Source organism: Manacus candei, unplaced genomic scaffold, assembly GCF_025592945.1.
Source record: "Manacus candei isolate 608988 ecotype Guabito, Panama unplaced genomic scaffold, ASM2559294v1 h1tg000181l, whole genome shotgun sequence".
NCBI lineage: Eukaryota > Metazoa > Chordata > Aves > Passeriformes > Pipridae > Manacus > Manacus candei.
This window is the reverse complement of record NW_026138229.1, coordinates 288479-360567: the sequence shown is the minus strand read 5'-3', so window position 1 is coordinate 360567 and position 72089 is coordinate 288479. Positions and strand designations below refer to the sequence as shown.

General features: G+C 38.7%; 1 protein-coding gene, 1 long non-coding RNA gene and 2 other non-coding genes across 5 annotated transcripts; 1 reads left to right on the top strand and 3 right to left on the bottom strand.

The window, feature by feature from the left end:
• Positions 1-43812: 43812 nt before the first annotated feature.
• On the bottom strand, positions 43813-46149 carry LOC127463921 (cytochrome c oxidase subunit 7C, mitochondrial). Its single transcript, XM_051773952.1, has 3 exons — positions 45982-46149; positions 44918-45063; positions 43813-43904 (listed from the first exon to the last, which is right to left on the bottom strand). The coding sequence occupies exons 1-2, from the start codon at positions 46054-46056 to the stop codon at positions 44947-44949; spliced, it is 192 nt and encodes a 63-aa protein (XP_051629912.1). The 5' UTR covers positions 46057-46149; the 3' UTR covers positions 43813-43904; positions 44918-44946.
• LOC127463933 (small nucleolar RNA Z39) lies at positions 44560-44620 on the bottom strand. Its single transcript, XR_007901094.1, has one exon. It is a non-coding gene; the product is annotated as a small nucleolar RNA Z39 (small nucleolar RNA).
• LOC127463932 (small nucleolar RNA Z39) lies at positions 45751-45813 on the bottom strand. Its single transcript, XR_007901093.1, has one exon. It is a non-coding gene; the product is annotated as a small nucleolar RNA Z39 (small nucleolar RNA).
• A 127-nt stretch (positions 46150-46276) lies between the features above and the next one.
• On the top strand, positions 46277-62764 carry LOC127463922 (uncharacterized). 2 transcript variants are annotated; one of them, XR_007901085.1, is made up of 4 exons: positions 46277-46498; positions 46935-48160; positions 49651-49687; positions 62522-62764. It is a non-coding gene; the product is annotated as an uncharacterized LOC127463922 (long non-coding RNA). The 2 variants fall into 2 exon arrangements; XR_007901084.1 differs by lacking the exon at positions 62522-62764 and adding an exon at positions 57627-60411.
• Positions 62765-72089: the final 9325 nt, after the last annotated feature.

The following is a 72089-nucleotide window of genomic DNA, read 5'->3' as shown; positions in this document are numbered from 1 at the left end:
TGTGTCCTCCTTCTCCCCCTTTTTTTCTCTTCCATGTATTTAGTAGAGATTTTTCACCACCAAATCTAAGTAACACCTGTTTAAAGCAGGTTAATAGTGGTGAAGTCCTTAGAGGACCGGAAGGAAGATATTAGCTTATCTTTTTCTCAAGTTAAAAGAAGTTGCACCAGCAGGATTCCTTCACATTATGAAAAGTGTTCTGTTTATAGTGCATAAGTTTGTTAAGAAAAGTTTTCCAGCATTGTCCAATGGTCATCCACACTGTGTTAATTCAATAATCGCCTTTGGGAAGTTAGTTTTCTAATCAGACTCTTTAACTGAAAAAAACTTTACCCTTGTCTTTCCTAGGGTGCATTCTGAGTCATATGTACTGACAGGTCATGTATTATACATGGGGAAAAAAAAACAGAACAAGAGACTCTTCAATTCCAATTTAAAACAACCTCTTTAGAGCAAATCTATATTCCATCTACAGCAGTTCTGAACAAACCTGCCTGAAGCCAAGCAATAGAACCCAGTATAGATGTGCAAATTTGGTCTGGATAATTAACTGCAGCAGATGATGACTCTGTATTACAATGATTGTAGTCACTAAGTGTAAAAGTTCATAATTTAGAAGTAGCTTAGGAAAATTTGGTTCCCTGCCAGAGCTGCACATCAGGAGGAAGGGGAGGCTCTATGAAGTTTCTGAATCAGCCACAGATCTGTAGAAATTGGGTTAATAAAGTGCTCAGAACAGCGCTCTGAGGTGTGACTTGCTGTTCTTGAAATCTTGGCTCTGATGGAGTGTTACCACTAAACATCTTCAATTTCACTAGAAAAGAACAATTCTGAAGCGGTCAGTGGGGGTGGGTGGTGTATTAGCAAACTCTGTCCCTTTTCTGCTCTGACTTTTGTTGTTGTCAGACAAGTAGGATAAGAAACCACACACTGATCAATTCTGTGGAAAAAACCCTCACCATAATTACTAAAAGTAATTTTATATTAGTCAAATCCAACTCTGCTACTTGAAACTCTATATCCATAGTGATAAATCCCTGGTGTTGGGTGAGCATCAACAGATGGGAGTTATGATCAAAACTATGATGAAACAAAGTTGTACCCAAATAATACTCTTACATAGTGCTACCAGTTTATTTGCAAATGAATTTTATTAATATTGGTAATAATTCCCTTTTGCAATACATCTACTGTAGGACACATGGACTTTATTACTTTGTATGCCCCAGTGTAATGGGTTTGTTACTCTCCCTGAGAAGGAAACAGAAATAGGACAGATCATTTGATGTGCATATATATAAGATATTCCATACTGTGTTATGTCAGCTCAGATATAAAAGACAGGAAGGAAGTAAGGGCTCTCTTTTCTCTTCTGGGCAGCTGCATGGTGGTGGATGGGCTGCTTCTTTGGAGGAGGAAAACACCTTTCATGGGGGAAATAGTCTTTATTGTTAATTTTCCTTGTGTGTTTAGTGCTTATAGTTCTTTTTTTTCCTCTCTGTGTTAATATAAAACTACCTTTCTTGGTAAATCCCGGGTTTTTATGTTTTTTTCATCTCCCCTTTTTCCTCTGGGTGGGGGGAGATCTGGGCAGCCTCAGTGGACACCTGGCATTCAACCAAAGTAAACTATCCCAGGACACCCAAATCTGAAAAATTCTGGGGTAAGAACATGAAGACTGAAATGGAAGAGAGCAGTTCCACACGCATATTTCCAGCAAGAAAAGACACAGCTCTTGTCTGTTATTGCCACCATTTAATGACTACGGTGATAAAAATGCCCAAGTTGTGTGTCTGTCAGTTCTTTAGATATATATTTAGATATATATCTTATCACGTGGGGTCTTTATATAATAAAGAAATGGAGTCAGCTCCCTGATGTGATGGTAATCAAAGAGACTTTACTCAAACCCGGCGCTCTTTTTATCCCTGAAAACCATGTGACCTTGTGTCCAATGGGGTTATCTTATTCCGGCGCATATCCCCTGGCCTTCCCTGCCCTGGGTGCTTCCCCTGCACCCCTGGACATGCCTCCTACAATATCTAAATATATATCTCTTCATTATATTGTTATAACTATGTACATAAAATCAATGCCAGCAATGTACTTTATTGCTTTTCAAGTCTTTTTAAATATTGCTTCACCCATAAACAATGGTAAAAATTGAGCTAACTATAATTTATTTTCTTTCTTCAATTTCTACATAGCAAATCTATTATATACTGTTCCTAAAGATGTCACCTATGTGCAGATTATAACCTTGTGCAAGAAATTATTGGAACTTAGATAAAGTAAGCTCTTGGTATTTGACATTTGAAGACAAAAAGACAATTGTTTTCCAAAGTTCACTTGAACAGACAAAAGTAATATTTGATATAAAAAGGGTTTACTCTTCTTACTAAAATTTTCATGGCTAAAATAGCTTTAAAATGATGTTGTATTCAGATATGCAATGAAAAGTTTGTGTGAATGTATCCTGATCTGTGAGTTTGGATAATAATTGACTTTCATTGCATCTTTGATGATTTTCTGTTCAGCTGTTTAGTTTGTGGGATTAGTCACCAAAATCAGCTGTTGCCTTTGATTTGTAACTATTCATCTTTCAGGCATAAAATTTGAAGAAGTGAGCATTAATCCATACTTCAAGAGTAGCTGACTTCTTGGTAGTTCAATACAGTTTTTACAATTATGGATAGAATTTCACTGGTTTGTGATGATGTTGTCAACATATAATAGTGTGGAAATTGACTCCAGTGCTGAACTTTCTACCCCAGAGTGAGGAAACACCATGAGGAAGTTGCTACCTGTACTGAATTTCTTTCCCAAGTGATATTTAAAGTATATCACACTAAACTGGAACACCCCCATCCTCTGCCCTGTCACAATATTTTATTTATGAGCTGAGAAAGGTTTTCATTCATTAACCCCAACCTGAACAATTTTTACACTGGCTGCTATAATTTGACCTCATATGCGAGATCACTTTATTGACTTAGAGTTTCTGCTGTGACAGAAAGTGGCAAAGGTAGCCCTTGGGAAATGAGAATAAATGGAAAAAAAATGCCCTGTGAGCTGTTACAGAAAACTGAAGTAGGTAAAAGAAGAGGATGTGAAGGAGAGTTGAAGGAAAAGGAGGAAATAATCTTAGAGACATAAACAGAGCATAACCAGAACTGTTAAAATAAACAGCAGTACTCATTCATGTTGGCAGTGAATCCTAGCCAAGGTAAACTGCTCCAGGACCTTTAATCTTGATCTGTGTGGCACTACCTTGTTCTTCTCTCCAGCCTACAACTGATGAAAAGCATCAAGCCTCCGTGGAAATTCACAGCTGCACTATGTCTGTCCAGCCTTCATCCTGCTCTGGACAAACACTCCTTTCAGAAGTCCAAAACACATCAAAAGTTATCATTCAAGACCCTGAGAGCTTTCTTTGTTTTCCTGGGCTTATTTGCACATGTTTGGTGGTATGAAGGATGCTAGTTTTCATTCACAGGAAATACTCTGTGAAAGACAGAGCACACAATCTGTCTCATTGTAGTGTATTGTGAGATGTGGGAAGGACCAAATGAACACAGTTTGTTCTTTTATTTGTGTTTTTCCTTTGCAACTTCCATATTAGATATGCTGACATGCTAAATATGCTAAGGTTTTCATTACTTTCCCTTTCACAGGTGTTGTTGGGATGAGAGAAAAAATCAGTGTGTTTATGTCTCTACTAGGAGTGGTGGCTCTGGGGTGACTAACGAGGCAAAACCAAAGTTAATTGTCTTCAGTCACTCACTGGAAATCAATATCTACAACAACTGAGTACCCTGATGTCACAATTTGAATTCCACTGCAGTTAGTGCTACAGTGAACTCTTGTGAGATTGAGAATCCAACTGTGAACTGAATTGATTCTTTATTTTTTACTGAGGGTTCTTTTAGACTCACTCAGCTTGCTCGAAATTCAGCAAATTTATTGCTCTGGTTTAAATAATTTCAATGACATTGCCTCCATCTCTTGTGTCATAAATTTCCCACATCATCCAAGTCAGTCACACTGTTATGTTCTAATTTCTCCAAATTCTTCATCGTGCCCTACTGTCAACAAATTGATGATCACTGGTGAAAAAAATCAGTACACAATGGTTTGTTCCATGTTTAGCTTTTTTGATATGACAAGAGAAATGGATACAGTGAGCTAAGAATTAGGTGAAGCAGCACAGACTGTGATATTCCTCTTAATTACGAAATAAATTTCATTATTGATAATAACTCCTAAGCTCATGTCGGCTCTAACCAGAAAATGTCCTACCAAACTGTATGAAAACCCTACCAAACTATACCTAAAGAATCAACAGCCTAAATATTACCTATATTTAAATTACATATCTGTATTATATTTAACTGGCCAGATCAGTTCTGCTCCTTATACTGCATATATTGCGTTTTCTGAAAACATGACTTCTCAAATGCCTCTGCCTACTTCCCTCTCATTAGAATTTAATGTCTGGTAGTTGTGCTAATTCAGTGTTATGGTTGACTGCTAGGTTTGAAAAAAACTCCTTGGGTATCAGGTTTAGGTTTTATTCCCCATGTTCTTTAAATCAAGAAGCACAGGCAATGTATGATCCACTTCTAAAGTAAATGATATTCCCTTTTACATATACACATATGTAGGAGGCGTGTCCAAGGTACAGGGGACATACCAGGGCGGAGAAGCCCAAGGGGACATGCACAGGGATGGACAACCCCATGGGTTCTAAGGTCACATGGTTTTAGGGGATAAAAGGAAACACTGAATTTGGAATAAATCTCTTTGATTTCCACCTCACGAAGAGCGTACAGCATTCTTTATCATATAGCCCGCCAACATAACACACATATACTTTTACTAGCAAGGCCTAGGGTGGAAAGGATTCCAGGATGACTAAGGAAGTGGTGCAGATTTCTTGTTCTGCATCAAGATAGGTTGGAAATCTGGTTTGGGTCCAACACCAAAACAGCAAAGCAAATTGCTCTGGTTTTTCAAGTCTTTGCATTTCAAGTGATTACTGTTTCTGGAGACTCCTTAGCACCAAAGAAAGCACTGTGAAACATCCTCCTTCTTCTAGGGGGAATTTGAAAGAGTTTAGCACAAGCTATTCAAAGGGGGACAGTCGGAATTTTAGGTCCACTTCAAACTCGGGTCCTGAAATTCAAGAGCCCAAGTTTGAGGTTCTTATGTGATTGCGGCCATATACCATCAGGTGTTGCTTTCCTGTAAAGGAGTATATTTTATTCTTTCTTTTGATTATATCTAGGAACTGAATCTGTTCTATGTGTTCTCTTTCCCTGTGATAAGATGGCCTTTTAGCAAGAAAGCACAGTGCTCTACTAAACAAATTTGGTGAGCAAGGAAAGTTCACAAAACCACATATCCCTGAGCCAACTGTGTGGTCTTCATGCTCTTTACTGAACTCACAGTTTCTTGTTGCCTCCCAATATAAGTCCCACCTGTACAGCTTTGAATCTTGGCTGTCAGCACAGAACTCAAAGCAGTGCACAGACTGCATTCAGCAAATCCAACCCTGAAACTGTGGTATTTCCAGGTCCCCTTTCTGAATCATTTCTCTAGCACAAGAGAACATCACTAGCTAGGAGTCTCTAACAAAGACAAATGACAACTATCATGGGAGTTAAATTATTCCAAGATGCTTTCGTGGGGCATATTAAAAGGAGAACATGTGGAAAGCACTGTAGCTCCATAATAATTTAGGAACTTGCAAGGAAACTGCCTCAATCTCTTTACATCTCCCTCTAGAGAGAGATATAAAGATTAATGATATTTAATGAATAAGAATTAAATTAATGTGTCTCTTTAGCCGAGCTAAGATGTTTGACTTCCACGGGAGCAACTGCAGATGCAATGGATTATCCCAGAAGAAGCCTTTGAAATCTGCTATGGACCTGTTAGATCATGAGGAGCTTTTCAAATCCATGTGTTAAGCAAAGTTAACCAAAAACCCATGGGAAGATAACCACACTTCACATCTAGACTCATGAAAACTCTTGTCCTGGTGAGATAAGATCTGCACTGTTCCCAGCACTTTGCTTCTCTCCAGATTTGTTGTTTTGGCAGAGACTGGTCCAGGTGAAGGCAAATCACTTTTCTGCATTCCCACTGCACCAAAACCAACACATTAAATCATGAGGGAGATTAAAAATGTTCCTGAGAGTGTATTTAAAGCTCTTCAGCTGCCTTTTTGTTTATAAGAATACTTTACACATTTCAAAGGGGAAACAGCTCTGAAAGACCCAGTTCTTATTTTTCTTATTTACTACTGAGATAAGTGCTTTATTTTAGGATTTAAATCCCTGTGTGAACAACCTCAATAAAGACACATGGTATTAGATCTGTACAGTGTGATCTCTCTTGTGTCTTTGTTGGAATTTTCCTGACTTTCTCACAATCTACTCTACAGAAATGACCTATTTTTCTCTTCCTTTCCTTTTCCTCATCCAGCTGTGCACCAGAAGTAAAGAAGCTAATGACCAGTGGTTATGGGTTATGTATATCACCTGTAGAGTGTAGATATGCATCCTATAAAGGTACCCTTTGTGGTAACACACAGAGGTTTGGGGATGACCAGCTAATCTTTGACCATTCCAGTTTTGTGTTCACTAGATTATCTCTCCTGTCTTAATATTTCAGATAGCTTCTATAAGCCTGGGATGCATTCAGAAGGTGACATCCATGTGAAAACTCAAGAAAGGTGTGTCAGGTGTGACGATGTCTTTGTCTCTAAACATTTTACTGAAATATAGGACAGCAGGTGTAAGAGTACTATCTCACATAAATAAGGGGAAAGTTCCTGATCCAGGTCTCCATGTTCCTTTTTTCTTCTCCAGAAAATGTCATGTCTTTCTGATGAAGCCAGAGGAGTGAGAAATTAATCTGTATAGTTCACAATCAATTACATTTAAAGGCATTTCTTTTTTGGAAAAAATTCACAGCAGTCTGAAAACCTGCTTTCATAAAAGTGCCTAAAAATTCAAAAAGAACCTCTCCCAGCCTTTGTCTGATGAGTTACCACAAGGTTTAATTCAAAGCTCATGCTGCTAATGAAAGCTCTTCTGTGAACTTTAATGCATGCTGGGTTGGTTTCATGGGTCTCACTGGCATCATATGAAGAAATTTAAATTGTTCATGTCAATGATCCTTGTTAATGATTTAAATCATGATAGGCAGCAAATGCAGAGCGTAAATCCCTTAACAATTTTTTTTCTAGTATAGAATCACAAAATCATAGAATGGTTTGCGTTGGAAGGGACCTTAAAGCTCATCCATTTCCAAACCCCCTGCCATGGGCAGGGACACCTTTCACTAACCCAGGTTGCTCCAAGCCCCATCCAGCCTGGCCTTGGACACTTCCAGGGATGGGGTAACCACAGCTTCTCTGGGAAACCTGTGCCAGGGCCTCACCACCCTCACAGGGAAGAATTCCTTCCTAATATCCCATCTAACCCTGCTCTCTGGCAGTGGGAAGCCATTCTTCCCTGTTCTGTCACTCCAAGCCCTTGTAAATAGTCTCTCTGTCTTTCTTGTAGCCCCTTCAGGTCCTGGAAGGCCACAGTTAGGTCATCCCAGAGCTTTCTCTTCTCCAGGCTGAACAATCCCAGCTCTCTCAGCCTTTCCTTGTGTAAGAGGTGCTCCATCCCTCTGATCATCTTGTTGGCCTCCTCTGGACTCACTTCTGTAGTCAATACTAAGATATTTCATAGGCAGATGGGCAGCACTCACAGTCTGGGAGATACATGGAACCAGATTATATCTCCCTCTTCCGACTGGTGATAAAAATGAGAGTGTAACAACCACATATGTATTGATACTATTAATTGTGCATCAGAGCATTGCCATTAAGGAACTTACAAGGTCTTGATTTGTGTATTTTGTGTATTTTGATTTGTGTATTCAACAGCCTCTCTTAACACCTATTACAAGCTGGTGTCTGGGAATATTTATCCAAGCATATTTTATTATTTAGGAGGGTTTGATGTACTTAAATATCTAAAGATTTTGTTCTTGGCACATATTTATGCCATTTATTTATTCCATTGCTTCAGACCTAGAATAGCCTGCAAATTCATTTATTTTTAGGTGTTTAGCTTAATTTGGGAGGTTTGGTCCACCCTGTTTGTTATTTACATGATACTAAAGGGTCCAGTCCAGATAGGTACTCTTAAAGGTGGTACAGCAATTGCTATGGACTTCACCAAATACAGTGCTTGAGAGTCCTTTTCCATGGTTTATTTTAGTTCTGGAGCTGTCAGGGGAGCTGTGGACATGAAGTGACTTGTTGAGTTGCAGTAACTCAATCACTGATGATTGGTCTCTTTCATGTCTGAGTTCCTAGAAGATGCTTGGCATAATTTGAGAAACAATCAACTTTATGACATAATTATTTTGGAAAAAACTCATAATAGATGTTGGGGAAATGGAATATGTACTGTGTCTTAATGTGACTCAACAGTTTATTTAAACATACACACAGACTGTTGAAGTCTTCAGAGAGGAGCTCCAAGTCCTTACTTTTGGAGCTTCTGGAACAGAGGGATTTGGAGCCTAATCATCAGATTGGTACTGAATATAATTTGCAGAGCCTTCAGTTAGCTTAAGAGCTAATCTATGGTTAAATTAATTTTGATATCACCCACCACCCTGCAGATTTATGAAAAGTGGAAGTTGTGTGTTTCTTGCTGATTGTCTACCATCTGTCTCTTCTGAAAACTTCAGTTTATAGACACATATTATATATTAGAGTGTAACAGCTGTAGTCAGGTGTTGTGGGTTTTGGTGTGCTTTAGGCTGCCTAAATAAATTTTTTTTAATAATTATTTTCTTTAAGGTAAGAAGACAGATAACAATTTCAGATGACATTCACTTAACTTTAATCTGAAAGTAAGTTATTAAATCTGAAATTCATCACCAGAGACCTCTTTACAATGGATAAAAGTAAATTTATAAAGCCTGAATTACTTTTCTGACTAGGAATTTAACTTGACTTTAAAATGTTTTGCAAGGAATTATCTTATTTAGTATCATGTCTAGATTTTCCCATTTTTAATATTTTAGGAACTGTTCTGTATGAATTTACTTTTAGATGTGTAGTGGACTAACTGGAGTTTAGACACATACCCTCAACCTAAAATAGCTGGGTATGAATAGTATCCTTTGCATTCTTTCACAGCTAAACAAGACTAGCAAAACAAGGTAGTTTCCCAGTTCCTATCATCAAGAGGTATGCCAATGTGTGATAATGAAATAAATTTGGTGGGTTTATTGTTGCTGTTGTTTTATGTTGCATTTTTTTGTTTGTTTTTGTGGTTTTTTTTGGGAGAAGGCATTGGTGGGTTTTTTTGTGGTTTGTTTTTTTGGGGGAGTCTCGTTTCACTAAAGGTAAATGAGAAACTCAGTACCTGTGTTACCACTGCCCCTTTCTTCTACCTCCCATCTTTTGAATATTTTCAATTTACCTTGATCTTTATTTTCAGTACAGTATGAAAATATGTCTATGTTTAGGAATAACTTACATGTACAGTGGGGGAACACCTGGATTATAATCTTCCTCATATCGATTAAAAATTTTATTACGAAAATATTTATCACGTAGACTTGCTTTGGGAACAATTCTTCCTACCAAGTCATACATCCATGATCTCCTCAACATGTTTGTCAGAACATTTGTCATCATATTTGGGAGTCTCTGCAAATTTTGTATGAACTTACATTATGTCTTTTGAACAGTGTGAAGACATTTTTCAGCCTAAGACAACATTTTTCTTGGTACCTAGTTACAAAAAATGTTGTGTTTAAGTAAGCATAAGCAGGACTAAAGGTGCACAGATAAAAACATTAATTCTTAAAGTATGCCCTAACTGTTTTTGAAGGCTACAACTGCAGTATTGTGTGTGCTGCTTAATGGCTAGCACTACAAAGGAAAAAGTCTAATTTAGACCTATCTTGGAAGGTCCTGAACAATTTATTTCTTTGACTGTGCTAATAATCTTGCATTGCTTGTCTTCACTGGTCTCTAACTGGTTTCTGTAAAATTGGAGATCTTTTGGGATGAAGCAGGAATCTGCCTATTAGTGACTTCTCTTTCTAGCTGTTCTTCCAACGTATCTTTCCCTGAGATTTGACATATTTCTGTCTCTATCGAGACCAACCAGCTCTCTGGTGTATAATTCCTTAGCAATTGTCTGAACACACTCTGAATTTCATTAGTGTCAGTGTAAGGGGCTCCAGACATCCCCAGGCATGGGGGGAGTTCAGTCCTCTAATTTTTAAGCATTCTGTATCAGTGAGTTAGATTTTCCTATTGCAAGTGAACAAAAGAAACATGAGAATTATGGACATCTGTTTGTGATCCTGTAACTAAAATAAACTTCTTCTCACTGAGACCCACTGAAGTCTTAGAGGTAAATTTTTATTCCCCCAAAAAGAATCCAGACAGAAGCGGTGTAGAAAACTGCAAACTTGCTGCTCATAATGTTTGAGACTTTCTACTGCTTTTGTGTGTGAAGCTTGAAGGTGGAAACCTGACAAATTTTGAAATGTCACATTAGTACTAGTGTGGTGCAATGCAATAACAGAAGTTCACTAGTAGTAGAATACATTGGTTCTAAAAATCTCATTTTTTTCCCCCTGAAATTAACAAAGTCATGATCAAGAGGCACTTTTCTAGTTTCATTTTGAAGTGTTAACAACTATTCAAGTATAACCTTCCCTCCTCCCACCCACCAGTACTAACACCTCTATTTATTTTAATGTTATACCTTTATCTTTAGCAAATGAAATGCTACCTTTACATGAAATGCTGCCTAAATGTGGCTTTTACTTACAGAAGTAGTAAGGATGAGAGAAGAAATTAAATTATACTGTAGATTTTTATGTGCTTTGTCTTAATAACCAATCAAACAGTTTTGTGATGCTTTGTGTGAACAAACCCCCAAAGCCTGGTTTTCAAAAGTTTGGAGAAGCTTAAGTGCTTTGAAAATCAGGCAACTTTATTTAGGGGCTTGATTGAAGTTTCACTGCCTTTGGCAGCCTGACACAGAGGTGCTGGTGATGTGTTAGAATATCAAGCCAGTTATAAACACTTTCATACTCTCACCTTACCATGTGACAGCGTTCACTGGTTGTAATGACTGCTGCAAAACCTTCTTTCTTGGAAATCAGTTGCTGCAGGAAAGCAATTACCACTAGTAGATGGAGTCAATTAGCACAAGGGATGGAAGTGTTTGAGCTGTAAGATGCTGGATGATGCAATTCCATGACACATGCTGCTTATTACTCTACACCACCAAATATCCTCATGCCATGAAATAAACCTGTGTGGTATGGGAGTTGTTGTTATCCAGATCAAGATGATGCAACAGGGGTCCCTGCCCTGGTGTTTGTATCTCCTGCTCCTGGTATTTCTCATTGTTGCTTTAAAAGGGACCACATGTTACATCTTCATTATTTTAAATTTGCTGACAATTGAACAGAGTGCACAGGGATGTAGTTATAATGTGTTTTGCTGGAATTTTTTATTAGGCAGACTCTAGAACCCGTAGCATAAGACAAATCCCTAATATCAAATTAAATAGCACACCTAATGTAGATGTGCTAACTTATATTCTGTGATACTATAGGATTTAATCAGAAATATGACTTCAAGTTTGTGGAGAAGGTTTGTTATTACTCAGTCTCACAGAACCAAGTCTTTGCACTTGTGGTGAGCATCCCACAGTTTCAACAACAACTGGCCTGTGGATGATTTCTCAACCAAGCATTACAGAAATTAGAGAGAGGCCTTAAGTGTACATTTAAAAGCACAAGCTAAAGTAAAATCCGCAGTAGTTTAATTGCCTTGCCATTTTTATGTCAGATTTTCTACCCAGTGGTGCAATTTGTTTCTTTAATGAGTTTTAGTGCAAAATGTAGGTTAATCCTGAGAGGTAAGTAGTGCTCATTTGTCAGGCAAGTGAAGTTCATGGTCTGAATAGCTATTTTGGATTGAGTTATGATGTTGTATATTACTTTCATTAAACACAGAATGCTTTTTTTTTCCTTCTTCCAAGTTAAATTTTTTGACCTCATTAATTTTATCCTTGATGGCCTGTAGTTTCCAGCAAGAACTGTACTGATATTCTGACAAATACCACTGTTACACTGTTTTTTATTAGGATAATTGCCACCTCTCCACCAGTTGTTCAGATAGAATGAACCTTACTGCAATCACTTTTCCATCAAACTCCAGTTGGAAAATATAAACTTGCTACAGTGGTGCTACTTTACCACAGTTTAGACCTACACCTCTATAAAGCTCTTCAGAAAAAAATGCAGCTATTGTGTTAAGTATATAAAAGACAGTGAAGTGTGGTTGATAAATTCTAATTAGCAAGCCAAATGTTGAAGTTAAAGATAAATTTATATAGATAATAAATATTTTATATATATTTGTCATAGAATTATAGTATTATTTAGGGTGGAAAAAACCTGTTTTGTTATATATATAATTTTTATATATATTTATATTATTATGTATATTTATATTATCTTAGGAACTGCTGGAGTTGGATGATTTGAAACTTCTGAAACAAATGAAGTCTTCATCAAATATTATTCAAATATGAACTCTCACTGTAACTGCATTTTCATAGCTCTTGATTTTTTATGCAACTTTGCTAATCTCTAGAAATTATGTTTGTTAGTCAGACCTCAATTCTTGATGAATTGCAGTTCACACCTGATGTAAGAAATCATGCTGGTTGGGAACATTCAATCAGGCTGTGTCACAGCATTTCTCCAGATACATCGAGATACCAAGATGCATTACACGAGGTGATTTTTTTTGAAGGTGAGTGGTGAAATGAACACTGAGCTTTATTTTCTCTCTGATCTCCAGTAGGTGCAGTTTCAGGCTGAGGTATGGTGGAAATGGCTGGATAAAATTATGCCAAATAAACTCAGCAATCCTGTAGCTCAGAGGGGTTTTTCCCAGATTTTCAGGCCAATACAAGAAGGGTACATTGCCAAATGGATAGACTTCACCTCTCCCTGCATGAATGCTTTAGTTTTGGAGGTTTATTCACACTTTAATGTAGCCTTAAAATGCAGGCAACACAAAAACTTTAGGTAGAGTTCCTGGAAGTGTTTAAGCATTGAATTTTAGTGGTAAGACTTTTTCAGATAGCTGAGCCAAGTGATTATCGCATTGTGACATTACTGAGTGGTGGAGGGTGACATCAGCTTGTGCATTCTGACATCACTGGGAGGTGGATTGTGACTTCACATCCCTTGTTCTCTGTAAGTTCATGTGGACACTGGGGCCGCTATGAATTCCTGAGCTGGGATGCTGCAGTAAAGAGCAGCCATGGCCTCAGGGAGGGAGTGGAGCTGCCCTATCTGCTGCAATGCCCTGGATAATATTGCCTACTCAATGCCCTGTCGCCACCAATTCTGTCTGGGCTGCATCATGCGCTGGCTGCGGGGGAACCGCGCCTGTCCACTCTGCAGAAGACCCATCTCCACCATCAGCTTCTCGGAGCAGGAGGGAAACTACCTGTACTGTGTCACCAGACTCTCCAGAGAGCCACCCGAGGCCAGCAGCAGCCAGATAGGGAATGTAAATACCGATGGTCCTGGAGCATCCTCAAAGGGGACACTGTCCCCAGCTGGGCAGGGGCCTGCAGGGCCAGAGGCCGTGGGTGGCATCCTGCCCGAGCTCTGGGCAGAGCTTTTCCGGAGGCGATGGACCCTCTTGGATCCCGTGCGGTCCTGGCTGCAGCAGAGGCTGAAGAGGATATACAGGGACAAGTGGTGGCAGATAAAGACAGCTGAAAGCAGTGTCCTGCTTGCCCTCTGCATCTTCGGGCCAAACAGGGATGTGCTGGTGCAGAGGCTGCAGCCTCGCCTCCAGGAACACACCGCCCCACTGATCCATGGCATCCTTGGCATCATTGAGACTCAGTGCAGCCAGGAGGTCTGGAGGCTGCGCTGCTCCCACACTGCCAGGGAGGAGGATGAGAGCCCTGGGGACAGCTCTGCCTTCCAGGGGTGCGCTCCTATCTCCAGCAGCCCCCCACATTCCAGCATGGAGGAGGAAGCCAGCATGTCAGAAGATGCTCCCCAGGGGAGTCCTGTCTGGCCCCCATCTGCGCCTGTTCATGCTGAGCAGGAGTAGCCCTAGAAGGGATTGGAAGATGTGACAGTGGCCGCAGGTCTGGTCTGGGCAGGGACCACTCACCCATGACATCCCAGTGACCCTGAAATTGGAGGATCCCTGGGTACCGCCAACGGTACCAAGTGGTGTCTTGGTAGTTTGTTGTAGCACATCTTTAGTTAAGAAGATGAAAATAAATGTCTTAATGTTCCTTTACACAGTCACCAGGTGTTGCTTCTGTTACCAAGTCCTCCAAAATCGCTGGGATAAAGAAAACCCTCTAACACTGTATTTTTAGTGTTGGCGAGTGAGGAATTACTTTTCTATTGGTCAGGAGGTGTGTGACTGACAAAGTCCCGATCTCCACACAGAAGATGAATCAAAACTTTTTCACCTATTTAAACATTGTTAACAAACAAATAATTTAATGTTCTTTTGGTTCTAAATTATATAATTCTTTCATTAATTAGTATTCTATCCTCTATTGGTTATTGATTTCTCACTGTCTATGTAAATGACTACATATTTGTAAGTACGTAAAATACTCCATATTTTTAGTATCTTTTTCCTCCAGTAGGGACTTTCCAACACATATACTGAGCCTTAGTGTCTTCTGTCTTGTGCTGGTTTAAAAGTTAACCAGCAGGGGAAATGAACTCAACTCAAAAGAGAGATTATAAGTCAGAATAACAATTTAATAAAATAATACAATAAGTACAATTATACAAACAAACAATTGGTCTTAACCCACAAAACCCAAATGTATAACCCAGCACCCTGGGGCATGAACAAAGTGGTGTTCCTTGGGCCACCCCCTGAGTCCAAAGTGAAGGGAGAGGGGAAAAAACCTGCTGGTGGGAGAGCTGTTGCAGTCTGGTTAAAAGTGGTGACTGCAGTCCAGCTGAGGGTGGTGAGCTGCAGTCTGGTTGAGAGTGGTGAGTGCAGTCTTCCTCTGGATCCCATGAGTGGTAAAAAGGTTCCGAAACTCCAGGTTTATATATTCTCCAGTTCAGGCAGGAATGCTCAGTCCTTCCCTCAGAGCGGGAAATTCCATAAAAGGGTATGAGGGTGCTCAGGAACATCCCCCCCACCTTGCAGGCCTCTACTGACAACAATTTCTGGGAAAATGGCATGGAAGGCTATAGAATACACAGTTTTGGGCTACACCCATCCAGTGATGAATCGGTCCCAGCTGTTCTAACTAGGACATGTCTCTTCTGGTTTCTGCGAACTGTCCGTGCGATCCATAAATTCTGCATTCCAGATGTCCAACTTCAACAATACATCTTTCTCTCTCAGGCTTTGTTCATTGAAGAAGATCACAGTTAGTTTATCAAAACTTAAAATTTCAGTAATTTTACCAAGCCGTGTTCCCACAAAAGAGGCTTATGACAACCTTGCTAAATACTGGCTAAGAGTAATTTAAGAATAATTATTTAGAATTAATAAATCATCATCATGGCTAGGCTTTGCGAATGAAGATTTGGGAAGGACTCTACCCACATTTGCTACAAGTGTGCTGGTGGCTAAAGAGACCAACGCGAGATAGACAAGTCCGGTTGCAAAAGGCACAGCAGAAAGACTCCTTGGATGGTATCGGCAAGACACGGTTCTTTCTGAATTGTCTTTTCTCCTCGAGAGTGATCCTGCGTGTGTTCTCAAAGGAAGCAGCAGCGTTATAGATGGTGTGTCTCCAGACCTCCCGACTGGAGGCCAGAGTAGACCAGTGATGAAGATCAATATGGCCAAGGCTGAGATGTTGTTTCAGGGAGTCCTTGTATCTTCTCTTCGAGGCTCCTCTCATGCGGCAACCAGTGGCAAGTTCACCATAGAGCATGATCTTGGGGAGGTAGGAGTCCTCCATCCTTGAGACGTGGCCTGCCCAATGCAGCTGTGTTCTCAACAACATGGCCTCAATACTTGTGATTGCTGCTTGTTCTAGAACAGATGTATTGGTCACATAATCTGACCAGTGGATGTTTAGGATTGTACGGAGGCAGCGTTGATGGAAGCGTTCTGGGAGTCACAGGTGTTGGTGGTAAATGACCCATGATTCGGATCCATATAAGAGAGTAGACAGCACAATGGCTCTGTAAACACTGATCTTTGTACTTTTCTTCAGGTGTTTATTTCACCAAACTCTCTTATGGAGCTTTCTGAAGGCACTGTATGCCTTTGCTAACCTGTTGTCGATCTCTCTGTCAATCTTACTGTCCGAGGAGATGAGGCTACCTAGGTAATTAAACTGCTGGACTGATTTGAGCTCTGATTGGCCAGTGGTGATATGGGGATGATGGAAGATTTCCTGAGGTGCAGGTTGATAGAGAACTTCTGCCTTCTTTAAGCTGACTTCTAGCCCAAAGTGCTCAGCAGCCTCTGCAAAGCAGAGTAGCTGCGGAGCTACTTCTGTGTGGGTGATGAGGGCGTCGTCATCAGTGTAAAGGAGCTCCCAGACAAGATGATTTAAGGTCTTGGTGTGGGCCTTCAGTCACCTTAGGTTGAATAGGCTTCCATCAGTACAATATCGAATGTAGATACCATCTTCTTCATTGAGATCTGCCGTGGTCCTTTGGAGCATCATGCTGAAAAAGATTGTGAATAGGGTTGGTGCAAGAATGTAACCTTGTTTCACACCATTGGTCATTAGAAAGGGCTCAGAAAGTGCATCACCATATCTGAGTTGGCCGTGCTGATCCTCATGAAGTAAGATGATAACTTTAAGGAACTTGGGGGGACATCCTAAATGTTCCAAAAACTGCCACAGACCTTTTCTGCTCACAGTATTGAAAGCCTTGGTGAGATCTGTGGGAGCCTAAACCCAGCTTTCAGCAAAGGAAAACAAGGCTGACAAACATCTTGTGAGTCAAGAAGTTTGGACCCTTGTCCTAAGACATGTTAAGGTGTAACCCAGAGATATAAACCTGGCTCCAAGAAGAATTAAGAAAGGACTTTTTGAGATGATAGTTAAAACCATGTCTAAACCCCTGTAATCCCTCTATCCCCCATGTAATCCTACTAGAAGAAAAATCAACTATTTGGAAACTGCAGCATAAACTTGTGTAACTCCTCAATTAACATAGGTTGTCCCCTTCATTAACATGTCCAAACCCAGATGCCTTTAAAATAGTGTTCTCGTGTTCAATAAACTATTCCAATTCCCCCATACTGGAATCATGTCTAGTTTTTATTTTTCAGACCACCACCGAGATCAACACAGGTTACATAGAGACCTTTGTTCTGTTCCCTACACTTCTCTTGCAGTTGTCTGAGAACAAACACCATGTCTGTGGTGCTCCTGTTGGCTCTGAAACCACACTGGCTTTCAGGTAGAATTCCTTCTGCTACAGCGGGTGTTAGTCTGTTCAAGAGTATTCTTGCCGGGATTTTGCCAGCAATGGAGAGCAGAGTAATACCACGGTAATTTGAACAGTCTGATTTATCTCCTTTCTTCTTATACAAAGTGATGATGACTGCATCACAAAGGTCTGATGGTAGTTCGCTGAGTTCCCAACAGCGCACCACAAACTCGTGAAATTTGTGAAATTTTCCAGACTTCAGGTGGAATTCCATCAATCCCAGCTGCCTTGCCAGTTTTCACCTGCTGTATGGCCTTAAGAGTTTCTCCCATAGTAGGGGCAATGTCCAATTCATTCTTCACTGGTTGTTGTGTAATGTACTGAATTGCTGAGTCTTGAACTACATGGCTAGTACTGAAAGGAGTCTGAAAGTGTTCAGACCATTGATTCAGAATGGAGATTTTATCTGTGAGAAGCATTTGACCAACAGCGCTGAGTAGAGGGCTTTGGACTTGGTACGTAGGCCCGTATGCTGTTTTCAAGGCCTCATAGAATCCTCTGTAATCACCCATATCTGTGCATAATTTAATTTTTCCTGCTAGATTGATCCACCACTTGTTCTGGATGTCACAGAGTTTCTGTTAGAGCTTGCTGCATGCGAGACGAAAGGCTGGTTTTCTTACATGACAAGATGGCTGAGCAAGATGTGCTTGGTGAGCAGTTCTCTTCTTCAACAATTCCTGGATCTCTTGATTGTTTTCATCAAACCAGTCCTTGTTCTTCTTGAAGGAGAACCCTAAGGATTCTTCAGAGGACTGCAGGATGCTATTTTTAATATGTTACCAAAGTGTTTCAGGAGAGGGATCTATGGAATGATCTTTGAGTCTAGTTTGAAGGTTTGCCTGAAAGCTCTCTCACTGTAGCTGTTTGAAGATTGTTAACTTGGAGTCTCCTCCTTGGATTACCTCCCCTTTTAGGTTTGAACTTAAGGTTGAAGTCAAGTTTACAGCGCACAGGTCGATGGTCTGTTTGGCATTCTGCACTAGGCATCACGCAGGTATGATGAACATTGCGAACATCACTCTGTCGCACCAAGACATAATAAATGAGGTACCAATGCTTGGATCTAGGATGCATCCTGGTTGTCTTCAGACTATTTTTCTGCTGAAAGATAGTCTTGGTGATGGTGAGCTGCTGCTCTGCACAAAACTCTAGCAGAAGGTGACCATTATCGTTGCAGTTTCCAACACTATGCTTGCCTCCTTTCCAGGCTTCAAAGTTCTTTCCAACTCTGGCGTTGAAATCACCAAGGATAATGATCTTATCATCTGCAGGAATCTTTTGGGTAAGGCAGTGCAGGTCGGTGTAGAATTTATCTTTTTTGGCAGGGTCAGCTTGGAGAGTTGGGGCATATATACTAAAGAGAAGAACATGTTGCTTTTTGTGTAGTGGAAGGCATAAGGAGATAATATGATCAGAATAACCTGTCGGCAGATTTTCAAGTTTAGGGACAATAGAGTTTTTAATCATGAAGCCAACTCCTGAAAGATGACTTTTAGTTCTGGGTTTACCTGACCAAAAAAGTGTATAACTGGCATCACGTTCTCTAAGGCTCCTTCCTCGTGGAGACGAACTTCACTGAGAGCAGCAATGTCGATGTTGAGATGTGACAGTTCGTGGGCAATTAGGGCAGAACGACGCTCAGGATGTCCACTATCTGCAGTATCAAGCATGTTTCTGATGTTCCAGCATGCTAGAGTTAATTTGGGTACACCTTTGAAGGCAGGTGTATGCCTCTGTCTCTTAATCTTTGTTTGACCGTATTAGAAAATGCCCATTGGCCGTGGTTAACCAACCAGATGAAGGGTGGAGATGAGCTTTGTTTAGGCCACCTTTTCTAGGCCCCTCTCCGAGTGAAGCAAGCAGTGCTCTCCTTGAGTCATGGTCAGTGCTTGGTCATTCAGGATGCTGTCGAAACAGACTGTCGTCTCCAGGGTCAGTCTCAAGCGACCAATATCCTGAACCGCCTGCATGCAGGGTTGGGTCTGTTGCTTCCAGTGCACCTTTCACCTGCTGTTTCGTCCCTCGCCTTACACTACAGGGCCTTACAAGTGTGGATATATTCTTTGAGCCTGCGCAATGGATTTTTAAGGTGAGACGCAGTATACATGGAACTGCACCACCCTTTAATCCTAAAGTTCATCTGCCGGGGCCGAGCGAGCTTGGACGATGACAGCGAGCTCCACAGGATGTAGGTTTGATTAGAGTGACCTTCTCTTAGATGGATGGCCTTACAGGGCTAAGTGAACTCCATATGCCCAGGAGAATTAATAAATACTTATATTTATACACACTATTTATAATTAATATATATTGGGTATGGTTAATTTAAAGGCTGGATGGCATTCAGAGACAGGAGAGGTGTTTGCATCCTCTGTAAAGATTTCTCTTATATTTTCAGCTCTCTCTGTTGGTGTACAAATGTGTTTTATTGTCTAGTTACTAAATATTAAAAAATATTAAAAAAAAAACAAGCAAAAAAGGTAAGTGATGAGGAAGCAAAAATAACATCTTTGAAAATGCATTATTTTTCTATCTGCTGGGGACCCTGGTTCTGTGTGGGTGTTTTTTCTCTCCTGGTTTCCCTTACAAATATCAGTTCTGTAGCTTCATGCCTACAGTTTTTCTCCTCTAAACTATATTTCTTTCTTATATTCTAAATTGGGAGAAGTGAGTTAATGTAAGGAAATGTTCAAATGAAGACTAGCTTCTTTGAAGTTCAGCAACTAGCTTCATACAACATTAAACTACTGTCAATGAAAATCTTCTTCTGTCATATGTTCTCACTGTGGTGATGCATTTTAAAGCAGATTTAGTGTCCTACCACAGCAAGACAGCTATTACAATATTTCGTCAGCTGATTAAATGGATTACTTTTGAATATATGAATGCTACAAGGAGTTACCCATTGCTGTTGTCTAAAAATTTCTTCTATATTCTGCACTATTTTTGTATATTCTAAAGCAAAAGACCTCAATTTAAATGTTGGTAAATTCGGTAATTTGTGATCTGTAATCGGAGAAGGATCTGATAATCAAAATTGGCTTTCTAAATCAACATGTCTATTTACCAAAAACAAAAAAACAAGGAAGCCCCCAAACCTTAAAAATGGCCATTAAGAAATGACAGTGTGTTTGCTCTTGTTTCCTCCTCCAAAGAACTTTTGTTTTTTGATTTCTTTATCATCTACCTAAGAACTGCAGTTTCTATCCAGCTTAGCCAACCTAGAATGGCAACTGCTGAATGAAAAAAATGAGGTCTTTCAAGAAGTGAAGATAAAAACTTGTCTGCAGTCACACAAAAACAATAGGAAGAAACAAATTCATTAACATGGGAAGTTCAAGGCATATTTGGGATAATCAGCCAATGTGTGATAAAAATACTCTTCTCCAAGTGGAAGAGCAGAGATAGTGATACTATTTCTCTCTGACATTTTGGGAGCAGAAGTTGTTCCTCAGCCACCAGAGCAATATAGGTCTTAGAACTGATGGGTGAAAAGTATTTTTATTTCAGTTTTTCCAGAAAGTGTCCTCTACACTTGAGTCCCTGCCTTTAATAACTTGAGAGGATCAAGTGGTCCTCCTACCATATCTGTTTAAGGAATCATGTGCCGCTAGAAGATTGGGCAAACTTTTTAGGCATGTTTGGTAAAAAGCAGAACTTACAACACCTGCCTGTTGCCAGAATTGTAATCAATACTACAAACATGTTTACAAGACATTGCAAGAGACTTAGAGCATTTCGCACTCGCTTACTCATTATTGTTCTCATGATGTTTTAGAAATAAAAGGCATCTTTCAATCTCTTTATCAGGACTCCAAAAATTTTAATGCAGGCCATTGGAAGACTGTATTGACGTGGCAATTGAAGACACAGATTTCACATGATAGTAAAAGCAAAGATGTTTATTATTTATTTCTTTATAACTTTTACACAATAAGTTGCAATTGTTCATTAAATCTGTGAGTCCTTGCTACTAGCTACAATATTATAATAGTTTTACCTATTAGCAACATTAGTTCCTTCTGTCCTTTGTTCAGGTTCCTCTTTCTGCCCTGGGGAACTGCTCCTCCTTACTTTTCCCATGGCTTCTGTCCCACCAGTGTCACAATGTCCATTTCTTGCTGTTTTCCCATATCAGAAATCTCTACACATTGAGAAGAAGCCGTTAAGTTCTGTGAACCTTGATTTTTATGTGTATTCCAAGCAGAACACGTGAAATTAAATTTTAAGTAGAATTTATGGAAAAGTGGTAAATTCAAATCTCAGCACTGGCATTATTAAGGCAGATGAATAGGCTTTTTATAGGTCCCTTTGAAATTTGAAAATGAACTTATCTGCTCGTAGAGTCTTGCCTTGGTCAAATATACGGCTCTTATTAAAGACATATTCTAATACATATACTTTTATTACCCATGTGTTCACAGGAAGTCATTGAAAGATGAATCTATGTACTGTCTCCATAAAATCCTGCTTGAATAAGGTTGAACAGTTAAAATGAACATTTTTATTAATCCTCAAATATGAGGCATTTGTGAAGATCACCTAAGTAAGAACTTATTAAAGGCATTAATACAATGATCATATCATTACAATAAACTGAGAGAACTCCAGAATTTATCCAATTTCCTCTGTGTCCGGACAAATGGGCAGAGTTGCTAACACAAGATGTGTGGAAGGAGAAAGAGCTGTTATCATATGATGCCACTAAAACACATTTAGTAAGACCTTCCAACTGAGACCTAAATCTCTGTACTCACTGTCCTTCTAGACAAGTCAATTTTCCGTAACATTATGTCTGTGTGGGCAGGTCCCCAACTTTTCGTGGCGAACTGAACCCAATACAATATGATTTTTTTTAAAAAATCCTCTTCAACAGGTCTAAGTAAGACTGTACAGGCATACATCAACATATTTGTGCAACCAGAATAACATAATTCCTCTAAAAGTCAGAAACTTGAAAAGGTTCCTTGCATTAATTGTATGAAATCAATCAGTTTTCCTTGTTTATTTTTGTAGCTTCCATTAATTACAGGCAGCAAGGGACTTGTCTGGGAGTGATGGTCATGCAGGCTTCCAAAGGTATTTCCAGAAATTAGATTTGTATGAACTGGGAGGGCTCAGTGAATCTACTAATTTTCAGATATTAGCTGCATAAAATATATTCATCCTTCAGGAAGATTTAAAAAAAAGAATATAGCCTGATGGCAAATATGCTAGAAGCTTAACATTTCTTTTATTATTTTTCTTTCTCCTTCCTTTACTTAAGAACAGCCAAGATTGATTAAAACTAAAGGTTAAGAGCAAATTTTCTCCTATGTCTCTAAAAATACCGAAAGCAAATATCAGGGATAAATTAGATTTCTGACAAATTTGCATCCTGTGAGTTTTTACATTTTGCCTTGCTTTGTACACCTGGTCCATTCAAAAGAGCATTTTGTGACCAAGGAAAACCTCAGCGCTGTGCAGAGTCCCTGAATTTCAAAGCACCATCTTCAAAATCTACCTTCTTGATGCTACAGACCAGTTGTGATGCTGTTTGACAGCTACAGTGGTAGCCTGGTGGTGTTGGGAAAAACACAGCTCAGTTACCTGAACAGATAAAGATGTTCCTAAAAAATCTCAGAAAAAACGAACACATTTCATCCATTAAAAATTCTCAAAAGGACAAGTGTATTTGAAATACGAAGAAAGTATTTATTCTACTCCATGTGATTCCTTTGTCTGGTTGTAGGCTCCAGCCTAATTTGAAAGATGAAGGATAAAGAAGGAACAATCTGAAAAGCAATGATTCATTCAGTGATCATCTTGTCCCTCTTACTCATGCCCTTTATCTGGCATTACATGCTACAGCACACATACTGCACCACCTATGTAATTCAATTTTTATGACATGACAGAAGTACTGGATTCTTCTTCTTTCTTTTTGTTTTTCTTTTTTTTCCCCTCTACAAATGTGTATTCGTGGCTGAAAGTTCAACATGATAGCTTGTCTTGAATTACAAGACCAAAGACCCTGAAATGTCAATGAGTTTGGAATATTTTACTGCAGTAATTTTTTTCCTCAATGTCAATTGCTGATAGACACTTCTGGTCTTCTAGAGGTAAGTGAATACCTCACAGTCATTTCCTCATCTAACAGCTTTTCTCTCTCACTTTGTGAACTGTTTGCAGGTGAATGAATTACCAAATCAAACAGAAAAATTTGGTGCAGTCCTGCAAGTTAAAATAATTGCAGCTTTGCTGGACAGGAAGCAAGAAGGAAGGATTTGTGTAGCTCAAGCAATTTATAGTGATTTGGACTTCTAATATAACATAACATAATATAATATAATAATATATATATAGTAGTTCTTGGTGGTGATATGCCAAATTTCCTGGAGCACCTACCAATGAAGCATAAATGTCTTATGCACTGGATTTGACAGAAAAGGGAAAATTAGACATATTTATTTATTAAATATATAATATTTACTATGTAGCTGTTATTTCAAGGTGTATTTTCCAAAGTTGGGTGGGAGTTGGATGAAATGTCCCCACACCACAAGGTTAAATGCTTAGCTCTCCCCTCCTCTGACATATACAATGGAAAAGAAAAGAGGTCCTATCAAGGAAACTTGTTCATGGGGTAACAAAAAATGGGACCGGAAAAAAAGATGATCTCACGAGGTCACCTAGTCAAGGTTCTGGCCCCAATTAAAGCTAAACCATTTCTGACAGATATTTGTCTAGCTCTTATTTTTCTCATCCCAGCTTTTCTTCTCTGGCTGATCTTACTCTTTTATGAATCAGGGACTATCAAGTCTCCATAAAAGATTAAAAGTTCTCTTTGAATAAGAGACTGTACAATGTAGAGACAAATTGTACAGCAAGCGAGAATTTCAGAAGACAAAAATGTCTGACCTAGAAACTGGTGTCATTAAAGGTCTTCTTTGAAATGAATTTGGGATTAAATAGATATACACTACAGCATACATTGAGATTTTAATAATCCCTAATAAAATCGAAATAAATTATAAAAAATCAGTTATACCCTAAATGGTACTAATAATGTGTATCACGTCCTCTACAAACCCCACAGGAATAAATAGTTAATGCTTACTAAATGAAACCCTCAGCTGAAAGGTATCATAAAAATGCATATTATGACTACTAGAAAGAATATATATATAGCCGTTTTGCAAATAATATTGTTATAACTGCCTTAATGAGTAGGGGTTTTGTGTTTTACATGTGTCTGGCTTTTGATTACTTACAGATGCTCTCTCTCAAATCTAGAAAACCTTTTCCTGATGCTGATTGCAGCCTGGGAAACATTAGACCTCCAGCATATGCTGCAAAGCAACATGAGAACTATGCAGACTTCCTGGGATTATGTATGTCCCTTGCCAGTGGTGCATTAAGGGTCAGTCAAAGGGTGCATTGTACCCTGAACCTTGCAAAAGTTGAAGGGATGCTGCAGAGGGCACTATTTACCAAGAAAATTAAAATAGGCACAAGATTGGGGTTAAAGAGTGAACCATTCTTATAAAAACACTTAGAATGCTTTGATACATCTATTTTTTACCCATTTTAATCAGGTATGAAGTGTGGACCTAACTCAGTTTGTTTCCTTCCCTCAAGTTCATAGATCTGAGAATGCCTGTACTATCAGTTTTCTCAGGATAATGTATATTCCAATATTATTTTTTTCAGGAAAAAACACAGTATTTACAAAGATTATGTTATCTGACACAGTGTTATGTCTGAGACAGCCACTTTTTATACTTCAAGTTGTTTGTTTGTTTGTTTGTTTGTTTGTTTGTTTGTTTCTGGTCTGCAATAAATTGCTGGGAAATGAAAGAAAGTCAAAATATAATCTCACAGAGACTAACATTATACTGTAGCTTTCCACCAAAAAAAAAAAACAACAAACCAAAAAAACACCCCAAACAAAAAGAAAAACTCACCCCAACACCAATGAAATGACTGAACTAGATAAGTTGGTCAAGCTCACTGTTTTAATGCTCTCAGAGAAAATGAGCATATCACTCTCTGTCAGCACACAGGGTATTTCATATACTAATTTAAACACAGTCAGCCTGCTACTAATAATATGCATATTGTAAACCCACTGATGGATGTTACACAACAGACAAATTCAAAATTTTTCATGGGAATTAGATGGGAGGTGGGAAGATACCAGGTGAGAGAATGAAAATGTGTTGTAAGACACAGAACTCTCAATATCAGTTTCTCCCGGTATTCCAGCCACAGCCTGGCTGCATATTTCATGACAGTAGGTAGCTTTAAAAATTATTTATGAGACTTGCAGAACACTTAGTGTACCAAAGAAAGGACAAATCCCTTCTGCTCAGTATACACTTATGCTAAATTCTCACTGGTTTGTAGTGAGTTTAAGATGAAGCTTCTCCTTTCTGAGGAAAGTAATGCAAATGTAATCTCAATAGGTGTGAGGTGTTTGGTGCTTCAGCACCTCGCACAGGGCTGGGAAATAGTTTTCTCTTTCAGCTGTGCCACAGCAATGCAAGTTACCCCATTTCATTAGCAGGAACTGTTTCCAGCAGCGTTTTGGTGGGTTGTTGCTTGATTGAATTAAAAATGCTGGAAAGATGAAATCAGATCAATTTTGCAAGTGTTAGTTTGAAAGGAACTTTTATCTCTCAATCAGGTTACATTGGTCAGATCTTTCGCTATTGTTGATAAATTCTGAGAATTAGATTTGATCTTAATCTGGAGACAAGCAGACCCTCTGTCTTGGAATGTTTCCATTACATTAATCAGGAAAATCCGAATGTTGATCCAGTCACAAAACATCACCTCCACAGTGGATTTCCAACTCATATAGTTTATTGTGTTCTGTTAAAGGGAGTAATTCAGCCCTTGAGCAAAAGAAGTCAACACAAAATCATATTGATGTGTTACTAGAGCACAATATAAGTTCCCCATGCCTTACAAAAATTTACTACATCTTGTTCATCCCCACTCCATCAAACACAGGGATCTACCACACAGGTTATTCAGTCTCTTTTTTGTTTTGCGTTATATGAAGATAATAAAATGTTATATGCTACTCTTTATATGCAGGTCTACAGTGATTTAAATGGTATTAAAAAAAAAAGGTCAAACTGTCTGGGAAATTTGTTTGTCTTTATAAGGGAGATCATCTAATCATAAAATCATAGAAAAATTTGGGTTGGAAGGAACCTTAAAGACCATCCAGTGCCACCTCCTGCCTTGGGCAGGGGCACCTTCCACTAGACCAGGCAGCTTCAAGCCCCATTCAACCTGGCCTTGGACACTTTCAGGGATGCAGGGGCAGCCACAGTTACTCTGGGCAACCTGTTCCTGCTGGAATAATCAGCCTGTTCCAAACAAGGTGATCTGCCTCTGATGAGGAAAGGGTTTCCTTTTTGAATGCTATAAATAGCAATAAAAAATTTTGATGTACTGTATTGTTAGAGTCAATCATGTCTACATTTAAGAATGTTTTCAGTAAATCCTTTTGACACTAACAATGGTATAAACATGGAAATGATAAAACAGTAAGCTGATTCCTAAACATTGAAATAAAAGACCCTAAACACGTAAAATTGATAAATAAGTCTGTGCAATTATTAATTTTTCCGTATGTACTGTAGAGGAATGGCTGCTTTGCAACTTCTTGCAGGATAAAAGGTTTCATATAGTTTATCTTGTTGAATGAGACACACTCTACTGGCCACTGCTGTTTTGAGGCAGATCTCCTTGTTCTCTAAGTCAACACAATAATGAACAGCAGTGAATCTCCTGGGTGAGCAGAGCACATTCTTTTTGTTGTGTTGTGCTCTCTGTGCAGCGTGTGCTGCCACAAGCTTCAGGCAGGATCCCTGCTACAGGCAAACAATTTCTTTATGTGAAGTGGAAGTCCAAGAGTAACAACAAGGATATAAACCAAGTTTAAAATAAAAAGTAGCAACTCTCAGTGTTTCAGTGGCCTGCACATGGCATGATAATGTCTTTAAAAAGGAAATGTTAGTTAATGCAGCTCAGTAGGGAGGCCAGGATAAGATTAGATTCTCTGAAAGAACAGTAATAACCTTTAAACCAGATACCAAGATTGTTTCTTATGTTTTTATTAAATTAAACTTGTGGTAGAAGGCACAAGAGAGATGACACAAAACCTAGCCAGAAATAATTTCTTACAACCATTTGTCTTCTACTGCAGTCAGGTTTGCTGTGACAAAACCACAAAATATCATCTTTTATTGCCTGTAAAAGAGAAGCTTCAACACATTCACTAGTTCCTGAACTGATTCGACCCCTGGAGTTCAGAGAATTCATTTTTCTACTTTCAGTGAGTAATGAAGCACGATCTTACAGAGGAATCTGTGTGATTCTTAGTGAATTGTATCAAGAGAAGCTTTTTATGAATATTTTTTGAGCAACTTGAATCTACAAATAGATTTTTCTTTATAGAATCTCTCAAGCTGTACAGTCACCTTCAGCATATCTGCTTCCACAGATCAAAAACCACGCAAATTTATTTCATTTTGGCTTACTGTTACCCACAACTGCTCTTTGAGTGCTGAACTTTCTGCCTTAGCTATTAAGCATGGCAAATGGGTTGGACTGGCAAAGGAAGGCCTTGGCACTCTGTGACACTCTGGCCCAAACCTGCACCGGATATATGCAGGCTGCAGTTTGTGAAATAGAATTGCACCTTCTTCTTGCAGGTCTTTGAAGCGGTTTCAATCACTCGATTTCAAATCTTGCCTCAGATTTCTCCCCATCTTACATCCCTGTTCCTCACCATATGTTAACCACACTTAAGGTTAAAAACATCAAAGGGAAGGATGTCATATAACACTATTTCCTTTTGTAAATAATCAGTGGTAATGTGGTAAGAGCTTATGAAAGATAAATGTTTATGGATTATGTGACTGTATTGATGTACTACCCTCATATCCAATTGGGTAAGTGCTTTACTTCACATGCATAAATACAGACAGAAGATACAACATCAGATGTTGTCACTTCAGCAACAGAAACAAAAATTGTCTTAAGAGTTTTGCCTTCTGAGAGAATAATTTTAACTGGAAATTAGTTTATCTGTATCCTAAAAAGCATAGAATTATGGAATAGTTTGGGTTGGAAAGGACTTTAAAGCTCATCTTGTTCTACCTCCTGTCCTGGGCAGGGACACCTTCCACTAGCCCAGGTTGCTCCAAGACCTGTCCAACCTGGCCTTCGACACTTGCAGGGATGGGGCAGCCACAGCTTCTCTGGGAAACCTGTGCCAGGGCCTTACCACCCTCACAGGAAAGGATTCCTTCCCAATATTCCTCTGTCAGTTTGAAGCCATTCCCCCTTGTCCTGTCACTCCAAGCCCTTGTAAATAGTCTCTCTCCATTTTTCTTGTAGCCCTTTCAGGCACTGTAAGGCCACAATTAGGTCACTCCAAAGCCTTCTCTTCTCCAGGCTGAACAATCCCAACTCTCCCAGTCCTTCCTCACAGCAGAGCTGCTCCATCCCTCTGATCATCTTGGTGCCTCCTCTGGACTCACTCCAGCAGCTTCACATCCTTGCTGTGCTGGGCCCTCAGAGTTGGAGGCATGTTGGAATCTTAGACATGAATATTTTTGAACTAAAAAAAAAAATTATTCAGGAACACCATTGTAAACATGGAATTTGAATTTCTACTCGGGACAATGGTGTAACTTGTCTTTTCTGTTGTAGAACAAAATCTGTGCAATGGTACAGGCACACATGAAGAGGTTCTCTCCTACAGGGAGATTACAGATGAATTTAAGCCATCAGTAGTTTCTGACATGGTACCTCTTCTCATTACATATCAGATCATCCAAGGGTGTCTCATAAAGCACAGCTGAAATGATGTGTACTCCTGCCATCCTCATCTAAATTACATGGGGGAATGACAATTCTTGCAGCTTTGTGTTGTTGGTTAAATTCCTTCCAAAAACCTTACAAGGACCCCTTCATCACCTCTTCAGACCGTTTCATGTCGTTGAGCAGCCACATTTCTAAAACTCAGGTGACTACAGATGCTGGATTTTAGGACTTTATCTTAAAGTAAGCACTTGGTAGAGCTTTTTGTTTTATTGGCTGGGATTTTTTCAAGCAATAGTGAGAGATTTTGTACTTGTGCTTTTAGCTTTGAAAGAGAGAGTGGACTAGCAAATAAGAACTACAATCCAATGGTGGATACACAAGTCTCAACCGCTGGAGTTGAGACAAAGAAACGTCCCCCCCCCCCAAATGGAGTCAGAGGAAGATTTCTTTGTGAAGCTGTCTGGTAAAGTGCTAGTTATTTTTAGATACAGAAAAAAAAAGTGCAATCAGTGGTTTGTTGTGGGTTTTTTCCCTCTTTTTAGTCATGAATATCTTTCCAGCTAAATCTTGAAGTAAACAATGTTGTTTCAAATGAGAATGTCTGAAAATTTTGAGTGACAAAAATGCAGGGGTTTGTTGTGGAAACATATGTGCTCTTAAATCTTTGCTGCAGCGCTTTGTCATCAGCATCAGCTCTTCCACGGACAATATGTGGAATATCCCTGCATAGGATTTTTAAATACCAGATCCTTTAACTTTGTGCCATCTGCAGAGTTGAGCTAAAAGATATTCCCACTGAATGTGTACAAGTGAATCATAAAAAAACCTAAAAGTCATAGAAATGGGTTTTTTTGTAAGTTTGAGTGTGGTAAACTTGCCTGTGTTATTCAGTGTATCTGTAGAAAACCAATTTCCTTGCTCATTTTTTTTGCCTCCAGGTCTCTCTCAGGTACCTGTTACATAAACATAATTTTGTTTGCAGACGGCATGTGCTGTTAAGTAAAAACATTAACCTTTTTCAGACAATGACAAGGAAGAAATTTAATTTACTCAGAAATACCCAAAGGAACTTAGGAACTAGTCAATCTTGTAGTTACAACCTTCCTTATTTTGATGGCCAGGCACCATTTCCTTATGTGGGTTTTGAAGTCTTGTTTTAGTACATTGCCACTGTGACAACATGCTTTAAATTACCTGGTAGGCTGGAGTCTACTGAATGAAAATAGAAAATAAGTGAAAGAAATACTGTTGGGTGTTTCGGGTTTCGTTTTTGTTTTGTTTTGGTTTTTTTGGTTTGTTTTTTTGTGTTTTTTTTTTTCTTCTGTTTGTTTGTTTGTTTGTTGGGGTTTTTATGGTTTTTGTTTGTTTATTTGGATTTTTGGTTTTGTTTGCTTTGGTTTTTTCCCAGGTGCTTGCAAACTAACGTGTTTCCCTGCAGGCTAGAAATAAAAAACATCTTATTAAATCACATCATAAATGACCCATGTAGCACAGTTTATTTTACACTACCTAGGTAAGGAGGCACTGAGCCAAATAAATCAAAGTGAACAAGGTGATAATTGTTCCTCCTTTTATATCACCTAATATATGGGAGTAATGAACAAACATGATTAAAGTCAGAATACTTCATTAGTAATAGGCTTTCCATTTATTGTTTTTTAGAGATATCAGGTTCACTGTGGAAGCCCTTTCCCCTGTATTTTCAAGCTGACATTTTGTATATTTGAGGAGGATAATGCTGTACTTCTAAAATAAGATCAAGCATAAAATGCAGCCAGCTTTCTTTAGAGCAGAGATTTTATGAGTTGAATTTGTTTTGGATTTTTTTTTTTCATTAAAAATAATATATTCAGGAAGAGATCAAAACATCTCTTCAGTGTTTGCATTAAAAATTCTACAATTTTCTGGAGACTAAAGGCCACTGTAATGTCTTTCTTTCATGTGCCAGCTAGTTTTATTGAAATAAATGGAATTACTAAAGGGAGGTTATGTGGTGAATATGTTTCTTAACTGAACTGTGTACTAGGCCCATTACTCTTCAGTAGGATTAAGATTTCACAGAGTAGTAAATTAGATTTAATCATTACAGCCTAAGTAAATGAAATAGCAATATGGCCAAGAGTAGAAAAATGGACTTAATTATGATTAAAAATGCAAACCAAAGAGAAATATATCTTCATGGTCAAGATCAGCCATACCCTTGGCAGCTCTGAAACATGATCTAGTTTTTAAAGGTGCATCTGAAAGGATGAATTGTTTAAGGCAATATTCCAGCCTGCTTGCATAGAAACAACCTTGCCAGGTCAGACCAAGGGTTCTCTTAGTGCAGTGTCCTGTCTCTGAAGTCAGCCAGCAGCAGACACACAAGAACATAAGAAATAGGAAATAATAGAATTATACAGAGATACTAAATATGGAATTATATGTAGGTCCTTGCCTAGGATGCCTCCCCATGCCTTTTTTTCTTATAGTCCTAAGTTCACATTGTATTTAGACCACGTACCTGACCTCTTTGAATTTGTCTGATATTTTTCTAACTCTTCCACACCCTTTACTTCTTCAAACCAATGTGTTCTTGCAAGGGAGTTATGCCATCTGCAAAAAGATTGTTTAGAGTACTCCTAATCCGATCATCATCATGGCTGGGCTTCGCGAATGAAGATTTGGGAAGGACTCTACCCACATTTACTAAAGTGCACTGATGGCTAAAGAGGCCAATGCGAGATAGACATGTCCGATTGCAAAAGGCACAGCAGAAAGACTCCTTGGATAGTATCAACAAGACACGGTTCTTTCTGCATTGTCTTTTCTCCTCGAGAGTGATCCTGTGTGCATTCTCAAAGGAAGCAGCAGCATTATGAATAGTGTGTTGCCCTGTCTCCCAACTGGAGGCCAGAGTAGACCAGTGATGAAGATCAATATGGCCAAGGTTTAAGTGTTGTTTCAGGGAGTTCTTGTATCTTCTCTTCAGGGTTCCTCTCTTGCGGCAGCCAGTGGCAAGTTCACCATAAAGCAAGATCTTAGGGAGGTGGTGGTCCTTCATCCTGGAGACGTGTCCTGTCCAACACAGCTGTGTTCTCAGCAACATGGCCTCAATACTTGTGACTGCTGCTTGTTCTAGAACAGATGTATTGGTCACATAATCTGACCAGTGGATGTTTAGGATTGTACAGAGACAGCGTTGATGGAAGCGTTCTGGGAGTCACAGGTGTTGGTGGTAAATGACCCATGATTCGGATCCATATAGAAGAGTAGAGAGCACAATGGCTCTGTAAACACTGATCTTTGTACTTTTCTTCAAGTGTTTGTTTCACCAAACTCTTTTATGAAGCTTTCCAAAGGCACTATATGCCTTTGCTAACCTGTTGTCTATCTCTCCATCAATCTTACTGTCCGAGGAGATGAGGCTGCCTAGGTAATTAAACTGCTGGACTGATTTGAGCTCTGATTCACCGATGGTGATATGTGGATGATGGAAGATTTCCTGAGGTGCAGGTTGATAGAAAACTTCTGTCTTCTTCAAACTGACTTCTGGCCCAAAGAGCTCAGCAGCCTCTGCAAAGCAGGATGTTAAACGCTGCAGAGCTACTTCTGTGTGGGTGATGAGGGCATCGTCATCAGTGTAAAGGAGCTCCCAGACAAGATGGTTTAAGGTCTTAGTGTGGGCCTTCAGTCACCTTAGGTTGAATAGGCTTCCATCAGTACAATATCGAATGTAGATACCATCTTCTTCATTGAGATCTGCCGTGGTCCTTTGGAGCATCATGCTGAAAAAGATTGTGAATAGGGTTGGTGCAAGAATGTAACCTTGTTTCACACCATTGGTTATTAGAAAGGGCTCAGAAAGTGCATCACCATATCTGAGTTGGCCGTGCTGATCCTCATGAAGTAAGATGATCATTTTAAGGAACTTGGGGGGACATACAGGAATGAGAAATGCCATTGAATTCCTGCTTAGCAGGCAGTTGCACATCTTCAAATAACACTGTTTCCCCCAAATGAGTATATTTACCATGAGACATAAGTTGTTGCCTACATTCTCCTCGTGGGTCACCTGTAGCTGATCCCAAAGGACTGTAAGGAATATGCTTTTAAATTCACATAACCATGATTTGAGTGGCAGGTCACAGGAATTCCTACAGCAGGAATCACCCCAACAACAGAGGACAAGCCTGACAAGGAGCAGTGCAAGTGCAGCAGTGACCAGCGCTGAGCTGGATTTGGCACCCACTAACTCCACACAACACAACTCTCCCGTCCTGAGTGACCATCAACACAGATGAAGCCCAATGACTTGGGCTAAATGAACTCAATGAACTCATGGACTAAATGAACTCAATGGTCATTTTGTGGACATTTCTGGATATTTAAAGGACATTTTACCAAAATGGTCATCAGATTAAGGGAATGATGTCTCTGTACTATATTAAAGGATGGAAAGGGAGTGGTGGTTGACTGTCTTAATGTCAACCCAGGAGTTTTCTCACTCTTACCCTTCAGATTCTCTCCCCGATCCCACTAGGGCTTGGTGGGCAAGTGGTTGCATGGGGGGGAGTTTCTGACTGGGATTAAACCATGACACAGATATATAAACTAATCATGAGAACAAGTGGTCCCAGACACTGTTCCACTACCTCAGTGATGCCATTTTATGCCTCAAAAGTGAGTTCAGCTTCCATGTCCATGCCTACATGTGTGTGCTGTTGAAAACGTCAGCCCAACTCAAGCTCTAAAAGAGGGAAAATAAGCAATGGGAGAGCCTAGTAACAATCCAGTGTAAAGCCTGGTTATCCAATCAGCCAAAGTTCAAGCTCATTTTCCCACAGGAGTCCTTTAGGAATGAACTGGATGCATAGGACCATTTGTCCTTTCTCAGGGGAGCAGTGATCAACCTTTGCACAGAGGGCTGTAATACCCATTTCCCATTACTGGCAGGCATGAAAAAAACTGACACTTCATAAAGCATTTTGTAATCCTTTTGGGATGAAAAAAACCCAGTAGCATAATCTTCACTTGGCCTCGTGTCTCTCTTGTGTACTAGAAATCAATAGAAAGGAAGAACAGTCCATGTCCTTTCTCCTCCTTTGTATAAGGTTTTCCATGATTTAGACATCTAAAGCACCACAAATTCACCTTTCCTCAAAGCATATACCTTCTAAAAGTATTGTTTTCTTGTCCCAAATTACACCCAAATATTATAAATTAATTTTGGGAGCCAGCTCACAGAACTGGCTCAGGATTCAAGAAGAGTAGAGAAAAGAGAGTTGGGCCAGCTCCCACCAGCTGTCCAGTGATGTGATCAACACTTTCGCCATCTGTGCTAACTCTGACCTGCCAACCAGGCTGGGAAATAGATTGTTTATTCTGATTTCCCACATAATACTACCTTTTCAGGGTTAGGCTTCTTATTTTAAGGAGGAACAGAACCAGGTGATCAGTACCAAGAATTAACACTTTGTCAGGGTTTTTAGGGCCAAATGAGCCCATTCTTATATTAGGTTACAATAGCTATCAAGCAAAAAATTGACTGGACCCCCAAGGGGGTTTACCCATGTTTCAGCACCATCTGGAGAAGGAGGCACAACCCTCTCTGCCACACTGTGTCCGTATTCACTCCTAAATATCTCCCTCTCATTGACATTAGTGATTATTTTGGGTACAGGCCAATGAGAGAATAACGAAGGATATGGACAACAATTTCAAAAGATCAGTTTTCAGCTAAATGGCTCTGTGCAAAATGAGACATTTCTGGGCTGTCTGACAGCCCCTTGGTGTAGGTCAGCAGGGACAACAAGCAGCACTTGCCATGAGTTATTTGACAGGATTCAGGACTGGATCAGGAAGCCTGATGCAGGAAGCCAACGCAGAATCAGCCCTGTGATCTTGGCAGACGAGCAATACCTTCGTGTTGCTGAAGGTTTCAATCCACAATTAAGACCCGTATATGGATTTTTGTTTATTGCCACTGAAGATGACAGAGGAGTAAATGCTGCCTTTGTATGTTGTTTGTTGCTTAAACTGATGGCTTTCAAGGCAATTGTCCTGGCTTGCTCTCCTTGTTTTGGGGGGATGGGACTGGGGTTTATGAGGGTTACTTTGGTGAAATTGATTTTATCTTGGAGTTGGTCATAATTGGAAGGGTGAGAGTATATCCAAAAGCAACATTAAACAGATTGTGCTAAATATGATGTGTTATCTTAATCAAATATGTCTTTTGAAGGGTAACTAAATATGGTCACAGCTTTATTGTCACTACATGGTCATTTACCAGAGGCCAATAAATTATAGACTGCTTGTTAAAATCAGAGGGACCTTTTCAAGGCTGAGTAGAGTGCTAAGTGTATTAAACGAGCCATGTTTCCTTTTCTGGCATGACAGATGTTTGATTTTGTTGACATTTTCAGGAATGCACAAACAATTATGACTTCAATTGTTTATTCATCAGAGAATGCAAAGTTACCTGATGGTGCCTGTGTACTGGAGGGTACTGCACAATAAATCTTGCTGTGGTTGTTGGTCTCACATAGATTTATCAGCATTTAAAAAGACATAAGCAACGACTGTTTTCTTCGTGGAAAGGTCATTCCTTCCTGATGGGTGATGTTTTAGGCACTACCAGTATCTCATGGAAGCCTGGGACATTTAACAAGTTATTTCCACACATTACAGAGAAATCAAGCATTTGTTCAAAACTACATGAACAGGCACCTAATTTAGGTACTCCTGAACTTTATGAGACTCACTAAATGAAGGAGTATCCTACTCCCTCGTATGCTCTTTGAATGGACGGGGAGTAGCTGATGGATGGCTGACTGGGAATTCTTTCCTTTTTCCTTGGGAGCAGTCCTGGATATCTAATTTTTTGGCACATGTTTGAGCACACATTTCAATTTTTTTCCACTTGTAATACTTATTACAGCAACACAGAAGTGTGAAAACACTGCCTGTTGAGAAAATGAGGTATGAGAATGATTGCAGTCCTTTGGACATCTGTATGAAACCACTTGAACTGAGAAAACAAATGAAGTATTAGGCAATATTTATTCGGATATTGCAGCACTATGTAAATAATAATTCTGTGCAAAGACTGAAATTTTAGGAATTAGCTTTTACAGCTAAGGAATACAGAGAAATATAATGACAACATTTTAGAAATGGGTTTAATTTTTTCATTCTGAATATCCATTCCAAAGAAACAAGTATTATTTTCTAGTGGAACGGAAAGCAACTCCAAGCATTTACATAATTCTGTAAATTCTTGTTACCTTCATACACAAACATAAAAAAGGAAGAAAATTAGTAACTAGGAAAAGATGAATCAGATAAGGATAAACAAAGGTGAGATAAAAAGGTGGCATGATTTTTTCAGACAAGTTTGGGCTTTTTTACCACACCTGCAGAAGTTCTGCAGTCTATTTGATATTCAAAAGAATTTCCTAATTGGATGGATTTGAGTATATCCAATTGCTATTTTATAGCTTCCCTGGCAAAAGAAAATCCACAGCACCTTTTGCTAGGACTTGTCCATTTTTTCTTAAAAATATGTCTGTATTCTAAGTAATGCAAAGATCTTCTACCTGAAAGATAGAAAGACCTGAAATTAATAAGGAAACCCCAAACCTTTCAGGTCACTTAACTACTTCAGTTCTAAATATCTGCTTTATGTCACATTAGCACTGTTATCCTTCCTAGTTTAAAACCACATTTGTTTAAAAATATTACGGTACCACAGAGCTTTGGCTCTTTTTTGAGGTTTTGAGTGCTTTCTAAATTTACAACCTTTTCATAAAGACAAAAAGAAACTGAATGTGACAGAATATGAAGGAGAGGGAAGGAACCGTGAATTTTTGATATCCTGCAAGAGTAATAGACATTATGAGGCCAGATGGTGCATTGCCTTCTAAGTTACTTTTGCATTTTTCAAAAAGACTGGAAAATGTTAAAGTATTAGCAGCTCAATGGGGTTGTCAAATACATAGCTTCCAGAATGGTTAGTGGAATAATACAAAATGGGATTAAAGGTAAGCAATAATACAATAATACCTCCCAAGCTTCCTTTCATGGTATGTGTTTTGGTGCTAAAACCACGAGGTTGCTCTCTGATCCCCAGGCAGTGCCTGGGCGTAGTTTGCAGCTGCACAGTTCAAATCACTGAGGTGGAGAGGAGAAATGTCCAGGAGAATTTAGGTCCCAGTATTTCTCTTGTTGTTTTTTCACCTGGCAGGTGGACAAACTCCCTTAGGTGGGCAGTTTTTCTTAACTGTGATTTGTTGCAGACGTGAGACATTTTAACCTTCACTTAGTACCTCTCACCCAGCAGCACCTTCCACTATTTCATCTTCAGCAAGGTAGTTCAAACTTATTATTTTCCTATTTTGTCCATAGACTTACCTTGGATTGTCTTCCATTTCTGTTTGGTCACTAATTTTTCAAAGATTATTGATTTCTAAGGGAGGCCCAAGGTTTCATTTAGCAACCTCATCTGACAATTGCTAGGGGGGCTTGAGAAATAATGACTGTTTTCAGTCCCTGACAACACATTGTCGTTTTCCTTTCCTATAATTTTAGAAAAACTTTTTAGAGTATTTATCTGGCAATACTGCTGTTTTCAGAAGCAGGACCTGCGGTTATTTTTTCTCCTCTACAACCTGATTTAGTGGCTGCTGGAGTGGTACCTAAATTTAGTTGGAGAAAGAAGTAGTATGCGGTCACTTTGCACACAGGAGAGTTTTTGCATAGAATACTGAGAGACCCAGATTCAGTTTCAGGTGATCTGTGGTGGCTTCCCAAGGGTGTGCTTTAATTCACGGTTTCAGGAACATTGATGAGGGTGTGCTCTCAGTGTCATCCACCGAGCTATTCCACTTTTCAAGGATTGTTTCTTCCATAGGAAGGATGGTTGGGGCATTTTACTAGAAAACAAGGGACCTGAGTTTGTGTTCTAATAAATAAAAATAAAAATTGCATACAGCTGTATTTAAACACCCACTAGAGCAAGTGCTAAAAATTGAGTCTTGAGGAAATTGGGTTGACTATCAATTTATAATGTAATGAAATGAAAAGTGAACCAGTCCGTGGTACCCAACACTCCCTAAAAACAAGAATGTCTGAGCCCTATCCTTTTGCTTTGTACTGATGTTCTGCTTGGCTTTTTGGGCTTTTCACTTCCCATTCTTTGGGTTGCCTACCCAGCAAACCTCAGAAAAATCAACTTGAATTAACTTCTTGAAAAGCAACCGATCCAAGGCACTACTAGCTAAGCTTCTGCTGACCTACTTAGGATTAGAGTAGCTGGCAAAATTGTTTTACAGAACTTGATTTCAGAGGTAAACTCCAATTGAACCGCTACAGCGTTGCTGTAACTTCAAAGCAGCATGAAACCCAGAATTAAATAAAATTTCAGTGACTTTGAAGTCACACCTCCAGCAAGTTAATTGTCCTGCAGACAGGCTGTCAGTGCCCACACCCTCTGTTTACGTTATTTACTGGGCAGAGGCACTTCAACTGGGCCTAACAAGGTAAATTATGCAGTACCTATTATGTTTTTTTTGCAGAATACCTCTCCCTTTGTGCTGCCACTTCAGAATATGATCAAAAAGACCTTATTTAGGGGTAGCAAGCCTTCCCCCCACCCCTCCAAAAAAACCCCCATCCCCTCCACACGCAGCTTTGTAAAGCCAGCACCAAAATACTTCTGACTAAGATATAAAAAGGCAGTTACAGCTCCGGACAGCAGGTTGAGATAATAGTTAACTTAAACCCTGCTGTTTGGCAGAAAACAAGTCTCTGCAGTATTGGATTCAGAGGGCAGCATCATGTCTGGAAAAACAAACGTGAAGGAGAAGCAGTGCTGCTTCGGGCTGTCAGAGAAAACCCTGCCAGACGAGGAATTATAGAGAGATGGATCTTCTTTAGGGAGGTTACATCTTCCTCAGCTTTTACTTCCAATTACATGGAAGGCTCAGGAACACATGGAGAAAGAATTGCTCATTTATATTAATGGATCATATATTTATGTTGATCCCTCCCCCCCCCCCCCCCCCCCCCCCCCCCCCCCGCAATAGCCCATCCTGCCACTGTGTCAGGCAACAGCTTTGGTTAACTACAAAGCCCCAGATCTTATCTATCCCACTTATTACCATTAAATACCCATGCTGATGGTGGCTAGCAGGTTTTCCCTTCCCTCATCCCTTTTCTCCTCATCTTTACAAAACCTCATATAGTCCAGAATTATGGAGTTGTGTTTTTCTGTTTATTGTTTGTTTTTTTTCCCCTTACACTCAGTCTAAAGAACCCTCAAGAATTTTGAATTTCAAAAAAAAATTAGAAAAAGAAACCAAACCTCAGACCACACTCTTTCCTCTCATCTCTGTCCTTCCACCACCTGTCATAATTGTTATATACATGATTTTTACAAGCGTTTTTTTCACCAGTGTTGCCTAAAGAAAATGCAGGGAGAAAAAAACTCTGAGGCAAATTAGTTTTGGAGGTGAGATAAGGAAAGGATAATAATTTGTGCCTCTGAGGCATAGAGATTACATGATGCGCACCTTCTGTGCCTCAGATGTTACAATTTATAATACTGCCCGACCAATCCAAGTTTTGTCCATCCCGTAGCTTTTGCCCTTAGTCACGCCCCTTGGGAATTGGAGTTAGGGGCTTTTTGAGAGCCCCTCTTCATCATCTTCATCATCTTCAGGGTACAGGGGGCACATGTTCACCCAGTTCTTGACTGTACTGTTGTGGTTTAGGCCAAGGTACAAGTCTTCTCTAAACAAAAGGGCCTACTCTTAAAAGAGAGACTAAACATTTTCTACTGGAATTCAGGGGATATTGATATGTGAGCATGGAATGGGGTGATGGGGTAGGGGAATGTGTAAACTACTGTGCTAAAGGGTAGAGGAATAAGGGCTGCTGCTTCTAAAATCTACTTTTACTACTTAACTACTTATAAAGCTTATAAAATTAGGAAAACAAGAAAAAAACAGATGGACCTTACGGCATCACCAGCAAGGTTCATTTTCAAGGGTACATTTTATTGCTGGTTCTGGCTTAGCTGGGTTCTCAGCAACACTATTTATACACTGTCATTTTTCAAAGAGCGGCATGCTCTACATAGCTAATGGAAAAAGGTGGCACAACCACAGGAAAAGAACTTAATATTATTCATGGAATACCAGAAAAGGAAAATGGAGCAGTGGATCACATTAATTCCAGCAAATACTATTATTTTAAACTCATTTAAATGCAAGTCAAACTTATTGACCTATCATGCTAGAAAACGACTAACATTTATCTTCTCACTGCAATCAGAGCAAACAGAAGCTCGCTGGGGAGCTGGTCAGAGGAGGGGAAATTCTACCTTTATGCTTTACTTAATTGAAACTGTGGTTAATTGCACCAGTCCCCATCTGTTCAGGGGGTCTCACTGTTGCTGTCCTTTCACCTGGATCTGCCATAAACCAGCCAGTGCTACTCCAAAGTCTGTTTTTCCAGTATCACATAACCCAAACTTACACCATTCTTCCTATTTTTCAACCCGTCTTTTTGTGATAATTGAAGATGTAATTATAATACCAGTAACAATAAACTAATATGTTATTGGGTTCCTCTGATGCACATTCCAATTTCCAGTTAAGCAATCCAGAGACTTAATCTGTTTTGCCCCCACTACACATATTTTCACACATTAAAACGATAATTAAAAATAACTTCTTATGGCTGTTTAATGGACTCCACTGAGGTGAGAACAGGTAGGAATATTTTTATAGCACTGGACAGCCAGAGTCTATATATAACTTTGTAACTTCATTTTTTTGATCATGAAGTTGAGAACAATCAATTACTATTTCATGGAGGCAGCAAATATTTCTCTTCCCTTTGCCTTAATAATTCTATTAAATTTTTTGAGAAACACCCATTGATGTTACTACACCAAGTCAATGAAGTGCAATGTGTACATGACCCTTACCTTTAAATAATAAAAACAGCTTGAATGTGTTAACCTGTGCAATTCTGTCCAAACTCTCATCTAAAGCTCATGTTCAATAAGAATGGCTGCTAATTCGATTGTCATGACAACCAAAATCTATAGTTTCATATTTTCTTCCTCCAGCCCAATTTGCTTATAAACCTCTAATTTTGTTTCATGTTCCTATGTCAAACTCAAACAGAAATAAAACAATCTCAGGCTTGCAAGAAACATGAAAGGAGTAGCTGGGAACTTACACTGGAAAATATTTTTAATTTTCACCCCACTGTTTAATTAGCAGCAACAAGATTTTAAAACAATTTTCATAAGTAACTCATACTCTTATTGGAGTGGTTCACCACTTTTAAACCACACTGGAGTGTGGTTCATGAAATCCAGTATCCAGTCTCCAGTGCAGGTTAATACCAGATGCTTCAAGACACAACTGAACAAGACCTAAAATTTCTGTTCACTGGGTGGGGGGGAGTCAAATTCCCATTGCTTTCTGAAAATGGGATCTGAATAGGATACACTGTAAAATTAATTGCTGAGCAGAAATTCCATGAGCAGTTGATTCGAAAATAATATATTATTTTACATCACATCAAAATATTTACCCCATTCCACGTAACTGCACAAGTCCTTCCAGAGCTGTCCCAGCATACAACAGAATGATCCCCAAACTAAAACCATTCAAAATATTAAAACATAGGGACACCTAATTCACATCTGCTCAGATTTGACTGAGTAACTGCTTGAGAACTATACCTTACAGAAATAAAATGGTAAAGTGTGAAGCTCTCTGGAAGAAAAGTGAAACAAGTTTGAGTTTGTGTCAAAACAGAATTCACGAAAGGGAAAATTATATCAGGAAAACTGGGAAAAACTCTGGGACCATTAATACTTTCTTTAAAAGTGGCATCTAGCAAGTAAAAAATACAATAATTCACACAGATGTGTTATGTCCCAGAGGTCCTTTAACCGCTGCTTTGTTTCCTTCACACAGTTTTAATGACAGAGAAGCACCACTTGCATATTGCTTTTTGGCTGTAACATCAAACCTGCAAGGGTTTTATTTTTCTACCTCTTGTTTTTTCAATTGATTTATCTCCTACCAAGTCAAGGTGCCTTGAAGGGAATCCAAAAGGCTATTTTAAAAATAAATATTTCGTTGGGTACTCAGACTATTATACAGCTGAGTGTGATGGAATACACTTGTTTTGCACAACTTAATTCTACAGTTGCTGGGTTTTAATGAATCTACCTATTCCACTTATTATCATTATCAGTTCATTCTGCATACTTATAGTGATACTTCTGTCTCTACAATCACTCAGGGCTGGGTACTTCCATGTTAGTATCTGTGGTGGGAATGTGTTTAGAGAAGTCCTTCCTAAACGAGAAAGTGAGGTGAGTAAAAAAATCTACCAGAGTTTTCTGGCTCATCTGTTTAGCAGCCAACAAACAAATAAAAGAGTAGGGGGACTTAAAATAAACCATAGAATGGGTTAAAGACCAACATGAATTTGAAGAACAGTCAAATGAATAGATAGATAAATAATTAATATGGTTGAAGAGGAAGAGGCTCTAGACTGACACATGCTCCCAAAATCAAGTCTGGCTACAAGCAGTGATTTCATAAAGCCAGAGAGACAAATACAATCTAGAGTTGTGCTTCTGTGAAATTAAACACTGTTCAACATCTGATATGAATGACAGGAGCCACATCTCTCTCAATGACAACCAGCATTTTCCACTCAAGCAACCAAAACAATGAATTTTAGATTTTGCTTTGTTGAACAGCAATGACATTATAGACAATCCAGTAGTAAAAAATGCCTTTGGGTAGAATGCAGACTGTCCCAGTTTGTATTAACAGAAAAAAAAACCACAACAGACCTCTTAATGTGTTTCTGTTGCAAAGGGAAGGTTCTGAAATCCTAAGGGAACCAATTACTAAAGTCAGACAGAGAACTTCCAGACTTGATAATTGATGGGGCTTGAAAATTACTGAAAACTGCCTGAGCAACTCACATAGGGAAACAGTCTGGTTCTAAAGGGACTAATTACTGCTTTGGCAGCACAGTTTGCTGTGAATGGAGAATGTGGCTCCTCATTTTGAAACTTCTGGTGGGCAGGTGTTACATTAAAAAAAATACCAACTATCAACTGCAGAGCTGCACAGATCAAAACCAGTAATATTGTTTAATCTGTACTTGAGAAATCCTGAATTAACTGAGCGCATTAGATTAAAAAGCTTACAAAATTGTACTGAAAGTTCTTTGTAAAGAAAATATTAATAGCAAACCACGTATTTGCCCAGCTGCATTTCTGAAATGTGAATTTTTCTTACCCTCTGTTTCTGTACACAACAAAAATTAGTGTTTAATGGTAATACACTGCAATTTGAAGGGGTTCTCAGAATACACCAGCTGTCAAAAGCACTTTAGCAGTTGCATAAAATACGGAGCACAAGGTTTTCAGATTTAAGATTTTATTTAGACCCATCCAGCTTGTACTGCAGCTATCATTTTCCCACTGAAAGGTGATGGGTAGAAGACTTCCAACTCTGCAAGGAAAAGAAATGAACCAAATTTAGGAACTCTACATTACTATTACAAATAAAATTATAAGTTATTCTTTGAATACAGAACAGCTATAAGCACATACTTCATTTAGAATTTTTGATGGGCTTGGCTTCATCCACCACTTGGTATTGCAGAGGCCTTGACTTACATGAAGCCATACAGTTCTAAATGCTGAAGTTCAATAAAAGGTTGCTGATTTTTGTTTCCTCCTGAGTCCAGGGACTCAAAAACATCAAACTGGCAAAGGAATTACACAGATAATTTCAATTTATTCCAACTATGAGACGCCAGTGAGGATTGTTATTTCCTTCCAAGAACTACCTGGGTCATTCCAGTTTCTGAAAAAACATGTTTTTCAGATTACAGAATTGACAAGACCAGATATTTCCAAGGTGGAATGGTATCAGGAAAAACTGAAGTAGCCTTTTAACTGTGAGTGACATGTTTACACAGTCTGGGTCATGTCTGAGGCTTGCTTTGCTAGGACCATCAGCAAGCATCAATTAATTTCTGTTAATGACCTTTTTTCAAGTGGACTTTAGCCCAGAACTAGTCAGGAATGATGTAGCTGGTATAATTGTTTGGATATGGCTAAAGAAGCTTAAGAAATCTTGTTTTCTACTGCTCTTTATCTGGCACATCAGAAAGCATTTACAGCATCACAGTTTCTTATCCTATTTTGTCACATCACCCCTGCCAGTTACTCCTACAGGTCATGTCAGGTGTACCTTTGTGCTTCCTCAAAGGTGAAAGCAGACATGGCTCTAGTTACAGTCAGAGATGTGGCCTCTGGGGAGGCAAAGTTCACAAACCACTGAGTGCAGCAGCTCTGTGACACAAACTAAAACCTGTCCATTATTTGAGCCATTATGATGCAACTGCAGACCACAACTGTGAGCACGTGGACTGCAAAAGGCTGAAAATTACAATGTTTTTTGATGAGGCCAGGCTCTTCAAATTCCACTGTGCTGTGAAAAGCAATAAAATCAGTTACCCAGTTAGTGCAGTTACAGTCCGTGCCCTTCATTTCTTCAGGAGCTGGTGTCTGACTATGAGGAAAGGGGCAGCAAATCCACTTCCAAAGAACCCACACATGAGTGCCAGCAGCTGCCACTTGTTCTCCACAGAGAAAGGCAGGTTCTGGAGGAGAAAAGGGAGCTTTAGTTTTGCAGTCCGTGCAGTTTAATTGCTCTCTCATTGACCTGAAAACGGTGAGAAACTCAGAGCACTAACAGGTAGAGACAAGCTGGTAAAATAAACATGTCATTTCAAAGTAGTTTACCTTCCTTTCAAGGAAAGAAACACGGTGTTTGTGATGATGAATAATCAGCTACTATCTGAAGGGCACCTACAGGGAAGCTGGAGAGAGACTTCAACAACTGTGGTGACAAGTCGAGGGGGAACAGTTTCAAACTGAAAGCGAGGGAATTAAGGCTGGATCTAGGGAAGAAATTCTTCCTGTAAGGGTGTTGAGGCCCTGGCACAGTTTGTCCCATCCCTGGAAGTGTCCAAGGCCAGGTTGGACGGGGTTTGGAGCAACCTAGGCTAGCAGAAGGCGTCCCTGCCCGCGGTAGGGGGTTAGAATTGCAAACCTTAACACTCCCTGGATGTGATCTCTGGAGGTCACTTTGCCGCCTCTATCTGCAGCCCAAAGCGGAGCCATTTTGCTGCAGGTCTCACCCTCTTCCTGAGGACACACATCCACAGCCTCCCCAGTGTCCTGGTATTTAATTATTTGCCCCGTGAAGTTTTTCCTCACTTCTATTAGGTACGCTTAAAATTAAGTTTTTAGACGCGGGGCTTTGAGACAACCCACCCAGTACAAGGTACATCAGAAAGCGTTTACAGTATCATTGTTGCTGCTCATACCGCAATGCTCATCATCTGTACCACCGCAGGGAAGGGCGCTGGGGGCCACCACCACAGGCTTTAGTCTGCTGTGGCTTTGGCGCCACCCCAAAGCCACACAAAGCAGGTGATCACAGGGCGGCCATCACAGACATCCCCGATCCCCCCCATCCCCCACGACCCTGAGCGGACCGAAACGCTCCTGCCCACCTTCCCAGGTCCCTCCTCATAGTGGCTGCGGCGGATGGCGGAGGTTGCGAAGCGGCGGACGCCGGCGGACAACATGATACAGACGGGACTCGGCGGTGACTCGTCCGCCCTGCCCGACCTTCCCGAGCGCGGTGGGACTGAGGGGGAGCCGGAAAAGGAAGGGGGAAGTGCCGGGGCATGACGGGAGTTGTAGTTCCGAGGTTGTCACGTGGGGCCGGGTCACCGCTCGCGGTTGGTCGAGCCACGCGCGTGCACGGCGGCGGGAGAGTCCCCGCCCTCACCCGCCGCCATTTTGTGGTGACTGAGGGGAGGCGGGGAAATGGCGGCAGGGGGCTGAACCCTGAGCGTGTGGCTCTGATCCAACTTTATGCGAGGGACAGGGGACAGCCTCTAATGTAGAACTACCAGATCTCGATAAATGGGCGAAAAATAGAATCACAGAATGGTTTGAGTTGGAATGAACCTTAAAGATCATCTTGTTCTAGCCCAGGGGCAGAGACACCTTTCACTAACCCAGGTTGCTCCAACCTGTCTTTGGAGGGCCACAGCTTCTCTGGGCAACCTGTGCCAGGGCCTCACCACCCTCATAGCCAAGAATTTCTTCCTACTACCCTATCTAATACTACTCTCTTTTGGTCTGAATTATTCCCCCTCATCCTGTCACTCCATGGTCTTTTAAAGAAGTCTCTCTCCATGATTGATAGATGCTGATGATTTATGTAGTTTCACTAACTTTAATGAATATATTGCAGATTACTTAAATTACACTTCAAAGAAACTTTGACAATATGAAGGTAAAAAAACCCCTCCACCCTCAGCACCTTTCATGTTTATCAAAGGAATAATAAACACCCACAAAGTTATTTCCAAAATTGATGGTCTCCATCTGTATGTTTTACACCCAGTATATAAAAAAAAAAACAAACAAAATCTGGTTTTTTTCTTTATTTTAGGAAATGAATTTTGTCACTTCAGTAAATGAAAGGGATGCTGCCACCTCAGTGTTGCAAGGAAACAAATTTTTTCATAGCTTTTCTGCATAGTTTTGTGCTAAGGGAGGATAGAAAACCAGGATCTTCATGCTCACCAACATAAGACATTTATAAGAGCAGACTGAAAGAACTTCAAGAAGTGTGGCTTAATTGGATTTTATTTAGAAAGTCTGTTTTGGAAAAGAGTCACTGCGAACGGTAAGGAATAATTATTCCAGATTACATTGGGAGGCAGTCTATTAAAGCAGAAGACACAAAAGCAAGATTAAAGAGGAGTTTTTAAAATATTTAAAGTATCAAATGAAATTATTCACATAAAGTGGAACTAAGTAAAAAGATAGGTTTAATTTCCGGGAATGATTTCATTTATAAATTGCAAAACTGTAATATGAATGAATTTGCACTAGGTGAACTTGTGAGGTTTGTAATGCTGGCCTCTCCTTATGGAAGCAAAATCAGCACTTTATTCAGATATCTGCTTGTTCTGGCATTGTTGTAGCATCTACTAAAAAAGTCTTGTATAGATTTCAGTCTTCTTCTTCAGAAGGAGTTACTCTAGAGCTGAAGAAATTTGTGTGAACACTCATATCTGTTCTCCTTCAAAGCATAAACTGATACAAAGAATGCTAGTCCAGGTGTGCGAGAAAGCTATGCAGGAAGAGTTTAGAGTAACAGATTCAGCTGGCATCGATTGGTTTTTGTCAGAGAAATGAAAGATAATATCTTCCAAAATGTTAGAAATATGAGATACAATAGTTATAATGAGGATAATCAGGTAGCAGGGCAGATTATTACAGGAGATGGTAAATGCTGTACTGGCTGCCTTTGTAAAAAGAGTGTGTAACTCACAAATCGTGGGACTCACAGTCACTGGGTGAAATTCCCTGCCCTATGTCATGAGTAGGGTCAGAATGGGTGATTACAGTGGTATCTTTTAAATCTATGAATCTTTTTAACATACATCTTTTTATATCTACAGTCCTTAGTTCCTGTAAAAACCCGCTGTTACTGTAATTGCTTAGATTGCCAGATTTTTCATCTTCAACAATGTATTACATTTTACTGCTTGTGAATATGACTTGGTGATGAATTCTTTCAGGTGCTGCTTTCTTGCTCACTTTCCCCCACAAAGAACATTTGTGTTCTTGAACTAGAAAGCAGAAACACAAGTAAGAAAAAAACCCTAGGTAACTAAAGAAAATAATGCACAATATCTGTCTTGTGTGATCTTGATGGAAGATAAAAGCATAGAAAGCTTAGTGTACATTTTACAAAATAAATAGGGCCATACGGTGCTGTGCACTTTGAAGCTGCCAGTCACTGAAATACAGTGATAAAACCAATCAAAGAAAACTGACTTTTTAAATCCCCTTTTATGAGTGAAGCAAACAGCTGTTTTTAAGGACTGGAGTTATATATGATTAGGTTCAGATGCATGTACCTCATGAAAACTTTTTAACAGCATAAACTCAGGAGGTCTCAGGAGGCAAAACAGCCATTGTAAATGACACAAAATTATATTTTTTCTGCGGAAATTGTCCTGTGTTTTTGTTAGCACGATAAATTATTTTGTGTTGCGCTTCATATTAGGAGTCACTCTCCTTCCAGTCATAAGGTCAGGTAATAAACACAGGATGAAGCAGTTTTTAAATGCTAATTAATGAAAGGGAAAGGCTGACTAGAAGATATAAGTGGCATTATATAATGGATATTAATTACGTGTTTTTTAGCAAAACTGTGGGTTAATAGAAATATCTTTGATAATTTGTCAGTCTTAGTCTAATTTCACAATTATAGAAGAAGGTCTTTCATAAGAGTAATTTAGCTTGTCATCTATGTGATAGTTGGGGGTTTTTTTCCCAAAAAGTAAGTATTATGTTACAAATGTAAAATAAACAGATTAGAGTATTACAAATAACATGAGGTCTTGAACTGCAAAAAGAACGGTTAGTGTGTGAAGCATCTGTATTTAGCACCATGAAAAGCTGGAAACCTTGAAGTGAAACAATACAAATAATATTAGTTTAAAAGAATTATCACTTGTAGAAGATATTTACCTTGATTCGAAAGAGCCCACATAAGTTGTTGGAAAGTGGAGTAGTGAGAAGAATTGTCCTTTTGGAAACAGTTACAGTGTTTTTGTAAACACTGATAGTCTGAGGATGCTCTTGGGAGAAGGTTGTTAGGAGAAGTAGCATCTTTTATTCTTCCATTACAGCTGTTAAAACCAGTCAAGCTTCCAAATGTGTGAGCCTTCCTTAAGGCGTGAAACTGAGTGACTTTCAAGTGTAAATATACACTGAAAGTAATTTTTGCAAGACATAATTCAAAGGACACTTTCCCCCCCACAGCAGTTCTTTCGAGTGAATGATTTCACAGATCCAGTTCACTGTGTAGAGGGCACGAAGACTTACACTGGCCCACAGAAAGGTGTGAAACAGCTGTAGCATTAAAAAGGTGGAAATGGAGGCAATAGCATTAATGCTTTTCTTGGCAGCAACATCAGTTAGTGTTGGCAAAAAGAGCTTGTCCAACTACAGCTTTAGTACTGAATACATATATATATATATATTATTTCGGATTAGGGCATGAGGAAATTATTACATGAAACAAATAAAATTCTTTCCCAAGTGCCAGACTTCTAATGCCTAGAACATTTATTAATTTTGTTTTTCAGGATCATCCGTGATGACATTCAAGACAAGGTGTGGAAGGTGTTAAAATATTATCCACAGAGTAGATTTCAGTGTATCATGTTATGTTATAAACAAGACGATAAAATAATTGGAAATTTATGTTTTGTCCTGTAATGTCTTTATGTCCAAAGGTCTCCCTGATGAGTGTTATCTTCCTGTCAGCCATGCTCCAGAAATGCAACTTTAAAATGTCTTTAAAACTGTGTAATTAATGTTTTTAACCTCTTACAGTTAACATAAGACCCTATTAACACTTAACATATGCAGTTTGATTTACTGTTCTCAACCTAAATTGAAATACTATGATTTTAGCATCTGTTTGAAACCCAAAAGTGGGCCTGTGCATCCAGATTTGGGCTGTTAGCTCTGGCTGAATAATTTAGTTTACTACAAGGATTGTAGGGGGAAGTAACACAGTACCTGTGTAATTCATGCTTCTAAACCATCGTGACTACAAAAGTGCTGTAGGCACTTCTTTGCAGTGTTCCTGTTTATTAGATGGGTCAGTCACTTGTAAGTACTGTAGTGTCATTTTGTTGTAAAAAATACAGGTATTATGAAAAGTTGAGCACAAATTTATAAGGTTGAATTTATAATGTTACGAGAGCAGGTTGAACACAGATGTAGCTGGATGTGCATAGTGACAAAATTACAATTTTGGCAACATACCTAGATAAATTTATTTTCACCTTACGTGAAATAATTCAAAAATTGCACTTTCATATAAATGACTCCTTATGGATGTGAACACTCATTTTTACATACAAAACCATGTTTCAGCAGCTGAAATAAGTGTCTGACAATGATATTTCAACCTGACAGAATTTTTATTTTTTGTTATTAATCTTTTGCAGCATTAATTAAACCTGCCAAAAGTCTGTATGAAATATGTAATGGAAGGTTTGTTACGCAGAACCTATTTTAGCGGCCTTATGAGAACAAAGCACTTGCACAGTGAGAAAGAGCCATTTTGCACTATTTATTTTGTCTTCCTGTCTTTCTCTAAAATGGACTATGTAAAGCTCCATATTTTTATCATAGACACCAAGATATATTTAGTTTATAATTACAGTAAGAAGTGTTATAATTACTGGCATTTTGAACTATCTCATTGTAATAATCATTGCTTGGTTGCTAAAGCTTGTGCTTGAAGGAGCTCTTTTGTGCATAGGAATATCTAGGAGCCCCAGAATCACATATTTGCCCTAAATTTACTTGGAGGTGCAATAGTCAATTTACATGGTAGTAAAAACCAAAAACTGCCCTTATTTTTTCTGCCCTAACTGTGCTTATTTTTTCTATAGTTTAAAAAGGGACTTAAAAAAAAAATTACTTCTGTTTGTTTGTTTGTTTTGCTTAATCGGGGGGTTGAAATCTAGTTGATGATTTCTCCATCAACAGGACAATATGCGGTTCAAAATATGCAAGGGGGCAGAAAAGAGCCCTCAAAGTTATTATTACTTTCTTTCTCTAATAGCAGTAGATTGTTCCTCTGTTAAGCAAGTATTGCCCTAGTTTTTTTTGTTTATATGTTGTCAGACTATAAATTCACTTGTGACAGTCCATGCACAACAGCTTCTAACTGTGTCTTTTACAACAAGGATGCCTGCCAATGGGGTTACTTCTCACTTACCATGATGAAAGAACAGTAAAAATCCATTCCAAGGTACTTAATGCAGACATGCCAGTGTTGACAGGGGGTGAAGTAGTGTAATTTTAATTTTGACGTCACTGAGGATGTAAAAGTAATTTAATATCTTAGTTCTCTGAGCTCAAAGCTGGAACTTCCATCAGGGCCTGTTTCTGTATGTCACCCTCCTGTAAACATATCACATGAAACTATGCACATCTCTTATCATATTTTGATTCATTAGTAATATCCTGGCTCAATCAAGCTAATTTATTTACTTATGCGCCTGTCAGTTCCCCCAGTGACCTGTTCACGATTTCTCGTCTAAACTTAGTTTTTCAGGATGTTTTTGTAATATACCAGTTAAATTGAACGTGTCACCTATCAGTGATCATTATCATGAAATGTTAACTGTTCAAGATGTTGAATGTGAAATATGCTAGTGGTCTCCAGATTATATTCATTGTGCCTCAGCATTGTCCCCTTTGTCTATGAGGTTAACAAAGAGCTGATGTCTGCCAAAGGACAGATACTTTTTGTTTAAGAACTGGCTGTTTGGTCAGCAGTCAGGCAATGCTGAAGGGGCAGGGACTTGCTTATGAATTTTCTGTGTAATTCAGGCTATACTGACTTGTTAACTTTAAATATGAATTTAAAATGAAGTGTCAGTGGTGATGACTCACATCATCTTCATTACAAGCACTAACAAGATCGTTGTGCTAGAAAGTCTGGAGTCAAGTCTTTTCAGTCAAATGAGTAGGGTGAGTAGGAGGAGATGCTTCAGTGATACACTTTTCATGGTGAGATAAGCAGAAGATGCTGCACTGAATTTATTTAGTAGAGACACAGCAAAGTTTGTGCCAAGCTGCAGACTGCAAATGCAGCCCAAGATCTGAACAAATGATAGTTTTCCTAATGGGAATCTCAAGCTAGTAATTTGCCACATCTTTTGGCAGTAGATCTGTTTCTATGATGTATCCAAACATTTTTGTGGAGCATAAGCTAGATACTGATAGTGGGCAGTTTCCTACCTGGAATGTTCTCTCTGTGTCTTCTTCCCCTCCCCCTAAAACAGGATGTCTTTTTACTAACCCACAGTGCTTGTTCCATCCACTCTAAGACACGATGGGAGAATTTCATGCTGTATTAGGTTTATGTGGCAGGGTTTTGGTAGTGGGAGGGCTACAGGATAAGATCCTGAAACAGCCAGCCTGTGTTAGGAAAATGTAAATTTGCCCTCCTAACCTTGGAATTCATGAACTTGGCTCCCTGTGCCCGCCATTTAGCTCCTCTCAAGTCTTCTAACAGAGAAATTCCATGATCCTTATTAAGAACTTTACCTGAACACTTTCTAAAATCTTTTTTATCAGCTTAATATTTGTTTCCAGTATTAAAAAAATTCCTCTTAAATGTCTGAATAAACACACTCTGGAATTTATCTTAGGTGGACTTACTGTCATTTTTAATCCTCCGTGGCTCCAAACTTTATCAAATGTTTGATGTATTTATCAAATACCTTGAAAAATGTCTTTTGCTCAGAATGTTATCTTTTTTTTTCATATCTCATCTTCGTCTTATTCTATGTCTTGAGGAGATGCGTGGAAAGCTTCTCTGAAGAATTTGATATCTTCAGCAACTTGTCAGAGGAGCCCAGATCTCTCCCTTAAAATAGTTCATTTTGTAAATGGCAACTCAATACATTTTATATAAGGAAATCATTATCAACTAGACATGGGGAAAGTAGTGGATTTTTTTTTTCTACTGCATGTTCTCAATTGCTTCACAGTATTTAATTTCACAGATGGAAACTTGACTTCTGACTAGAGCTGTATGATATGCCAATTTTTGCTTTGACTATTCGAGTGTAAAAATAGCTAACTTTGCAAGAATACAGCATATTTAATTCAGCTCAAGGGTGTCATGTTACTGTAGAGCAAGCGGTCCTTGTCTTTGAAAATAACCAGACTGGAGTACTGGAAATATGAAACAGAAAAATGTCTCTTGCCTAAAGGTACTTAGGTTGAATCAAAGGTAATTTGTGGCTTGTCCTGATCAGATTTTGAGATTCTGAATGTTTTATTCCTATTTAAAGTTACACAAAACTGAGCAGATTGATGGTCCATTATAATCACTGTTCTGGTAGCACATGTTCTCCTGTGGCTCCTCAAAGTGGGGAGCAGGGCCTTGACACTGGGGCAGGAATTTCTGCAGTGAATGCTTTTGCTTTTGGAAGGACGAGCCCATGGCTGAGTAGCTATTGCTGAGTCTTGCTTGAATACAGCTTACAAAACTTGTTTAACAGTTTTTCAGATAAATATGATGCATGGCTGGAAACCTGCTTGAAGCTGAGGCGGAGTTTGACTGCTTGGAGGAATTTTGGGCAGAGATATAAAGCTTCTCTAAGAAGCTCAGTTCTCCCACAGCTTTTACTTACATGCATAATGTCAGACATCAGCTCAACTTCTCATACAAAACATTTTTACCACCAAGAGCACTTTCTCTTAGATTATGTCTAAAGTGTGAGAATTGCTCATGTAGGATGAGAACACAGAAACTTCTTGCCTCTTGAGACTGAGGGTGTTTGCCACAACTTCTTGCATCTGTTTTTCTGGGATTTCGTTTACTGTAGAAACTACTTGCAACTCCTAGGACAAGAGCGAAGAGGTGTTCTGTTGCTTTTTCTTTTCCCCCAAATCTGAAGTCTTGTTCTAAGCTTTCTTGGCAGACCGCCAGTGTCCATTTAATCTGTTGATGTTTTATGGAATTGCCTTAAGCTGCAGTTCCATCCGTCTGATGCATGGACAGTGATTTTGGGGAGAAAGCAGGAAGGAAGCAGAGGGCCAGGACTGGAAGCAAATACATGAAGGAAGGATATTTGGGAAGAGATGGGTGAGAAAGGGACCAGTGAAAGAAGTCGTAGGAGAGTGGATGACATATCCATGAGATCAACATCACCAGCTTGTGTTCTGTGCTACCATTCCAGCTTGGATTCTCAAGGCTCTTTGGTCTGGCATGTTACTGGATGGCAGTCCAGTGGATGGCTTATTAATATAATATAATAAGACACGACCTGGCAGCTTGGATTGCAAACAGCCAAATCCTTTATTTCAAAGAAAAACCCCCAATATATACCCTTGGGGGGCATGTGATTCACCTGGACCAATGACAGTAGTGTACACACTGCTCATGTGTGTCAGTGTACCTCTGGACACTCCAACACCCAGAATGCCTCACCCTGCGTCCCTGGAGTAGGCTTCCTAGGCAGTATGTGCTGACATGCTTACCAAACTGGGATTGGCCTTACAAGTGAGCCCATGTTTTTATCTGATCCATCTGATTTGGTGTCTAAATAAAAGAGAGACGGTAACACATTGTTCTATTGTCACAGTTTCCAAAGGGCATGTGAATGTTTGTGCTGGTTTAAAAGTTAACCAGCAGGGGGAATGAACCCAACTCAAAGGAGAGATTATAAGTCAGAATAACAATTTATTAAAATAATACAGTAAGTACAATAATACAAACAAACAATTGGTCTCAACCCACAAAAACCCAAATGTATAACCCAGTACCCTGGGGCCTGAACAAAGTGGTGTTCCTTGGGCCCTGTTTGAGTCCAAAGTAAAGGGAGAGGGGAAGAACCTGCTGGTGGGAGAGCTGCTGCAGTCTGGCCAGAACTGGTGATCGCAGTCCAGTGGTGGTCTAAGTCTGGTTGAGAGCGATGAGATGCAGCCGTCCTCTGGATCCCACGAGTGGGTTGAAAAATGTTCCAAAACTCCAAGATTATATATCCTCCAGTTCAGGCAGGAATGCTTGGTACTCTCCTCAGGGCGGGGAGTTCACAAAGGGTGTGAGGACAGAAACATCCTTCTATCTCACAGGCCTCTTAACACCTAGTTTATAGCCTGAGGAGTCAGGCTCTATGGGCAGAGGGTGCGAATAGTCTATTGACAACAATAGTCTAGTTTCTGGGAAATGACATGGAAGGCTATAGAATACAGTTTTGGGTTACACCCACCATGATGAACTGATCTCAGCTGTCCTAACTAGGACAATGTTATAAAGAAATATCTGTTAAATCTCCTTAAATTAGAAGTGACAATATAATAAATACTTTCAGTTTATATTTACTGTGCCTTGTGTGATGTTTATTCTTTTGCCTCCTACTGAGACTACTGCATTTGTTGAGAGGATAAATATGTTTTCACATCTGTCATTCTCTTCTTTCAGTAAAACATTTAAACAGTAAATTGTTGTCCTGGATGATGTGCAGAGGCGTACTAGTGTTGGCGATGTAATACATTGTATATCTTACACGCCAGCAGCATACATGTGATGATAACAATGTATACTTCTCATAGTTTTTTGTTCTTAATTTTTTTTCACAGAATATTTTCGTGCAAGTTCTTGTTCTCTTGAAATCTCACTCTGCTAACTGTTGTTAATAATCCCCTAACATTCTCTGCAATTCTACCTTCCACATTTAGTTTATGGACTTTCTGAAAGCATTTTCTGACATTTTAGCTTTTTATTTTTTCAGAAGTGGTAGCTGAGATTTTGCAACTGTTCTCTCAGAACTAGACCTGGGTTCATATCTGCTGATCACCAAAGATTAAATAGCCCTGTACTTTAAAGAAAATTTTAACTCCCTGCTCAAGAATCATATAGTGACTTCAGCTTTAGGAGGCTTTCCTTGAGATTTATGTTCCTTCCACATAAAGCAAAAATATGGGGCATTTTTCAGTTTCTGCTGGAATTTATGGCAAGCAAAGAAAGATGAGTTGTTGAGACAAAGTCCAAATCTGAATGTAATCTGTGAATTAGATTTGAGGTGATCAGCAGTAGCTTCTGTCTATATTAATTTATTCTCGTTGATGTGCAAGACAGACAAGCTAATTGTCTTCCTTGGTCTTGTAACTGTAGCTGTATGATCTTTGAGTGAGTCTTGTCAAGTCTCAGAGTGAGACTCACAGAGATTATTAGGATTTGTCCACAGGACTGCTACAGAACACACAGATGCAGATAGGGTGCTGCTGATGTTTAGTGCCTTTGTCTGTCATTCCTAATATGTATCAATCTTCACCTGAGTAAAAAGTGCCCCTAGCAATATATTCTAATGATCCCCTTTTCCAGAAGAATTGTAAATAAATAAATTTTAAAATCCTTAAGCGATATTTCATGGTTTCTGGCTATTTCTATTTGCCTACGGACATTTTATAACCTTAACTGAGGAGACTTAAATGATAGTGTATCAGAAGATAATGATTTGTCTTGTTTTTTGTCATTGGATCTCATTCTAGAGGAGGAGGAGAAATCAATCCTTTGTCTGTGTGCATGTAAACAGAGAACTTACATGTTCTATTTGGTGTGATGCAAGGGCTTATTACTATGTTTTTTAATGTCACAAACGTCTGATATCAAAGCTATGTCCTGGTTTTTTAGCGTATCCCCCTTACCATTAGGGCTTCCAAAGATGCAGGTGCTTCATGAGAAAGCCCATGTGAGATAGGATTGATGTAGTTACCAAAAGTTGTGCTGTGTATGACATGGGTCATCACTGCAGGGGCATATAAAATGAATGAAAAAAGAAATAATAAACAAATAAATAGTTTTGTTGGGTTTTTTTCCTCAATAGGGAATATTTTGGTTTTATAGCCTTGTTGTCTCAGAACCTCATGCTACAGGAAAATGTGATGAGTACTGGAATGATCAGTGTGCAGAGTCTTTAGGCAATGCTGTATAGAGATTTAGAGCTCACAGAACTAATCTAAAACTCCTAAATACCGCAGATTTTCAAAATAACAATTTTGCATTTATTTCAATAGGACCAGGGTTGTTCTGAAATTTGACCATCAGTCAGCCCAAGACTTGGTAGTTCCATGACAATGCCTGAGATTCTACTGTAGTTTGAGACCAGGAACTAACCATCCTTTATTTACTAATATATTGAAATAAACCTGACTAGATGAGTAATAACCTGTAACCTTTTTTTTTCCAAACTTGCAGTAAGTAAGGAAGATGGTTAGTGCTTGGCTGTAACTGCACTTTTGAGTCTCTTTTTGCTCTTTCTGTGAGTTTGCACCAAGTTCTTGTTTTCTATCTCACTAATACTTTCCTACTGGCAAGGGGTTTTTTTATTGTTTGAAATGAAATTTTGAATCAATGTTTTAGATAGTAGAGAATCCCAAAATGAGGACTTTGTGCTCTCTTTTTACTTTTATAGGGAGAAATGAAAACTGAATGTTACATCACTCTTTTAGTTTGGCTTTGTTCTGTTTTAATTCAAGTTGACTTATTTTTAAGGCCTGCAAAAATATCTCTGCTTCACAGCCATATCAACCAGAAGAGAAAAGACTTCCACCATTCAGTGCCCACAGGGATGCATGATCCTGTGGATCATGGATTAATGGCAGAGTATTTTGACAGCTGCTCTTTCCCGTGAAGCAGGAGAAAGTGTATTGCAACATCAAGACTGTCAGTTTTGGTTTTGTTTGTTTGGAGTTTTTGTTGGTATGGGATTTTGTTTGCCTTCATCTGAGGTTTTTGTTTGTTTTTTAATCAAACACCAAAACTATAAGGATGGTGCAAATAGTTTAAAGAGAAACATCTTATACATGGTATGTTGTCTCATAAAAATACATGGTTTTTTTGCTTTTCTCTCACAAAAGATGGGCAATGTGGTGATTGTTTTATCTCTGCAAAATGCTTATCTTCTTACCACTGAAAAGATGTGAGGAGTTCATGTCATCGTTCTCCATGAGATGAGTTTGAATTGCTACCCATTCTAGTTGTTACTTGAGTTATCTTTGGTCAGCCCTGTTTTCTGTAGATTTTGCTCCTAAACTAGCTGCAAACAGGAACAGGGTAAGAGCCACAGGTTAGTATATATTGTGTTAAGGATTTTCTTTGCACAAAGCCAAATGCTGTTAGTTCCTTCCCTTTTCTTGGCTCTATGTTTGTTTGTAGGACCAACAGAAGAGGTCATGTCTGTATGTGCAGTTCTTTTCTCAACCCACTTTCTCATAGAGGAGGAAGAATCCAGTTTCTGAGGTTGGCCTTTACATGAGTAATGTCTTTTAATATGTGAAGGAATTGGTGTATGGTCTATGCAGCAAACTGTCAAATCCTGTCACCCATCGGCTGGAGCAGAGAATACAAATGAGCTCTAAGAGAGGCAAAGGGGGACGGTGAATGTTAAAAATTTAAATAACAGGTGTCACCTAACTCAGTTGTACTGGAATCAGTTATAAGAGGCTGACACAGAAGGGATGATGGAAAGTGAGTGATCATAATGAGAAAATGCGAGATGATCTCTCCAACAGGAGCCTGGTAAAATCTGTACTGAAGGACCTCTGAAGGTCACCAAGCCATCAGGAGCTAACCAGCTTGTAAGTGGTGCTAACATTTCTATTGTATGTGCAAATGTTGAAAATGTCAGTTACCACAGTGAGCAGTGCAAGTTATTGTGCAAACTGATAAAACACAATAGGGGATATTCAGTTAATATAATGGTTTCATTCAGCTGTCTAATGAAAAGAAATCTTTCCACTCAAGATTAGTTATTGGATTAGATGCTTCCTTATACAGTAACAAAACAATAATACTAAGTGGTATAAGAAGGGCTTTCTCAGGCGAAATGTAATTTGAATTTTAGTAGTTGTAGGTTTCTTTTAAATATTTTAGTACTTAATAAATATTCCAGCAACAATGTAGATGAATTTTCACAGAGTGTCTTCCTGGTACTACTCATGCTAATTTACGAGATTTACAGCAATTACTGTTCCTGAAAACTAAAAAATAGTGAGTTATTTTGTGAACACATAAAACAAGGCCTTTGAAAAGATATAACAGTACTCTTAAAATGAAATATTTGGCTCAGATATAATGTGAGACAGATACAAAATTGGAGTGCGCTGTCATTCCTGACATTCATAAAATTAAATTATTGTGTATTGTTTCCTTCTCTTTATTTCTGAATACACATCAGTATGAAAGAAACTAGATACTGTCATTCTCTTGTTTCTGAGGTTGTTGGGAGTTTGCTGTGTTCACATCCAAATAGCCAATTAACACTGGAACCAAAGATGCCTGTCTCATAAGTTTATGTATGGAAAACCAGAAAGATTAGTCTTTTAAGGACCTGAAACTTTCTGTAAAAAATATATTCATAAATCTGATTCAGTTTTTATTGATATTTCCATATGTTCCTTAGGACACCTAATCTCCAGCCATTTCAGTAGTATCATATATGTAAGGATTTTTTCTTTTAAAGAAGAAGCAGAGGGGTAGCACATGAGAAGGAATTCACAACATTTTAGTTCAGAGGTAAAACTTGATGGTAATGAAATCAGTGAGGAAAAAAATATCTACTGATTAGTGATAAAGGTTTTATTTATCACCAATATTTCGGTAGAAGTTCCTTTTGAGGGTTTAAATGAAAGAATCTGTGAGTGTTCTTCCCTTCCACTGATGTTTATGTTTCTGTGTATACACATACGTGTCTTTGTACCTCATATGGTACTTGGTAAATGTTGCTTTTTTCCCATCTCATTTAGGGATCCTGTACTGACCACTGTAAGACTTGAGTTCATAATAATTTTTTTAATTGTAAATCCATTTATAATTTTGTATCAAGTCTCTGATATTTTATACCATCATAGAAATTGTTTTCTCAAAATGGTGTGCTTTTACTTAGTGCAATCTATAAATGGCATCATGCCATATATAAACATTTTGAAGTTCAATGGGGAAAAAACTTTCTGGATAATGCTTCCTAAGCTGGAAGTTTATACTTAAATAAATTGGTACCTTTAGAAGAGCTCTGTAAACTATACTTAGTAAAAATCTACATAAGTTCTCTACTAATGTCATAGTCTTTGCTGAAACTGATTATAGTTTAATAAAACAATAACCATTATATGATGTGGTTTTCCAACACTCATCCAAGATGTTTTTAACCTTTTTAAGCTGAGGTAGAGAATTAAAAATACAAGAAGTAGTAAACTAGTTCACCATGTTTCCAAAGGAGGAAATAAGTGAAAAATGACAGTGTGGATTAGGCAAACCACACATACATTATAAGCCATGTGTTATGTAGCTGTAATTGTGCAAGTGTAAGCATGAAACTGATAACATTTATCTCAGCCCCAGACTGTGTCCATAGGAATAGTTATTTGTATACTTTAGCCATTTTTTTTCTTCAGGTGTTCAAAAAACATGCTTTGTGCTGCAAAGCAAGAGTTTCACATCATGTCAGAAAATAAACTGCATGTTTTTGTCACAAATGATGTAGGAATGTAATAGGAATATACTGATAACTACATAAAATTGGCAACAAATAAAGTCATAAAACGTTCAACAAGGCCAAATGAGTTTGCTTTTTCTAAGAAAGAATGGAAGCTTGGAGGCTATTTCTATTTGCATTCTTCAGCTGCTCTGCTTGCAAACAATCTTGCCGCGGTCCGGGTGTGGAATGGGATAACGACAGCAATAAAGGGCTCTTTACAAGGTGGAAGGTCTGAGGGTATTCCAAATTTATTGAAGGACGGTGCCTGCTTTTATAGGGTTCAGGGGGAAGGTGCTGGAAAGATAGGTGGAGCATGGGATTGACAGGTGAGGAAACAAACTAGGGAACAAACTAAGGAAGGTAGGAGGGAAACTGAAACAACCGGGGACCAATAACAAGTCACTCCACACTGGGGCAAATCCCAGCCAATCAGAGGGAGGAACAAGGGGTGAACAAGTCTGAACATGTCTGGGCAATAGCAATGAATGGGTACATCAATGTATGCATGCATTAACAGTTTTATAAACATTCTAAAGTCCTTGAAGTCAACTTTGCAATATCTTCTCTTATTTTCCATAAACTTCTCTCCACTTTTGGAACCTTTCCCACTCTGATTTCTCGTCCTCCACACAATCTTGCTGTTTTGAATGTTGCCTCATGAGCCTGTACTGACATAATCAGAAGAATTCCTAAATTTATGCACACTGTGCATTTTGGATTTTTTGTATTGATTTATTTGTGATATGTGTGAAGTCATGCATTTAATCCAAGTCTTTTCTTCTTTGACTACTGAAATATTTGTAGTTTTGAAGTCAATCTGGTAAATTATTCATAATTTATAAGTATTCCTGAAAATGGGTGCTAAATAATGGAGTGTAGGATAAGGAAATAAAAATAAACTGACTTTTTAAAGTCAGTTTATATTATGTGAGACAACATGTGTGTACATATCCTCAGTACAAGGGAAAAGTGGACATGGTGGAGAGAGTCCAGCAAAGGGCCATGATGCTGATGCTGATGACGATGAAGACACTGGAGCATCTCTTTTAGGAGTAAAGGCTGAGAGAACTGGGAGTACTTTGCCTGCAGAAGAGAAGGTCCAGGGATAAACTCATCCCTGTGTACAAATAGCTGAAGGAGGATGCAGAGTGGATGAAGCCAGGCTCTTTTCAGTGATGACCAGTGACAGGACAGAATGAATTATATCCACTTAATCAATTGTAAAAGTATCCCATAGCATTACTATAAAATTATGAATGCATGTTACTTAAATACCTTAATGATTTTTTGTTGCATGTTTGCATACTTGTCTTTCTCTAGTCTCATTTGAGATCAGAATATCATGGATTTACTGTTCTAACATTTCTGACCTCGAATTAGCAGGTGCTGTCAGTTTTGGTTGTTTGTTTGGGGATTATTCAAGGGTTAAAAAACATATGAGTTTCTGTAAGACTTGGAAATGGATCAGACTGACTAAATGAGGAACATACAGAAACGCGTTGAGGGAAAAAACATTCATGGTTCTGAACGTTTCCCAACCAGTTACATGTTGGAGAAATTATTTTTTTGTTGTGTTAACCTCTTTAATTTTTGTTTTATATCTCAGCTTTTATATCAGGAGGGAGAGGGAGGCAAAATCAGGTTGTGAGAGCTAATACAAATAAAATTCTTATAATGGAGAGGAAATTAATGTTAAAGGCAATGGAGAAGATACTATCATCAAATATCCTTAAATGCCAAAATCTTCCTTTCTAGCTTGTTTTTTTTAATGTTTGTTTTGCATTTACATTTCATAGTTCTCAATAAAATTAAGTGTGACTGATTTGATATTTCCAGTCTATTTTCCATAGCCAGAAGAAATTCAATTAACAGCAAGGACAGAGGAAAGAGATAACAAATAATTATTGCCTCTCTTTTTACCTTTTTTTTTTAAATGTAGATTTAGCCTCAGAGAAACCGGATTTCAAAGAAAGATGCTGAACACAAGGAGCCTGTGAACAACATCTGCAGCTGGTTGGACTAATTTTGTGTTAAATAAATTGGACTTTGAAATTTTGTAACTACAATAGGTTCTTTTTGCTAATTTATTGGAATGATGCTCCAGATTTGCTTTACACATTTTTAAAGCTGTTATTTATGGTTGAAATGTTTCCAACATCAGGGCTGTGTTTAAGTCTTTATGTTTTATAGGCCAGCTTTTGTGTCTTAGCATGACATTGATAAATATGCATTTCACTGGCTTTTTGCTTCTGGAAATGAAAATAGAAGGATTTGTATACATCTTCATGTCTGGTTGTGCTATTATATTTTACTGCTGACACATATGAGGAGATCATAGAATCATAGAATCAGCTGGGTTGGAAGGGACCTCTGAGATCATCAAGTCCAGCCCTTAATCCACTACCGCTGTGGTTCCTAGACCATGGCACTAAGTGCCACATCCAGTCTCATCTTAAAAACCTCCAGGGATGGAGAATCCACCACTTCCCTGGGCAGCCCATTCCAGTGCCTCATTACCCTTTCTGTAAAGAATTTCTTCCTAATATCTAACCTAAACTTCCCCTGGCAGAGCTTAAGACCATGCCCTCTTGTCCTACTGATAGCTGCCTGGGAGAAGAGACCAACCCCCACCTGGCTACAACCTCCTTTCAGGGAGTTTTAGAGAGTGATGAGGTCTCCTCTGAGCCTCCTCTTCTCCAGGCTGAACAGCCCCAGCTCCCTCAGCCTCTCCTCATAGGACTTGTGTTCAAGTCCCTTCACCAACCTTGTTGCTCTTCTCTGGACCTGCTCCAGCACCTCAATATCCTTCCTGAGCTGAGGGGCCCAGAACTGGACACAGCACTCCAGGTGTGGCCTCACCAGTGCTGAGTACAGAGGAAGAATCACTTCTCTGGACCTGTTGGCCACACTGTTCCTGATCCAGGCCAGGATGCCATTGGCCTTCTTGGCCACCTGGGCACACTGCTGGCTCATGTTCAGCTTCCTGTCAATCCAAACTCCCAGGTCTCTCTGCCTGGCTGCTCTCCAGCCACTCTGTGCCCAGCCTGTAGCGCTGCAGGGGGTTGTTGTGGCCAAAGTGCAGGACCCAGCACTTGGCCTTGTTGAACCTCATCCTGGTGGAATCAGCTCAACTCTCCAGCCTGTCCAGGTCCCTCCGCAGAGCCCTCCTGCCTTCCAGTTGATCAACACTCCCCCCCAACTTGGTGTCATCTGCAAATTTGCTGATGATGGACTCAATTCCCTCATCTAAATCATCGATAAAGATATTAAACAAAACTGTGCCCAACACTGATCCCTGGGGGACACCACTAGTGACCAGCTGCCAACTGGATGCAGCCCCGTTCACCACCACTCTCTGGGCTCAGCCCTGCAGCCAGTTCCTAACCCAGCACAGAGTGCCCCTGTCCAAGCCATGGGCTGCAGCTTTTTCAGGAGAATGCTGTGGGAGACAGTGTCAAAGGCCTTGCTGAAGTCCAGGTAGACACATCCACAGCCTTCCCCTCATCCACCAGGTGGGTCATCTGATAATAAAAGGAGATCAGGTTGGTCAGACAGGACCTGCCCTTCCTAAACTCGTGCTGTCTGGGTGATTGGTTCTCGGATAGCGTTTTGGATGCTGAAGATTTGTCTGATGAATAATCTTTAAATCTTAGGTGACAGTTCTTTAGAATATCAATAATCATTCACTATATTTTATCACTGAGTTTTATGAACAAAATCTGGTAATTTCAGAGTGAAAACTGCATTTTCCATAGTGTTACCTTATCTGAGAGAGCATTAGGATTTAATGGAAACCCAGGCCCATGTATAAAGTAACAGGCAGGAAGCAGGGTCTGTGAGAGGGTGCCTCTCTTTATTATTTCTCATATACATTTTCCAGAATGGTTATAATGATTCTTAGCTTCTTTTTTTTTTTTACTACAGTGAAAAGAAGTATTTTAGAAAAAAGTCAAGCTGCAATATGAAGTTTGCTGGCTGTTTTTACCCTTTCCTTCAGGTCTGTGGGTGAGGAGAGAACAGGGGTGATCTGCCAGCACTTGTTCCTATCCATGCATGTGGTGTACTTTTATACGTTGTGATTAGCAAATTTTAGTAGTTGTTAAATCCAATTCTTAGGGAATGACAAATTTTACTATTGTATGTGAAGTGCATATTCCCTATAAACTCAAAAGCTTTGTATTTAATTCTGCAAGAGCATTTTGGATGAAAATGTAGAAGCAAAATAACGCTTTTCTGTAGCATGGAAAGAAGCACAACTTTGCACGAGATTGAATTTCCTTCTTTCTAAATGTTTGCACACCTCAAGTAAATCCGTATCCATCTTAAAGCTGTGAGAAATCTATGTTATGACTCGTGCTTTTCACACGCCTGAGCACTAACTTTTTTTTCACTGAAACATAGGCATAGATGTATGTCTTCATATATATGGCTTCAAACGGACAGAGGGCGGATTTAGATATTTAGGAAGAAATTCTTGGCTGTGAGGGTGGTGAGGCCATGGCACAGGTAGCCCAGGGAAGCTGTGGCTGCCCTATTCCTGGAATCTTCCAAGGCCAGGTTGGATGCGGCTTGGAGCAACTTGGGATAGTGGAAGGTGTCCCTGTCCATGTCAGGGAGTAGAACAAGATGAGCTTTAAGGTGCCTTCCAATCCAAACCAGTCTGGAATTCTATGATATTTATTGGTTATTGCAATGTGTGCATAAATGCACTCTTTATTTTATAAGTACCTTGTTAATATTTGTATAAATCTAACTTATCCTATTTAACTGTGAGGGGGACATATATTTGAATTTTTATGAATTATTGCCATAATTGAACTGATTATTAACTGATTTATACTTCATTAAAAGCAAGTCTTTTGCCCAAGAGATGTAAACTTCACAGCACTCTTAGAAACAAACATCTTTAAAAGATTATGATCTTCCAAACCTGTACTTTCATGTCTAAGAAAGATGTATTAAGACAAAAATTACATCAAAATATTTAAACATATTTAAACAGAATTACATATTCCTTCATCCTGGAGCTGGTGGCAGTTGCTCGTGGAAGGGCTGATCTTGAGAACATCTGAGTGGGATCAAATAGCATCACCAAGAAATCAAAAAAATTGTTGTAATAGCTGTTTTCTTTACAGGTAATACTTCATTAGGTGATCGTAGGATGGGGTCTGTGGGAAGACGATACCAATAGCTGTAATTCCAGGATGCATTTAGTAGTGGAGATTACATTAGCCTTGTAATGAAGTTCCATGCAGGTCAAACATAAATACCCACAAACTCCTGGTACTAGGAAATGGAAAGAAGATAAAGTGCCACAAATGATGGCTCTTTATTTCTCCAGGTTCTTTTAAAGTGCCAGTGTATAATTACTTTACAAGACATGGATTAAAAACAGATTCTGTTCCTGATGATTTTTTTATCTGCCAAAGAATTATGCCTGTTTTTTCTTCCTCTGTTTGCATAGATTATTTCCAGAGAAAACTTGTCTACTATCAACTACCCTAGAGGCATAAGAAATGCATGAGTGTAACTGTATTACAAATAGCAAGGTTGTTTTTGGTTTTGGTTTGGTTTTGGTTTTTTTTCCCCAGAAGATGATAGTTTAGGGCTGTATAGACACTTTTTCTGTGGTTTTGCTGAAGGTTGTAGAATATGGTCTGATTTCCCCAGGTCATCAAGATTTATAAAACGAAGGTTTCCCATTCTTTCCAACATCCCAAACTGCAAGACAAGTATGCAATTTTCCTTTTTTATTAAATATACTGGGTTTATTTATAGGAAGTCAGAGGAAAATTGTATACTGGCTAATGTCAGCTAGGCATTGTTGAAGTATTTGAAGGTTGATCAGGAAGGTTTCTTTTCTTGGGAAAATTCTGGCTACCTAAAGCAAACACATGAGCACCAAAATACTTTTTTCTCAGTTCAGCAATCTGGAATTTAACACTTTGCATGTTTGTTGGCTGCAAAGTGGCCTAGCACTATTAATTACTTCAGTAATTTTTCTTAGAGAAGTGCGTGTTTTATTTTTGAGGATATAAGATGTGTTCTATGCCAAAATTTCATTTGGGTGAAAATTATATTTTAATTAGAGGAAAATAGGTTTTTTCCCTCAGAAGAACTGGAGTTGGATTTAGGAAATTTAGAAATTGAAGAGTAATAAGAAGAATACAGTAAGTTATTGTACGCCAAGTTCACTTGTTCACTTGCTTGACTTTTCAATTTATATATATTCTACTCCTTCAAAAATAGAAAAGGGATAAAAACAACAGCCCTCAATTAAGGAAATAAATGTAAGGACTGTTAAAAGGTTTTAGTTTTGTAGTAGTTATTTTTCTATAATACAGATTTTAAAAAAATCAGCCCTAGTCATACCTAATAAGGTTTTAGAGTGACCAGAAGAGGATTTTATTGAATATACCAAAACAAAGTTTTCAGAGTGAATACTTCAGGCATGATAGATAGTACAGAAAGACCTGAAGGCTAGGACTGAAATTTATTCTTTCCCAGAGCAGTGAAGGATGTACAGATCAGATTTATGTGGTTGCTAAAGGAAGTTTTCTCCATGAATAAACACTCCTTTCAGCCAAATCCAATGAAATTACAAGAAAATGCACATGCTGCATTTTGGTGCCTCTTTTTTCCTTTTTTTTTTTTTTTTTCATTTTTTCTCCCCACTTTTTGAAGAGGTGAAGGTTAATTTTTATATCTGGTTTAGATTGGTTTCTTTTATATGAAGGTTTAGGATGTCTGTCCCTCCCTAGGGATACACATTCAATACAGATATAAGTGACATCATCCATTCTTGTTAGATATCCATCATCCATATCCATTAAAAGTGTGTTGTTCCTGCTGGATATTGCTTAATTACTGTGTTTCACCTAGACCCTTTGGAACAAACCAAGGGCTCATGCTAAAACAGTGAAGCTAATAAATCAGTTGTTTGATACATTGTCGATATTCCTCCCAAATTCCATGGAATCCTCTCAAGATTTTATGAAATAATAGGAAAATTTGATGACTAATATCACTGGTCTCTTTACAGCAGAGAATTCTCTTAACAGTTTGAGGATGAGGTGCTGCTAGTGCTCCGCTGGGTTGAGGAATCAGGTGAATTGGAGCATGGCTGTGTGCCAGGTTAACCTTGCTGAAGTGCATGTTGTTTCCTTTCAGCCTGAAACAAAAAGTTTAATTTTCATTTCACAAATCCTGAATGGAATTGAAATAGTCAAAATGAATTGTGAGAAGAGTTTGCAAAATGAAGAGGCTGCAGCAGGTCAGTGTTTTTTAATTGAGTATTATAGCCACTGACACTCAAATAGGAATTTGTTCAATAACCTGTTCTGTTTGTGCTGATTTGAACCTTGATGCCTATTTTCCTGGAGAACTTTCAGGATAAAAGGCTTTTTAAAGTATAATTTTCTCATTTGAAGCCAATTCACATTGAACAAAACACTGAGAAATCACTACAATAAAAACCTCTCCGTCTGTCCCTCCAAAAAGTGCTCTAATCACCCAGTTTTGAACTACATCCCTGTCTCTCCCTGCTCCCAGACAAATAAACTGCATATTTTTTCTGGATTCTATAGAAATATGGTACTTTTCACTGATTTTCACCTGAACTTTTCACTGATTAAAACCAATGAAAGCCTCATGCAGCAACAGGGGTTTGTATAAACTTGATTGAAAATTGGGGTCCAAGACAACACTGGTTGATTGAAACTGTTCTTTGCACAGGTGCCAACAAAAATAAAGTCATGAAATGGAAAAATATATGAAAAATGTGAAAGATATTAGTTGGAATTGCAACTTATGCCAAACAATGGTGAATGACAGGGAAGGAAGTCTGAGTTACAGGTTGAGACCAAAGACAGGGCAAGATTGAACTAAATGCCACAAGGAAGTAAGTTAAGAAACGGAACTGATCTAAAATATCATTTCCCTGTATACATCCATACATCTCTATATGCATCTCAATTGGTGTTTAAAAAGCAAGAACGACCAAGAGTACTCACAGTTCTCTTAAGGGAGAGAGACTTTCACAAAGTATGAGAAATTTCAATTAAATTAATCAGCAGTTAATAAGTACTGTCTAGAAGGTAGCACTCCCTCCATCTCCATATATCTTGAAATGCATTAAACAGAGATCCTCTATTCAGGTAATTTAATAATGAGATAAAACCCATAAAATCCATGGAAAACTGTAGAAGTGAAGCTCAAATTAGATTTTCTAGAGGTAACTATCCCCACTTTGCCCAAGAAAAAAAGCATGAAAAACCTCCATGGCTTAAAGCAGAGAATACAATCCCTCCCTGAATCAACCGTCAGGAACTGGTTTTAACCTTACATACCAACCAAAATCATAATGTGGAGTACTAGAAGAAACTGAAAAATGAAGAAATAATGTATTTGTATTTCAAAGTTTTTTTTGAGAGAGGTCCCAAAGACATTGGTGAAATTCGTAGTGGTGAAAAATTACCTGTCAAGAACATATTTTATGAGAGTTTAGCCAATGACTATGAAAACTGACAGCCAAAGAGTTGACTGTTTTAGTTGTCAGCAGACAGAATCCTTATCAAATTCACTCAATAAACACACACAGATTTTAATGTGAGAGAAATCACATTATATCTTGTGGACTAATGCCCAGTGAAGTGTCAGAGTACAGTACAGGTGCTGCTCTAAAGAGAAATTAAAATCAGAATTACTGCTTGACATGTACTCAACATTGGCTTGTGATAAAGAAAGACATTCAATATTATAAATTATTATTATTATTATTAAGTTTCTCTCATAAAACTTTCTAGCCAGATAAATTATGCTTTCACACCTTAATTCTTTGATGGATCATTGACCACTTGTCTTTTACAATGATAAAATATTTCTAGTGGCAAAATTTTAGATGACTGAATATGTTTAGACATTTTAACCTTATTTAAGCATTAATTTCTACGGTACTGGAGGATAATATACTTTTGCACCCATATAATCTTCACTGCTAGAAATTTAAACTCCCCAGGAGCTATTTTTATTTTTGTGGTGTGCAAGATAAATTACTACAATCAGATTAGCTAGAAACCAATTACATTATGCGTATGTATGAAAACAGTTGAAAATATCCAAATAAACACCCAAACATTTTCTTTTATTTTGTAGTTAAGATTCTGGAAGTGGCAGAAGAGAAGCTTTTTATTGAATATCATACAAGTAAAATGAGTTTCAGTGTCTGTCCTGTTTAAGGAATTACTAATTTTATTCTCCCTTTATTTTTACTTGTTTAACAGTTTTATATAGTTTTATATGGTCTCTGCAATAGAAAAATAACTTTAAAACTTTAAAATTTCTGAGAGTCCAACTTACATAATCCTCCAAATGGTGGTGTGAGTGAAAAAGGAAAATTTGCAACTCAATCCAAAACAATGTTTTAAATACCTGAAAAAGATTCATAAATATACTGGTTTTCTCAGAAGCGTGGTGGATGTTCCTCCCTTTTTAATGTCTTTCTGGGTAGGGGAGAGCATCTCTAAGAGGAAAAGTGGTCAGTTTTTGAATCTGTGTTTTAAAATCAGTTCTCAACACCTGTTTCCAGGCCCCAAAATTATGTTTTTGCCATGTTACTTTAATTTTGTCTCTTTCTGTGTGTGTTAGAGTTTATTTTTTAAATGCTTACCACAAGTTTAAAAATACTCAGCTAGATAGACTTTGAGTAAAAGCTTGTTCTTAAGTGTTGACTAATCAAACCCTGTATCTTTGATATGGAAATCCTCAAACTTAGAGGAAACATAGTTTAAGAAAAGATGATACAAATAATTTTCACACACAAAATTTTTTTTATGCCTTATTCTTTTCTGAATTTCTAAAAATCCTGTTCTCCATATATTATGGCAGCAAGCTTGGCATAATAATTTTGTACTATATTGAGAGAATATGTTATTATAGTACATATTATGGTTATTATATACATATTATAGTTATATTATTATAGTGCAAATATATATCTAACCTTTTAAATTCAGTATCTTTTAACTTTTGCCTTATTTAGCCTTATTGTGCCATTAGAATTTATTATTTTCAGCATAGAATTGGTTTTTGGTATAGATTTGTTAAAGAACTAAAAAATATTAAAACTGAGCACTCTTTTTAAGATGTTTTAAGAAATATCACAGTGTCATTCTGGAACTAATTTCTACTTTATAATTTCATTTAAAAATTCTGGAGGTGCTGGTGGTTTCCACTTTGGTTCCCCCTCTAGTCTCGGGAGGGGCAACGCAGACTTGAGACCCTTCTTTGCTGAAGACATCTAAATGCACTCTGTTCTATACTGATATGAAGGGCACTTAGTGTGTTTCATGGAACAGAAATTATTTCTGGATTTATTAGCCCAGGGGACCATAGCACAAGCCATCACTGTTCTTACTGACTTACTGGGAGGTGTGTTTCACACTGCAGATTAACTGAGGTATGCTCTAATTTTATTTCCCACTTAACAGAAACTTCTGGGTTTTTTGTAACTTCACTTCTCTGAATTTCCCACAAATCCACAAAACCAAGTCTTTGCTCTGCATGAAAAGAGAACAAATGCCAGAATGTGTCCAAGTTCTGTACAGAAAGAACTTCCCTGAAGAGGTTGGCCACTGACACACATACGTAAATTTCAAGGTGCTATCTTATGCTGTATAAATCATTCAGGGTACGGTGCTGGGTACTGAGTAATTAGTACAAAACTTAGGGGGTTTTCTTTGTTTTTAGTTTTTGTTTGTGTGTTTGTAGGGTTTTTTTGTTTTGCTTTGGTTTTTCTTTCTTTTTTTTTTTCTTCTATCAGTAGAAATTTATTTTAAGTCCATTGTTTGGCAATAATATCAAAATCTGGAATGTACTCCTTTCTAATAATCAGATGCAAACAGAGTTTTCTCACCTTATATTTAAAATTAATTGTATCCTTAAGGTACTGTGTGAACTTCTGACACATCCTCAAGGGATATTCAGGAATCCTCCAGTGGAATTCAGGAATCAGAAGTCATCTTGCTGCATTCAAACAGTGAACTGTGCTATTTTATCCTCTATAACAGCAAAGTGAAACAGAAAGCTGTTTTCATAATTTCTCACAGATTTGGGATCTAACACCTGGATTCAGTGCAGAGAGAGGGGTGTAGGCCAGCTCTTTAGTGTATGAGATTTGTCAGTGTACCTTGAGGTATAGTTAAAACTATCCTCTGGTAGGAATACCTGGGGAGAACTGGTGAACCTCCTGCCCTGGGGAGAGGGGAACACCTGAGCATGGTTTCTTCCCTCTTTGTTCAACATGTTTCTTCAACAAGAGGAGTAGATTAGCAAAATTCATCAATGCTGAATTTGTGGCAAAAGCCATGTATCCAACAAGGCATTATTTTGGCCAGAGGTTTGGAAGTAATTAAAATATATTCAACCTTTTATTTCTGTTAGTGGAATATATGCTACTTTTACATCTGTTCCTGAAGCAGCATCTATGGCACTGGCTTCTCTTAACTATG

Coding starts and splice junctions, on each gene's coding strand:
- LOC127463921 (XM_051773952.1), bottom strand. CDS start 46,056: ATGTTGTCCGCCGGCGTCCGCCGCTTCGCAACCTCCGCCATCCGCCGC. Junction 45,064..45,981: donor ATGAGGAGGGACCTGGGAAG/GTGGGCAGGAGC, acceptor TTTCTCCTCCAG/AACCTGCCTTTCTCTGTGGA.